The 72,089-nt window shown below is 35.2% G+C and overlaps 2 protein-coding genes and 2 long non-coding RNA genes across 4 annotated transcripts; 2 read left to right on the forward strand and 2 right to left on the reverse strand.

Annotated features, from left to right (window-relative positions):
- Positions 1-10,525: 10,525 nt before the first annotated feature.
- LOC104880714 (receptor-like protein EIX2) lies at positions 10,526-12,871 on the reverse strand. The gene has a single exon (XM_059737018.1). The coding sequence runs from the start codon at positions 12,869-12,871 to the stop codon at positions 10,526-10,528; it is 2,346 nt and encodes a 781-aa protein (XP_059593001.1).
- A 15,187-nt stretch (positions 12,872-28,058) lies between these two features.
- On the forward strand, positions 28,059-28,780 carry LOC109123108 (uncharacterized). Its single transcript, XR_002030777.2, has 2 exons — positions 28,059-28,375; positions 28,558-28,780. It is a non-coding gene; the product is annotated as an uncharacterized LOC109123108 (long non-coding RNA).
- A 2,183-nt stretch (positions 28,781-30,963) lies between these two features.
- On the forward strand, positions 30,964-32,207 carry LOC104880510 (uncharacterized). The gene is made up of 2 exons (XR_786756.3): positions 30,964-31,174; positions 31,652-32,207. It is a non-coding gene; the product is annotated as an uncharacterized LOC104880510 (long non-coding RNA).
- Positions 32,208-36,117: 3,910 nt separating this feature from the next.
- Positions 36,118-40,274, reverse strand: LOC100854888 (receptor-like protein 46). The gene is made up of 3 exons (XM_019221972.2): positions 37,265-40,274; positions 37,097-37,151; positions 36,118-36,357 (listed from the first exon to the last, which is right to left on the reverse strand). The coding sequence occupies exon 1, from the start codon at positions 40,272-40,274 to the stop codon at positions 37,383-37,385; it is 2,892 nt and encodes a 963-aa protein (XP_019077517.1). The 3' UTR covers positions 36,118-36,357; positions 37,097-37,151; positions 37,265-37,382.
- Between the last annotated feature and the right edge of the window lie 31,815 nt (positions 40,275-72,089).

The raw sequence follows: 72,089 nt of genomic DNA on the forward strand, positions 1-72,089 counted from the left end.
AAAGGCTACGGTAACAGATCAGTCTTTGAAGGCCGTGAATTTTAGTTAGAGTTTAGTATTGGAGGAGATTTTTTTTATTTTTTTTATTTTTATTGAAGTTTCCTTGTTCTTTCATCTTTGGCAGTAGAAGTTTGAATTGGGGATTATTATTTGATTATGCAGTTTGGATATATATATATATATATATATATATATATATATATATATATATATATATATTGGAAATTAAAATTTGTTGCTTCAACTAAAGTTTTATATATGTAATAGAAAATATATACCGGAAAAAGTGGTAGGACCTTTTCAATTTTGAAATGAGAATTTTAATTAAAATATTTGAAAAAAAAATTCAAGACTTCAGCTGTGGCCAACATAAGTTGTGTCAAGAGAATAAATTATGAAGCCCTATAGTTGCGGCTGACAAAAGGCCATGTCCATAAGTACTATATAGTATTAAATTATGTAGATATCACACCTTTATAGCAGCAACTATCAGCTGTCCCAACCACATATGGAGCTTTTAGTTGAGGAAAAAACATGACAACGGGGATAGCTTCACAACTTCTACTTGTGTCTTTTATAGGTGGCTGCAACTATAGGATTTATCTGCATCCCTATGGCCTTCGCGGCTATGAACTTAACTTCTTGTAGTGTGTAACACTCTCGCCTCGTGTATGATTGCATGAACTTGCAACACATGTACTGCACAACTCTTTGTTAATGGTTGTTAAAAATAGATTTCTATTTTTGAAAATTGAAAATAAGAAAATCTTGTTTGACAATAAGAAAATAGAAACCAATTTTTCAGAAATAGAAAATAGGTTTTGTTCTTAAAAAAAAAAAAATGTTTTCAATTGTTTTCTAGGGTTATTTTTTTAAAAATAATATGATAAATATGAAGAATAATTAAAAATAAAATGCTACATATAAAACTTACTTTTTTGAAAAATATTTGAAAGTAAAAAATACGTTAAAAGCATTTCAAATTTTCAAACAAACATTTATCATATAAATCTCATAGAATTATTTTGGAAAACTATTTTAAAAAACTATTTCTTTTTTGAATGATTTTCAAAATTATTTCCAAACTAACTTAAAGTATGTTTGACAGTGATTTTATGAAGTATTTTTAATCTTTTTAATATTTGAAAAATAAAAAGTTTTAAGTGTTAAAAAAATTATAAGCATTTCCTAAAATCATTATCCAATAAACTCTAATTCTCTTTACTAAAGGCTTATACAGGTTTTTATATTTTGCCTCCTAACCATGTTAGATAGGTGGTAACCATGTTATAAGATTTTGGGTTAGCATTGGCTAGTCTGCACTTATATGTACTTAATTGTTGTTTTTAAACATAGAAAATGAAAGTAACTTGGATATAAAATATAAAAACTTTTAGAGGCTTACATTATTTCAAATTTCAAAATTTTTTATAATGATTTTTAAAGATATAAGGTGAGTTTATACTTTTGGTAAAAAAAATTTCTATTTTTTTATATAAAAATTATTACTACTTTTTGTGATAAAAAAAATGTATAAAAAAATGTCAATATACAAATAATAAAAGTTGAAAGAACATTTTCAATACATAGATTATCTTAAGGGTTCAAATGTGGGCTAAGCCTAAAACTTAATATTAAATCTTCTCTCATTCAAATAATAGTCTTTATAAATACTAGAATATCCTAAATAGTTATGGACCAATATTTCAAACAAATTTCTCAAACATTAGTATCAAAAGAAACTTTCATTAACCATGACGAGCTCCCTGTTTTAATCTAAAACATGTAAATAAACATAATTAACTTCAATCTAAGCAAGATTTAGATTTGTATTATGGATAATATAAATCTAAATATTTTCTTAAAAGATGATCATAAGTTTCTTAGTCCATGACTTCAATTAATAGAAAAAATATTTATAAGCTCAATTTTGTTGGAAGACTTTTTATATTTTCCCGTAACTTACACTCCATTAAAGATTCAAGATTATTTAGAGTTAAGTACAGATTGGATAACACAAGTATAAAGTTATGAAAAGAACAATAACTTTTAATTGAAAAAGATTTTGGAGATCTAGTGCTCAAGCACTTGAATCTAGCTTTCAAGGCTTGGAACACTCAAGTATTGCTTGAGAGTACCCAATAACAAGCACTCAAGTGGTGTACTTATCTCGTACTTGAGCACTCAAAAGAGGGGTTTCCAAAAAATAAGTTTGCATACAACACTCATTAAAAAAAAATGATTATATATCTATACACACACATGATCCATGGTTTAAATAAAACATTTCTTATATTTACAATAATTTTATTTTAAAGTATTGTTATTATATTATACCAATGTTGTTAGGCCATATTTTGCTAAACAAAATGAAAAAGAAAACACATTATTTGGCAAATATTTTACAACTAGAGGTGATGAAGACTAATGTTAGTAATTAGGTTTGCCATATGTTTCAACAATGTACAATTAGCTCAATCACTTGAAGCTTATACCAAAAATATATTTGAATAACAGACAAAATTTCTGAAGGGTACATAGTGATAATCAACTACCAAATTAACATAAACATAAAAGTTGGAAGGACAATTTTAAGGTATAGATGACTCTAAAATATCAAAAGTAGGTTGAGTATCCAACTTAATATTACAACTTTTCTCACTTAAATGACAGTTTACAAATAACAAAACTACCTAAAGAAAAATAATTGTTTGCCAACATTTCAAAGATAGAATTCTCAAACACTAGTACCAAAAGAAATCTTCATCACCACTAAGAATTCATCTTTGTATTCAATCTGAAACAAGTAAATACACATGATTAGCTCCAATTTAAGCAACATTTAGATTTTCATAATGGAATATAAACAACATGTTCGATATTATTATTGCAATTATTGTTATTATTATTATTATTATTATTATTATTATTATTATTATATAATTAACAACACAATATTAACAAACTTGGTTATAAAGATTGTTTAAATTCCTATAGTTTTCTCACTTGTGGTATTTAACCATACTCAAGTGAGTATATTTGTCAATAAATTTAGAGTTTCAACTAACAACCTATAACAATTTATAATTTTAGCTGTTTGCTTGTATATTTTTTTGGAATTCAACCTTGGAAAAAATCACACGTATCTTAATCTTCCCTATGAAAATCACATTCTGCAACTTCAAAGAGTTGAACCCAATTATAAACTCCCTCCATCCTCTTTCTAATGACTCAAACTAGGAGATTGATTACCCTATGCATTGTATTTAGGAACTTAATTGTAGTAAGGGAAGAGAAACAACTTATATTCATATGTATAGTTGAAGGGTCTAAAAATATGCCTCTTACTATAACATGATTTGAACATTTAAAGCAATATACTTTTAGTAAATCAATGTCCAACAAGACAACAATTCAATTTCTTTTTTTTTTTGTAAATTTAAATCATTATTTTCAATTCAAGAAGTTAAGAAATAATATAATAAAATATAAGCATAAAAAGATTAATAGCTAACAAATATGTACGTAAACATGGATGGCCTTTCATTACGTTGCAATGAAATTCATCTTACCTTCTTTTTGCATGATGTTTATTATTTTGAAACCACATCACCCTCTGTAAAATAGTTGAATTCATTGTGATGATAATCATAACACACCAAAAATACAATGAAATAAAATAAATAAATAAATAAACAAGGAAGAAAATAAAGGAAAAAGAATCGTAAGTGATGTAAGATATGTCACCTTTTCAGCCATGAACTCCATCTGTTTCCATCTTCCTTTTCAGACGAGCCACATTCACTGCAGTGAAGACATATAACCTATCTCTGGTTTCATCAATGAACCGGAAATAAGCCTGCCTCCAAGACTTCTTTAGAGCCAAACTGCCACATACAGCCCAAAATCCCACCGGAAAGCCCAATCCCATGCTTATGAAGAACCATGACAGGTCCCATTCATCTTCATCTTCCTCCTCATCTGTGTGATCTTGATCATTTAAAGTGGAGCAATTGGTTGAAAATGGAGGCCCACAAAGTCCCAGGTTCGCCTCATAAATGGATGGATCATTGAATGTCGAGAATTGGTTGGTTGTTGGAATTGGTCCTGACAGGAGGTTATGTGATAGGTTCAAATGGTTCAATGAGGTTATAGAAGACATGCTCGGAGGAATTGGACCTGAAAGGCGGTTGCATGAGAGGTCAAGAGTTTCTAGCCCTTGCATGGCTCCGATCTTCTCAGGTATTTTTCCAATCAATTGGTTTTGGGACAAATTCAAGGTACCCAGGGTCGAGAGATTTGTGATCTCTTTTGGGATCTCTTGTCAAAACTCAACCAAGATGAATACCCTAATTTCATATATACTGGAATATTTAACAAGGTGAATACCCTAATTTCATATATACTGGAATCTCCTAATTAAAAACAATGAGTAGAAAAATAATAGCGGAAGCATACCTGAATCCATTGAAGGAGAAACCTTATAGGAAGAAAACCCTTTGAGATGGTCTTCCAATTCTAGCCACTAGATTCTGTGTCAATTTCTCTCTGAGAGGATTTTCAGAAATTGGAATGCGTAGTCGTAGAATGGGGACCATAACCCTATTTATAAACCGCTAGGGCAGTTTTAATTTTATCACAATTATATTTCTGCCCCTCATAGAAATAATAATTGTCTAATGGTATCTACACAATAATCTCATGACAATTATACCTTTAAGCCAATTAATCAATTAAAAATTAGATCACTATATTTAGGCTTAATTAAATGATAGCACACACATTTTAATTATTTACATGTGTGGCCCAAATTATAGATTAATTACAAAAAATTAATCTAACAATCTCCCACTGGGCCACATGCATATGTAATCAAATAAATGTGCTTAACCTTATGAGCTCAAAATTTGCTATCATGTCCTTAGGGTATATCCGAACAATCTCGTCCATTAACTATACTGACATAGGATCAAGGTGGCCTTTGTTACATCAATCGTTACTAGACCAATCAATGGTCACATATATCTGCACAGCTAAATGACATAGATCAATCATGAGTGCATAGCATGGAAATTACATGCAATGTGATCTATTCATGCCTATTTCCAACTGGTCCAACTTAAATTTATTGAGATCAAATCTTTAGCATAATTTAACAGAGTGCAATAAAATGAATACTTTATTTCTGCAGAACACAATCCAAATGTATAGATAAAGTCTAAACATAACATAGAGCAATATACAATGAATAATACAAACTCCCACTAAATTTGGATATCCTCAAATGAGACAACACCCATATGAGCAGTGTGCTCATGAAAGACCTTGGGTGGTAATCCCTTTGTAAGCGGATCCGCTATCATGGAGTTTGTTCCAATATGCTCTATGGATATCTGTCCACTCTGTACTTTTTCTTTTACAATTAGGAACTTGATATCAATGTATTTTGATTTTGTAGAACTCCTGTTGTTATTGGAATATAAAACTGCTGATTTATTGTCACAAAATATCTTCAGTGGTCTTTCAATACCATCCAGAACACGCAGCCCAGTGACAAAATTTCGTAGCCATATTCCTTGATTGGATGCCTCATAACATGCTACAAACTCTGCTTCCATGGTGGATGAAGTTACGAGTGTCTGTTTGGCAGACCTCCATGAAATTGCTCCACCAGCCAACAGATAAATATAGCCTGATGTGGATCTTCTGCTGTCTTGGCATCCAGCAAAGTCGGAGTCGGAATACCCAATCAACTCTAACTGATCCAATCTCCTATATGTAAGCATGTACTCTTTTGTTCTCTGTAAATATCTCATAACCCTCTTGGCTACTCTCCAATGATCCATTCCAGGGTTACTTAGATATCTGCCTAACATGCCAACAATGTACGCAATATCCGGACGTGTACATACCTGAGCATACATTAGACTCCCCACAGCCGAAGCGTAAGGAATCTTCTGCATTTCTTGACTTTCTAAACTATTTTTAGGGCATTGATTAAGACTGAATTTGTCTCCTTTAGCGACAGGGGTATCACCTGGTTTGCTATTTTGCATGCCATACCTTTGGAGGACTTTATCAATATAGGTCCTTTGTGACAATCCTAAAATACCCCTAGAACGATCTCGGTGTATCTGGATTCCTAAGACAAAGGAGGCATCACCAAGATCTTTCATCTCAAAATGTTTTGATAAAAATCTCTTGGTATCGTGCAATATGCTGATATCATTTGTGGCTAGCAATATGTCATCGACATATAAAACCAGGAAAATATACTTACTCCCACTGAATTTGTGATACACACATTCATCTATAAGATTTGCCTCAAAACCATATGAGACAATAATTTGATGAAATTTGAAGTACCACTGACGAGAAGCTTGCTTGAGCCCATAAATGGATTTAGTTAATTTACAAACCATATTCTTTGAGTCTTCGGACACAAAATTTTCTGGTTGTACCATATAAATTGTTTCATCAATGTCACCATTGAGAAACGCTGTTTTAACATCCATTTTATGTAACTCAAGATCATAATGTGCAACTAGTGCCATGATTATCCTGAAAGAGTCCTTCGTAGAAACTGGAGAGAAGGTCTCTTTGAAGTCAATTCCTTCTTTTTGAGTAAAGCCTTTAGCTACAAGACGTGCTTTATATCTTTCTACATTACCATTTGAATCCCGCTTGGTTTTAAATATCCATTTACAACCAATGGGCTTCGTACCAACTGGTAATGGGACAAGTTCCCAAACTTTATTGTCTTGCATAGATTTGTACTCTTCATTCATGGCTTCAATCCGTTTCTGAGAGTTGGAACTTTTCATGGCTTGCTGGAAGTTGATTGGATCATCTTCCATCATTCCACTTTCTACCTCACGTTCCTAAAGATATACGATATAATCGTCCAAAATTGCATTTCTCCTCTCTCTAGTGGATCTCCTTAATGGCATATTTTCTTGAGGTTGTTGAGTTTGTTCTTCAGGAGCAATGTCCTCATTTGCAATTAAGGGTTGAACAATATTGTCTGTTGGTTGAGGATCCAAATTTACTTGTTGATCAATGATAGGTAGTGAAACCTGTACATTATCAAAAGCAATAGTAGATCCCTCTTCCTCCTCAAAGACAATATTCCTAGCCTGATTTCTCCCCCCAAACTCAACATCCTCAAAAAATGTTGCAGTTCCCGTCTCAAAAATTGACCTAATAGCAGGATCATAAAATTTAAAACCCCTTGATCGCTCTGCATAGCCAATAAAGTAGCTGCTAACTGTTTTAGAGTCCAATTTCTTTTCATGAGGCTTATAAGGTCTCGCTTCAGCTGGACATCCCCAAATATGAAAATGCTTTAAACTGGGCTTTCGACCCGTCCAAAGCTCATAAGGCGTTTTAGCAGCCGCTTTAGTTGGCACCTGATTTAGGATATAAGCTGTCGTTTTGAGTGCTTCACCCCAGAGTTTTTCGGGTAAAGTAGAATGACTAATCATACTCCTTACCATGTCCTTAAGGGTTCGGTTTCGTCTTTCTGCTACACCATTCATGCTAGGTGATCCTGGCATGGTGTATTGAGGGACGATCCCACATTCCTCTAGGTATTTAGCAAATGGTCCTGGACGTTGTTCACCTGATCCGTCATATCTACCATAGTATTCACCACCACGGTCAGATCTGACGCTCTTTATTCTTTTGTTGAGTTGTAACTCAACTTCTGCTTTAAATGTTTTGAACACGTCCAATGATTGTGATTTCTCATGTATAAGAAATAGGTAGCCATATCTTGAATAGTCGTCTATGAATGTTATAAAGTACTGTTGACCATTCCAAGATGCCGTAGGGTATGGTCCACAGATATCTGTATGAATTAATTCTAAGACGTCTGTAGCTCTATTGGCACCTAATTTCTTTGTTTTGGTCTGTTTTCCTTTAATACACTCAACACAAATATCAAAATCTGAAAAGTCAAGTGAATCCAAAATCCCATCGGACACAAGTTGCTCAACTCTAGATTTAGAGATATGACCTAGGCGTTTGTGCCACAATGAGGCCGAATTATCTTTATTCAATTTACGTTTTGTACCTCGTGATTCCACATGCAAGGTTTCATTATAGGACGGAACAGTTTCCAACAAATATAGATTATCATAAACATTAAGTAAACCGGTTCCTACAGCATTTGAATTAATAGATAATGTAAATCTATTGTTTCCAAATGAACAACAATAACCTGATTTGTCCAAAACAGAAACTGAAATTAAATTCCGTCTGAAAGACGGTACAACAAAAGTATCTATTAAATCCAAAAAATAACCAGATTTCAATAATAATCTAAAGTGCCCTATTGCCTCTACTTCTACCGACTGACCGTCTCCGACATAGATGCATCTTTCAGCATCACTTGGTTTTCGGTAACTCAGGCAACCTTGCATAGAAACACAAATGTGAGTAGTAGCACCAGAATCTAACCACCATGTGTTTCTAGATACTGAAGCTAAATTAACTTCAGAACAGACCAAAGTAAGAAACATACCTTTCTTAACACGCCAAGCAGCATACTTGGTACATTCCTTCTTAGTATGTCCAGGCTTATTACAGAAGAAACATGTTACCTCAACTTTCTGTTTCTTTTGTTCTGGACCATTAGAAGCAGCAACCTTATTATCCTTATTCTTTCGTTTGCCCTTATCCTTGGAAGTGCTAGCCAGATGAGCATTTTCGGTCTTGTCTTGCTTCAATCTCTCTTCCTCTTGCACACAGAATGAAATGAGCTCATTAAGAGTCCATTTATCCTTTTGACAGTTATAACTGACCTTGAATTGATTAAATTGTGCAGGAAGAGAGATGAGAACCAAATGCACGAGTAAATCATCAGATAACTCGAGTTTCAAAGCCTTAAGTTTTGAAGCAAGATGAGACATCTCCATGATGTACTCCCGAACATTACCCTTGCCTTTATACTTCATTGAAATCAAGCTTGCTAAAAGCGTGCTCGTTTCAGCCTTATCGTTTTTGGCAAAACGTTTCTGAATTTCCGCAAGGAAGTCACTGGCATTAGTAACCTCATCGGTTACCGCACCCCTGAAAGCTTCTGGAATGCCGCGCTTCATGATCATAAGACTTAGCCTATTTGAACGTTCCCACTTACCCCAATAAACCTCATCCTCTTGAGTACTTTCCTCATTGAGTTCATCGGGTTTGGGCATTCTCAAGGCTAAGTCTATATCCATGCAGCCTAAGAGAATCATCATATTCTCTTTCCAGTCCTTAAAATTAGTCCCATTTAACATAGGGACATTATTGATGTTGGCAGATATAGAAGTAGTTGATATAAAAGCTGAATCGAGAACAAAATAAAATGAATCAAATAAACCATCATGCTCACATAAAATAAGCAATTAAACACATAATCTTTAAATTTAAAAGCAAATTATGACATTTCAAGATACCTAGCACAACATTAATATCAAGTCTTTGGACAGTAATATTAACTGTAAGTGGTACTCTTGTTGTAGTGATCAAACATTGATGATAAGTTATGTCAAATAATAAATCTATCTTTGGATTGATTTATTATTCACATTAAGTTACCTTTATAATCATCACATATTTATCACCACGGGTATGTATGCAATTTGACCAAATATTAACTTTCCTTTGGGCCAGTCAATACCCGCATGAATCACATACACACAAATATCTAACACCCCGAACAGACTAATCTACACGAAAGATGTCACTTTGGTGATTTTCCGCTTTAATTAGCCTATTTAAAATGCTAGATCAATAACTTAAATATTAATATCATAAAATGCTATTAAATAATAATAATAATAATAATAATAATAATAATAATAATAATAAAATAAAAATTTATCAACTCAATATTTCATAAATCTTAATCCATTGACATATATATATATATTAAAATAATAACTCAAAGAATTAATCAAGGAGTAGGCTCTGATACCACTTGTCAAAACTCAACCAAGATGAATACCCTAATTTCATATATACTGGAATATTTAACAAGGTGAATACCCTAATTTCATATATACTGGAATCTCCTGATTAAAAACAATGAGTAGAAAAATAATAGCGGAAGCATAGCTGAATCCATTGAAAGAGAAACCTTATAGGAAGAAAACCCTTTGAGATGGTCTTCCAATTCTAGCCACTAGATTCTGTGTCAATTTCTCTCTGAGAGGATTTTCAGAAATTGGAATGCGTAGTCGTAGAATGGGGACCATAACCCTATTTATAAACCGCTAGGGTAGTTTTAATTTTATCACAATTATATTTCTGCCCCTCATAGAAATAATAATTGTCTAATGGTATCTACACAATAATCTCATGACAATTATACCCTTAAGCCAATTAATCAATTATTAATTAGATCACTATATTTAGGCTTAATTAAATGATAGCACACACATTTTAATTATTTACATGTGTGGCCCAAATTATAGATTAATTACAAAAAATTAATCTAACATCTCTCCCCAAATGTTATTGCTAGAAAGATCTATCAAATTCACAATTGGCAATATCTATCAAATTCCATATCTTGTCCCTTTACAACTAGCTCCATGCGCTCCGAATAGTATTCATGAATTCTGGGGTCGTCAAAATTTCTGTCTAATAAGGTCACAAAACTTAAAGCAGTTAAATTGCCTAAGCATTGTGGGATGAATCCTGATAAATTGTTCAGTGCAAGATCCAAAATGTGGAGATCAGAAAGCCAACACAATTGCTCAGGAATATCTCCTGTGAACATGTTGCCTCGTAGACGCAGATGCTCCAGTGATGGCATTCTTTCTCCAATCCATTTGGGTATCTCCCCCGAAAACCTGTTTTGTAAACTTAGAGTGAGTTCCCCAGTAAGATTGTTGTCACCCAATATCAACAGAATAAGTGAAGATTTTGAACACATCCAACTCGGAATCCCACCAGACAGTTTGTTCTTGGATAGATCTATGGTCTGAAGACTCTGCAAATCATTCCAATTTTTTGGAATCTTTCCAGATAAATGATTGTTTGAGAGATCGATTACTGCCAAATCCTTTAGTTTACTAATTGATGAAGGAATGCTGCCATTTAACAAGTTACCAGAAACATCAAGGACTCTCAAACTCGATGATTCCCCGATGTTCAAGGGAATTGGACCTGAAAATGAATTGTTTCCGAGAAAGAGCAATGTCACATTAAACCAAAGTGGTAATCGGCCCACCAAGCGGTTGAAGCTTAAATCCACCAGGAATGCTTTTGGGCTAAAGGATAATGAATTGGGAAGCCTTCCATACAATTGGTTTCTAGAAAGATCTAACCATGAAAAATCTAGTTTCCAAAGCCATTCTGGTATTGTATCTGAAATCCCCACATTTTTAAGAACTATTGTGTTAAGTATTTTTTGAGTTCTAAGCCAGTTGGGGAACTTGGGAGATAATACATAGCAGTTGGAAATATCGATAGACAAGAGGCTGAAGGGAGGAATCCATTCAGGTCTCACGTGAAAACGGAGAGACTGGTTTTTGGGTGATAAGTGTAAAGAGAAATATTCCAGTTTTGTAAGATTAATGAAATGAATTTCAGATATTACCCCTTCCCAAGAATTCCAATCAAGACCCAACTCAGTCAGCTCTCTAAGTTGTCCGATACTTTTTGGAATAGTCCCATTCATTAGATTGTTTGACAAGTGAAGTCTCTTCATCCGCAGCAAGTTTCCAATCCATGTTGGAATTGGACCTGAGATGGAGTTTTCACTCAGATCAAGACTCTCTAAGTTGGTAAGGTGTTGAATTGAATTGGGGAAGGGACCAACAAAACTATTATTGCTCAAGTCCAAGGATTTTAAATTCTTAAAGAGCCCTAATGAATCTGGCAACTGACCACTGACTTGATTACTGCCCAAGTTTAACTCTTCCAAGGAATTATTAGTGCATGCTGATAATCGATTCAGGAATTCAATTCCTTCACCTCCAATACTATTGTATGAGAGATCTAAGGTCACCAAGTTGCGAAGGCATCGCAAGTTAACATGGGGAATCGGACCTTTAATTGTACCACCATTTAAATAAAGATCCGTAAGGGTACTGACGTTAAACAACCAGCCAGGCAAAGTAGTGTTGAAATTGTTGTAGGAGAGATCAATGACCAAAACCGAAGTCAAATTAACAAATGTATTGGAGTACTGAGGGAAGTGACTGAGTTCACAAACGGACAAATGTAATTCTAACAAAAATGGAAGCATGTTTACAGCTCGCATCCAATTTGTGGTTGTTTTACTAAGGTCCACATACCCCAGATCAAGGTATTTTAAAGAAGAAAGACCAGAAAGCCAATTTAAATTAGAAACCCTCATTGGATAATCTCCTCCTCCAAAAAGATCAAGATAACGTAACTGTGATAAATTTCCAAGATGAGGAGGAATCATCCCACCAAATCGTGCATTAGAGAGATTAAGGTATCTGAACCTTTCAAATGAGCCCAAGAAATTTGGAATTGGAATTCCTTGAAAATCATTAAGACTTAGGTCTAGGTAAGTTAAATGTTTCAAGTCAAGTAAGGAACCACTTATCTCACCACCCAAAAGAAAGAAGCCACGATCTCTGAGGTCAACCTTGACAACATTCCCTGTCCGATTGTTGCAATCCACACCTGTCCACTTGCAGCAATCAGAACCAATCCAGGAAGAAAGCCTACCTGAAGGATCATACAGGCCATGTTTGAATTCAAGAAGCGCTTTCCGCTCTTCCTCAATGCAAGCTTTGTTGAGATCAATGTCATTAGAATTGATTGTAAGAGCTTCAACCATGAGAAACTTCAAAAACAGAGAAAGCAAAAGAATAAGGAGTGGAACGGTGGTTTTCCTACTTGCCATTGATGAATGCAAAGTTGCACAATTCTGAATTGAAACCATATAAATAAATAAGATTAGAGTCTTGGTCTAATTTGTTTAACTATTTCAAGTCTTCATGCCATCTATAAATAAATGCAACAAAGACCTTTCAGCCATATATATCTGCAATTAATTTTACATGTCACTTCTGACCACAATTTTATCCTTCTCTTTCTTCATAACATCTTATGGCTATTGAAACATGTATTATTAAAGAATCTAGACGGCAATAAAAGCATGATTTATGCCCAAAAATACCCACAAAGTAATGGCATATTATATGATTCAAGTGTCTAAAGCTCTATGCTATGTAAGTGGAGTATTATCTTTTAAAAATATTTCTTGAATGAGCCACCATCATCACAAATTTTTTAAAATATGATCACCTTCACTGTTTTTTTTTTCTCTTTCAAAAATGTGATTTTTTTTTTTTTTTGAGAAATCGTTTCATTTTTTCTATCATGCTAATCCTTAAATTATATTAATCAATGAGCATTTGGCACGCTAATTCTATTTACATTGGATTCAGTTTCAATCCTTCTCAATGTTAATACATTTTTAATTTTGAAAAATATATGATGCACGATAATCTAAACAAATAATAAATTTTTCTCTATTTTATTGATCTAATAGATTGATTTAGAAAATATGTTAGGCCAATACTAGTGTTTTATTGATCTATTTTATTAAATAAAACATTTTTTTACTCCTGCCAAAATTTTCTCATACGAACTATTTACTAAGTCTAATATGGATCATGTTGAAGATAAGTACATGAAACTTCCTACTCCATATTAAGCATTATATATGGTGAAAATAAAATAGAATTTTAAATAATGCTTTAACATATAATGTATGCATGTATTAAAAAAAAAAAAACATCTTTTGACTCTTGCCAAAATTTTCTCTTGTGGACGGTTAACTAAGTCTAATATGGATAGTGTAGGAAGAATAATTAATTGAAGGAAGGTACATGAAACTTTCTACTCCATGTTAAGTATTATATATGGTGAAAATAAAATAGAAATTTAAATAATATTTAATGTATGATGCATGTATTAAAAATAGAAAAACAAAAACATTTTTTGACTTTAGCCAAAATTTTCTCCTGTCGTTTGCTAAGTCTAATATGGATCGCGTAGGAAGAATAATTAATTGAAGGAAGGTACATGAAACTTCCTATTTTAAGTATTATATATGGTGACAATAAAATAAAATTTTAAATAGTATTTTAATGTATGATGCATGTATTAAAAATAGAAAAACAAAAACATTTTTTGACTTTTGCCAAAATTTTCTTATGTCGTTTACTAAGTCTAATATGGATCGTGTAGGAAGAATAATTAATTGAAGGAAGGTACATGAAACTTCCTATTTTAAGTATTATATATGGTGAAAATAAAATAAAATTTTAAATAATATTTTAATGTATGATGTATGTATTAAAAAAAAAACATTTTTTGACTTTTGCCAAAATTTTCTCATGTGGACCATTTACATGGTTTAATATGGATCGTGTAATAAGAAAAATCAATATTTTCAAAATTGGATCGGTCATTGAACTAGAAAAGTTATCGATTCATGGTTCACTAGTCAAACCAACGATCAAACCGATGATGTCATAAATATATAATTTATAAATTATTAAAATTTAAAAGAATTATAAAAATAAAAATAATAATTTATATATTATTTTAAAATTAAAATTTTATTTGAAAATAAAAAAATTAGATTCAAATTAGAAATTTAAATTAAAATCATAATTTTAATTTTGAAATTTTGAAATTTATTTTTAAATCAAAAACTTATTTTAAAATCATAATTTATTTAAAATTGTGATGTTTTGATTAATTTAAATTAAAATCATAAGTTTTAAAAATCATAAAGTAAAAAAATAATAAATATAAAAGAAAATAAATAATAATTAGATGAGGTAAAAAAAAAAATAAATAAATCTAGAAAGGAATGGAATAAATGGTGGCCCAAAATGGGAAGAAGGAAGGATTAGGAGGAGGTGGTTTTTAGATGGGGGTGGAACTTCTAGTGGGGAAGGGTTTTCGCCACGAGGGGATAGGGGGTTTTGCCATTGAGGGAGCGACGTCTAACCGACCAGTGGCCGATGACAGCAACTCAGTGTCGATGAAAATAGGAGGTAGTAGCTAGGGCAACCGTGCGAGAGGGGTTGTTGGGAAGAAAAAAAAATGATTTAGAAAAGTTATCGATTCATAATTCACTAGTCAAACCGACGATCAAACCAATGATGTCATAAATATATAATTTATAAATTATTAAAATTTAAAAGAATTATAAAAATAAAAATAATAATTTATATATTATTTTAAAATTAAAATTTTATTTGAAAATAAAAAAATTAGATTCAAATTAGAAATTTAAATTAAAATCATAATTTTAATTTTGAAATTTTGAAATTTATTTTTAAATCAAAAACTTATTTTAAAATCATAATTTATTTAAAATTGTGATGTTTTGATTAATTTAAATTAAAATCATAAGTTTTAAAAATCATAAAGTAAAAAAATAATAAATATAAAAGAAAATAAATAATAATTAGATGAGGTAAAAAAAAAAATAATAATAAATCTAGAAAGGAATGGAATAAATGGTGGCCCAAAATGGGAAGAAGGAAGGATTAGGAGGAGGTGGTTTTTAGATGGGGGTGGAACTTCTAGTGGGGAAGGGTTTTCGCCACGAGGGGATAGGGGGTTTTGCCAAGGGAGCGACGTCTAACCGACCAGTGGCCGATGACAACAACTCAGTGTCGATGATAATAGGAGGTAGTAGCTAGGGCAACCGTGCGAGAGGGGTTGTTGGGAAGAAAAAAAATGATTGAACCGGATGATTCGGAGGGAATCGTTTGGTTTGTCCAGTTTGTCAGTCAAACCGTCAGTTCAATCGATCCAATTCTGATTTGACTACCTTCCAACCTAATAGACCAAACCGAACAGAAATCGTTAGTAACTGGCGATCGAACCGATTAGACCAACCAGTCCGGATTGATTTTTAAAAACATGAGAATAATTAATTGAAGAAAGCTACATGAAACTTCTTACTCCATGTTAAGTATTATGGTGAAAATAAATATAAATTTAAATAATATTTTAAGTATGATGCATGTATTTTATCTTTAAAAAAAAAAATTAGTGTCTTGCAAGAATTTTCTCTTGTGGATCATTTACTAATTCTAACATGGATTGTGTACAAAGTATAATTACTTGAAGGAAGCAAAATGAAACTTCCTACTCCACGTTAAGTATTATGGCCAAAAATATATATATATATATATATATATATATATATATATATATATATATCATGAAAATTTATTTTATTATATATATAAAGGGCTAGAAAAATGCATATATAGTGGGTGTCATTTTTTTTTTGTTTAAAATATGAATACACCTGAATTTGACTTAAATCTAAATAAAATTGAATGTTATTAAGTGTTTAAATTGTGTGTTTTTACTAATATTTGAAGTATTAAGCTTATTTATTTTTACATATTAAATATATATATATATATATATATATATAATTACTATATTTTATTATTTTAGTTTTAAAATTAATAATATAAAAACATTAATTTAATATATTTTTAAATATTCCAAACTATCATAATTTATCACCATAATAAAAAATTTATAATGATTAATTATATAATTAGTAGGCAATTAACAAATAGATTTCTAGTTATGTTTGGTTGTTAAGAAAATATTAAAAAATTTCTAAGTTAAAACTTATTTTTATATAACCTATCTTTGGAGAAAGAAGGGGTGAAGGTTTTAATGAATTTGAAAACTATATATTTAGATTTTGATACTTTTTCCTAAATTCAAAATTCTGAAATTAAAAAATTGATCTAAAAAATATTCATAAAAATATTTTTATTCTAGTGAATAATTGGTGAGTAAGTTCAAATGTATGAACCTACCAAACCAACTTCAAACCTGTCCAATCCAACCTAATTAGTTGGGTTTGTTCATTTTGGCTTTTCATAGCAATTCATGAGAATATTTTTATTCTACATTAATAGAGAAAATAAATAAAAACAAATTTAAGTCATACTTAGATTTTTTTATGACAAATTTACTAATTCATGGTAGATTAATTTATTATTCTAATTACACAATGTTTAAGTAGTTTAATTTTTTATTTTAAAAAACAAGAAATATCTAAAAAATTTAAAAATAAATTTGGTTTATTTTGAAGGAGGAATTAGATTTGAATATTATAATAAATTTAATAGTTGAAAAAAATGAAATTTTATTTTCTCAAAAAATTTCACTATTCCTCTTAAAATAAAATTATCTCTGAAAAGTAATAACCTAAAAAAAAAAACCATCATAAAAATATATTAATTATATTACATGGAATTTATGTTTTAAAGAAATAATATCAATATAAATTCCAAATTTTGAAGTTATTTCTTTAATAAATAACTTAAAAGTTTGATAATTAAATTGAAATTATCTTTTGAAGAAATTTCCCATTTTACTTTTCACAATTTCCTACAAAGTAAGAAATTATTTTTCAATTGTCATATTTTAAAAAATATTATATTTTGTTCAAAATCCCCAAGGAATAGATCCATTGAATATTATTTCACACGTGTTTATTGTTCACCAAATTTTCAATTATCAAATTAATTAATGTAATGAAAATTATTGAAATATTACTTCTTGTTTTTTTAATCTAACTAGTACCGGTCCTTATGCGCATAGGTTAGGGTATTTTTATATACCCATAAAAAGAACACCTTGTTGGTCCAATTAAACAGTTTAAATTGCTTGCTTTCTTTTTGTAGTGTCTAAAATGATGGTTGTTTGCAATTCAGGTGTTGCTTTCGATATGTTCTCTGTTGATGTACAAGACGACTGAAGCAAGTATGAGACAACTGCAAGGAGCTGGACCCAAAAGTAGGTCATGGGTCAAGTTTTGCATTTTTATGTGTGGGGGCAGACCCTTTCTATATCTCTCTCTAATCTCTATATCTCTCTTCAATCCTAAAATGGACAAAAAAGAAAGGTCCAAAACATGCTCTCAATTGAAAAGAAGAAATCTCTCTATGTCTCTCTATCTCTCTCTTCAATCCTAAAATGGACAAGAAAGAAAGGTCCAAAACATGCCGGCCCTCAATTGAAAAGAAGAAAAAACAAAGACTCAACTTTTATATTGTTTGAATGCAATCACACTCGTGGATTTTCTAATGTTTTGATTCTATTCTAACCGAGCACTTACTAATTTTGATAATTAAAGAAGACAAATTTTCCATTATTAAAGTTTAGGAGTGAAAGTGTGGACAATTGCCCTGGTTTGATTCGTTCAATTTTAAGTATAAAATCAAATCAAATCAAATCAGTCTTACATGTTTTTATGTATGAAGAATTGAACAAATTAGTTACCAAATCTTTAAAGTTTAGTCTTGCCGATATGAGAGAAAAAACAAAATTCCTTGTCTTGTCCACATGTCGTGGACAATTTGTTTGAATGAGGAATCCATGTCACCAATTAAGCTCTAAGGTCACTGTCCCAAGGGAAAGGTTCATGATGAAAAATTCAAATGGTGGTTTAATATATAATATATAATTTATTATTATTATTATTATTACTTTATTTTATTTTAAGATGAGAGGTTCTTCAAGCAAGTGTATTAGGCCAATTTCTTCTTTTGTTACATCATTTATTTATAAAAATAAGATAGATATTTAAAATAAAATACATTCATATAAGATAATAAATATGAAAATAATTTAGGAAAAAAATACACTAAGATAATAAACAACCATTGGAAGTAAAATTTTATTTTGCTTATATATGGTATATCTTTTTTAATAGTAAATACTATAATATAATTATTTAATAAATTTAGAAATATTAATATATTTATATTTTATTGTTATAATATTGTAAAGATAGAAACACATTTTGATTATTTGTATTTTTTAATTTTATGATGATTATGATTCGTCCCTAGCAGCGGCAATGGCAATGGCACCATCTGATTCGGGGTTCGATCCCCGGCAACGGTGCCATTTGATTCGGCCCAATTAGTGTCTCAGCTGATTCGTGTCCAGCTGGTGCTCCTTGATTGAGGGATTAATCAACAAAATTTATAACCTATTACACCATATACTAGGGTAGCAAAGACAAAGCTACTATAGCATAGTGGCTCTAGGATCGTTCACTGGGATGGGTTTTCACTTCACAAATGATATTAATTCAAAGCTGAATTGGTGTCTTTTCATTTCAAGGTTAGCTTTAAAAGAAAACATAAAGATGTTTGAATGAAAAGAGATTGGTTTTAAGCTAACCAAAAATAGTAAATGATTTTACTTACAAAGAAAAGTGTTTCTTGGAGTTTCAGATCACTAGGCTTAGATTCCTCATACAAAAAGGGAGTTCCGGTCACTTGTTTCTTTTCCTCGCATTAGAGAATTAACATATAGTTCCTTCTCCAACCGGTTGCTATACAGATGCTTCCCATTAATGGGTTCAAACACTAAATCCCTCTCACTGATGCAACTTGCAATGGTTCATGCCTCTCACGAGCACTTACCATTCAAGATGATCTTTAACCTTGGATTACCCGTCAAAAGCTCGCAAGAGATAACTAATGGATGTCTCCTTGGAGTCCAAAAGCTTACCAAGTGTTGGCAATTCCAGAAAATCCTACCTTCAAGTCACCTCCCAAAGGCTCGCAAGAGGTAAACTAGTGCATCTCCATGGTTGGAGATCACTTGCCTTACCAAGTGTTGGCCCAGGTGATTTAAAGGCGTTTTAAGTTAACTAAAAACATAGAAATCACTAACGGGTCACACTTTCTCTTCATTAAAAACTAAAACAACAAAACTTCCAAATTATGCATGTGGAAACTTACCCGGCTTTCCTCACTCCAAAAGACAAAAAGCTTAGCCTCTCATCCTCTGAGGAAAAATCCTCAAAGTTTGGTTGGCTAGAAATAAAAAGAAATGAAAAATGAAAGAGAAGGGAAAAACAGAGCAAGGCTCTGTATATTCTATATATTGATCGATGGATTACATATATGATGATTTTACAGTGGATGCAAGGGAGTTTATATAGGAAGGTAATTTACCCTTCCTTGGATACTTTCTAGCTAAGGAATTACATGAGTGGTTGAATACAAGGAGAAAATGGAAATTATACAAAAATATCTAAAGAAAAGATCTAAAAGAGTCGGTGCATAAATATCGGGAAGCTCCAGGAATCATTTCGCAAGAGAAAATGGTGTCTGCGAGATTTCGCAGACACTCAAGAGGGCTGTGAAATCACTTCGCAACATCAAGCTATTCTCGTAGGGCTGCGAAGTTGGCTTCCACCTTGATGTTCTCAGCTTCCAGCTTGCAGCATATATCGGGCAACTTCAGGAGGAAATCCACAACACTGTACAAAAAGGCTGCGAAATTCTCGCAACAAAAGGCTGATTCCGCAACACTTTAGAGTGATTGACTTGCAATGGCTGTAACTTCTATATTTCAACTCCGAATTGCGCACCGTTTGAAGCATTGGATTCTTGACTTCCTGAGCTTTGAAATGGTATATAGAATGTAGAAAATGGACTTTGGGAAGTGCTCCAAAAGTGCACAAGAAGACTGCAGCTGCTGTCCTATGTTTTCTTCACTCTGTTTTTCCTCTCTCCTTACTTCTCTCCTTGCATACTTTGAACGACTTTGGCAAAGGGATATGGGGCTCCAAAGCTTGGTTCTTCATGAATTTGAGCTCTTCATAGCTTTGCCATGGTTTCCAAATAACTCTCCTCAATCTTGGATTGTTTTGGTGATCAAATTACTAACAAAAACACCAAAACTTACACAATTTGGTTAGAATTGATTGCAAGGGTCCTTAACATGTTAATTGAGTTAAAAGGCAATAACTACTACTCAAAAGTGTTTAAAAGGATTAATTACAAGCTACAAAATAGCACTTTTTGAGTAGTAATCACTCCCCCCAACTGACATATTGCTAGTCCCTTAGCAATGAAGGAGAGAAAAATAAAATAAAAGTACCATAATTTACAACATCATGCTGATCACTTCAAAAAATGTTTAAGTGGCATGACTGATCAAACTCTCACATGGAACATTAAAGAAATAAAACTCAAACTTCAACAAGAGTTATCAAATAACTTGTCTAATCACAATTCTTAAAGAAAAGGCATTATGCAAATTTAAGCTTTAAAATCATTTCCACTTCCAAAGGATCAAACCTTACTCTTCCACAAAAATCTAAGTGTTATTTATTAGCTTCCGAATATAGTATGTTAAACTAATCTCTCCCCCCAACCTAGTTCTTTTTCAAAGCTTAGCAAACTAATCAACCTCCAATAGGCTAAGAACGCACCTCTTTTTTCACAATTTTTTTCATTGTAGGAGTACAAGGCTTAAAGGTATTATTTTTTTTAATTGTCCATGTAACGGGGGTCCATCGATGACTCCCAACCAATTAAGGTTTAGGGCATCAAGCTTTAAAGATCTTTCAACCACTAACTCCTCGGATTTTACCCCGGACTTTTGAGAATGAATTTTAATACCCAAACACCTACATTATGCTAAACTCCACCTATTCACCCTTGTAACGAGCATTGAGGTCGGTGACTCCCAACCAATGAAGGCTTAGGGCACCAGGTTTTAAAGATTTTCACCATATACCCCTCAGACCTTGCTCGGGTTTCAAGGCAAGCAAACATTTTTTCTTTCTTTCTTTTTTCTCTTCAAAGACTCATTGGCCTTTTATAAGGTGTCCCAACACTATTAAATAAGGTCAAAGGTACCAAGTCTAAAATTTTCCTAAGTCAAGAGGGAAATAGTTTTTCATCTTATACTCGGAACCTATTGTGCACAGTGTGTGGATAGCTTAAAGTGGAAGAACTAAGGTTGACTTCAATAGAAGTTTCAACAATTCATCAACTTTAGTAAGCATAATACAAACTCTAAGTCAAGTAAAAAGACAAAAATTCAATTTCTTCCATTTCATTTTGAAAATTTTTCCTTAATAACCATGGAGAGTAGAATAAAAACTTAAAAAATTTAAAATTAAGCAAAAAACAACTAAATTACCAAAATAACTTAGCATTATTAACAATACTTACTTCCTCAACTCTCCCCCCAACCGAGATGAACATTGTCCTCAATATTTGAATTTGAAAATAAGGAGGAAGGAAGTGGTACCTCTTTAGTGACATGGAGTTTGAGTCGTATAGGAGAAACCACATGTTTCAAAGAAAGCATAAGAGTTAGTGAGTAGAGGAAATAGAAAAATGCCAAGTTTAAACAAAAAATGATGTCTATGTATGATGTATCATCAGTAATACATCCAATCCCAAAATGTAAGACATCAAAACATGGAATTATCTATATTAATATAATATGTAAAGACAAAAAAATAAAAAGATGATCAAGTAATGGTAAGGTCCTGTTGAGCTGATGCATCTGTGGTGGCCTCTTGAGTGGGTTGGATCAAGACTTTGGCCTCTGTTCTGGTAGTCTCCTTAGGTGGCATAGTCTTCTCAACTGGAGCTCTCAGTTGGTAGTTATGGGATTTGATGGTTTAAGGAGGTCAATAATGGAGTGAGAGACTTTGTGTGTGTGATCTCAAGGTGCTCGGGGCTCTCCTCTTCAGATGCATGGTCGCGGGGCTCTGTTGGCATTTTAGCAACTTCCCTTGGCTTTGCAAAGTGTTTTTGCAAATCACCCTCCATTTCACAAGTCAATTTCGCAATTTGCAAGCCATTTCTAAGCTTGGAGGTGATTTCGCAACCATTTTGAAGCTTGGAGATCATTTCGCATCCATTTCGCAGCTCAAAAGTGATTTTGCAGCCCAAAATTGATTTCGCAGCTCATTTCGCAGCTGCAAAATGAGTGTACGGGGCTTCGAAATGGCTCTCATGTGCCAAAAAATGGTTTCACAGCTGTATCGCAGCTTCGAAATGAGGGGAACTGTGCTGCAAATGGCACTCGTGTGCCAAAAAGTGGTTTCGCAGCTGCGAAACACCCTTCCAAATGGCGTCTTGGCTGCGAAATTCTCGCTCAACTTTGCGCGCTTGTCTTCAAACGACCATAAATTCTTCATTTTACCTCCAAATTGCATACCGTTTGAAGCGCTGGACTCCTGACTTCCCAAGATTTCAAACAAGATATCGTATGCATAATTTGAGCTCCAGGAAGTGCTTCAAAAATGTGTCCAACAGTAGCGAAATGGAGGTGCAACATTTCCGTTCATGGTTTGCACAGTCATCTTCAAACGGCCATAACTTTTCCGTTTCAAATCCAAATCCAGCACCGTTTGAATCTGTGGACTCGTGACTTCCCAAGCTTTCAAATGAGATATTGCATGCATAATTTGAACTTCAGGAAGTGATCGAGATGTGTCCAACAATTGCCGAAATGGGGTGCGGCTGTGAAATTGAGATTTTTCACATTTTGGGATTTCGCAGCCATTTCGCAGCCATTTCGCAGCTGCGAAATGAGGGTCACTGTGCTGCGAAATGGCACTCGTATGCCAAAAGTGGGTTTCGCAGCCGCGAAATCCTCTGCGGAATGGAGCTTTTGGTGCGAAATTAGCCTTTTTCACTTTGCAATGCGTTTCGCAACTGCGAAATGAGGGTCACTGTGCTGCGAAGTGGCACTCATGTGCCAAAGTTGTGTTTCGCAGCTGCCAAATCCTCTGCCAAATGGAGCTTTCCCTGCGAAATGGGATCTTTCATGCTTTGGAACTTCGCAGCCGTTTCGCAGCTGCGAAATGGGAGTTCCTGTGCTGCGAAGTGGCACTCGTGTGCAAAAATGGGTTTCGCAGCTGCCAAACACCCTTCCAAATGGAGCTTTCCCTGCGAAATGGAGGATTTCATGCTTTGGTGGTTCGCAGCCGCTTTCGCAGCTGCGAAATGGGGGCTCCTGTGCTGCGAAGTGGCACTCGTGTGCCAAAATTGGTTTCGTAGCTGCGAAAATTTTCGCAGAGAGGGCAATTGGGTTGCGAACTGGTTTCGCAGCAAAATTTCGATTTCGCAGAGGCTGCGAAATCTCGCAGACCCTTGTTTTTCCCCTGTTTCTCCCCTATTTTCGCTCCGTTTGACTCCGATTTTGCTCCGATTTTGCTCCGATTTTTTTTCTTCAATTTCTTTGCAATTCCTCTTGATTTTGATCATCCAAAAACCTATATTACATCAAAACAAACTAGAATTAAAGCATTGAAATCAAAATTAAAGCATTGAAATCAAAATTAAAACAAGTAAAAAAAAACAAAACAAAAAGATATGGACTAGCTAGTCTTTAAAAAGACTAAGTCCATCAAAAAATTTGATCCTGATTTAGCTTGCCCGGATCCCATATGAAGTTTGCATTCCTCCCTTGAGACGTTCTCTGTATGATTTTGCCATACAAAGCTTGGAGAAAAGGTGGAAGCATGTGTTTCTTCATCAATTCTTTCTTGATGACTATCCTCTGTGGTTTTCTTTGTACATTAACCTCATAGTCATCTTTCTCTATGCTTTTCCCCTTTTTCTTTCCTTTGATTTCCTCCCTATTTTCTTTCTCTGTTTCACTCTCTACCTTATGCTTTAGCTTGCATGTGGGCAAATCAACCTCTTTACCACTCAAAGTGATAACCGTTTTAACTTCCTTCACCATTGAAGATTCTTCATCTTAAGCCTCCATTTCATGGATACTCATGGAATTTTGATAAGGTTGAGAAGGAGAGTTTTCTTTCTCTTGCACTGTGTTGAGGTTGGCTAACCTTGAGATTGAATCTTGGAGAATATCTAACTTTTGGGCCATATCATTTTGCATTTCATCCATCCTTTTATTCAAAGTACTCTCCATACTGTCAATTCTTTGATTGATTTGAGCATTGATGGCTTCTTGCTTTCCAACAAAATCTCCCACGACCTTGCAAAGATTCACCATAGCTTGTTCAAGGATTGAGGCTTGCTGTGGTGCTTGAGCAGGTTGCTGATACTGAGGTGGCTGTGGTTTCCAAGAGAAATTTGGATGGTCCCTCCAATTGGAATTGTAGGTGTTGCAATCACGAAACATTTCCCTCTCGGCTGGAATGGTAGGACACTCATCCACCAAGTGCTCATAAGATAGACAAATGGCACAAGGCATAGCTTGCAATGGTGTCTGAGAAATGGCTTGCACTGGTTGCATCTGGTTCATTTCTAGCTCTTCCAATCTCCTTTCCATAGTTGCAATCTCTGCCTTCATGTTCATACCATCATTCAAAATATACATCTCACCCTTAGCTTTAGGTTGAGACGTCATTCTTCCCTTATCTCTAGCATTTGGTTCATCCCATTCTCTTGAAAATTCAGCCACATAACTCAAGAAGTTCATGGCTTCTTCTGCTATCTCGTAATCAATATAGCATGCACAACTAGCAATTTGTGAATTAAAAACAGAGAATACAAAAGAAAACAAAAGAAAAACAATTCAAAGAAAGAAAATTAAGGTAAACTAAAACCTAAATAAAAGGTATACTAAAACATGAACAATAAAGAAATAAAAAGAGTTAGTAAAAGGAAAAGAAAAGTCACCAAACTTGTGATGGAGATCACAAGTACTCTTAAAAGATCATATCACTGCAAAGTGGCACCATCCCCGGCAACGGCGCCATTTGATTCGTCCCTAGCAGCGGCAATGGCAATGCCACCATCTGATTCGGGGTTCGATCCCCGGCAACGGCGCCATTTGATTCGTGCCCAATTGGTGTCGCAGCTGATTCGTGTCCAACTGGTGCTCCTTGATTGAGGGATTAATCAACAAAATTTATAACCTATTACACCATATACTAGGGTAGCAAAGACAAAGCTACTATAGCATAGTGGCTCTAGGATCGTTCACTAGGATGGGTTTTCACTTCACAAATGATATTAATTCAAAGCTGAATTGGTGTCTTTTCATTTCAAGGTTAGCTTTAAAAGAAAACATAAAGATGTTTGAATGAAAAGAGATTGATTTTAAGCTAACCAAAAATAGTAAATGATTTTACTTACAAAGAAAAGTGTTTCTTGGAGTTTCAGATCACTAGGCTCAGATTCCTCATACAAAAAGGGAGTTCCGGTCACTTGTTTCTTTTCCTCGCATTAGAGAATTAACATATAGTTCCTTCTCCAACCGGTTGCTATACAGATGCTTCCCATTAATGGGTTCAAACACTAAATCCCTCTCACTGATGCAACTTGCAATGGTTCATGCCTCTCACGAGCACTTACCATTCAAGATGATCTTTAACCTTGGATTACCCGTCAAAAGCTCGCAAGAGATAACTAATGGATGTCTCCTTGGAGTCCAAAAGCTTACCAAGTGTTGGCAATTCCAGAAAATCCTACCTTCAAGTCACCTCCCAAAGGCTCGCAAGAGGTAAACTAGTGCATCTCCATGGTTGGAGATCACTTGCCTTACCAAGTGTTGGCCCAGGTGATTTAAAGGCGTTTTAAGTTAACTAAAAACATAGAAATCACTAACGGGTCACACTTTCTCTTCATTAAAAACTAAAACAACAAAACTTCCAAATTATGCATGTGGAAACTTACCCGGCTTTCCTCACTCCAAAAGACAAAAAGCTTAGCCTCTCATCCTCTGAGGAAAAATCCTCAAAGTTTGGTTGGCTAGAAATAAAAAGAAATGAAAAATGAAAGAGAAGGGAAAAACAGAGCAAGGCTCTGTATATTCTATATATTGATCGATGGATTACATATATGATGATTTTACAGTGGATGCAAGGGAGTTTATATAGGAAGGTAATTTACCCTTCCTTGGATACTTTCTAGCTAAGGAATTACATGAGTGGTTGAATACAAGGAGAAAATGGAAATTATATAAAAATATCTAAAGAAAAGATCTAAAAGAGTCGGTGCATAAATATCGGGAAGCTCCAGGAATCATTTCGCAAGAGAAAATGGTGTTTGCGAGATTTCGCAGACACTCAAGAGGGCTGCGAAATCACTTCGCAACATCAAGCTATTCTCGTAGGGCTGCGAAGTTGGCTTCCACCTTGATGTTCTCAGCTTCCAGCTTGCGGCATATATCGGGCAACTTCAGGAGGAAATCCACAACACTGTACAAAAAGGCTGCGAAATTCTCGCAACAAAAGGCTGATTCCGCAACACTTTAGAGTGATTGACTTGCAATGGCTGTAACTTCTATATTTCAACTCCGAATTGCACACTGTTTGAAGCATTGGATTCTTGACTTCCTGAGCTTTGAAATGGTATATAGAATGTAGAAAATGGACTTCGGGAAGTGCTCCAAAAGTGCACAAGAAGACTGCAGCTGCTGTCCTATGTTTTCTTCACTCTGTTTTTCCTCTCTCCTTGCTTCTCTCCTTGCATACTTTGAACGACTTTGGCAAAGGGATATGGGGCTCCAAAGCTTGGTTCTTCATGAATTTGAGCTCTTCATAGCTTTGCCATGGTTTCCAAATAACTCTCCTCAATCTTGGATTGTTTTGGTGATCAAATTACTAACAAAAACACCAAAACTTACACAATTTGGTTAGAATTGATTGCAAGGGTCCTTAACATGTTAATTGAGTTAAAAGGCAATAACTACTACTCAAAAGTGTTTAAAAGGATTAATTACAAGCTACAAAATAGCACTTTTTGAGTAGTAATCAGATTAAATTATAATATTATAATTTGTTTTCTTCTACTTTCGTGAAATCAAATATAGGAAAAGTACTCTTAGACATTTCAAAGCAATTATTGTTGATTTTAAATTAACAAGATAAAAAACATTAATAGTTTGTCAAAAATTGTTATTCGATTTTCTATTTGCAACATGAAGATCCAAAAAATTCATAGTTCCTATAATGTTTGAACATATCTTTACCATTTTTTTTCTTCTTGATCTAACAACAAGCTTGACTGCACAAAAGTGATGAGGGTGATGTTCTTCCTATGCTCTCCTCTCCTTTTTTTAACTTTTATATCCCCCCTCAACAGTATAGTTTTAAGGTATATCACTTTAATCCTGATGGACTAAAGGCCCATAATTTATCTCAATGGGTCAAAGTGAAGCCATGGGCCTCTTCACAGTACGTTAAATTGATTATGGCCCAAAACAATACCCATGCACAACCAAATATAGTTTACAATAGACCTAGTTCACAGTACATTAAATCGTTTTTCCAACTACATTGCTACCATCATTGACGTCCTCATCACTAACGAGGCCTAGACTCCGATTCTCTCTTTTCTTCTCCGAAATACTCTTGTGTATTTCAAATTCAGAGCCAAAATCTGGTCAAAGAGAAACAACAACCCGAAATTCAGCCCGATCGACCAACTATTGATGAGAGGTCTTTAAAGATTGTAGTCTTCTTCGCTTCATAGTGAAGAAATGCATAGTCGGGGACCGAATCACCGGCTATTTGGTTCGGCTTTCAGATCTCAAGTTTTGGTTCTCATGCTAGCCATGTTGACACCATGGCATGGATTTACGTTGTCAGCCGGTGAGTTCTGGCACTGTTTCATGTTGTGAATTGATTTTCGTTTCTTAGCTGTAATAGTGCTTTATGGTGTGGTTAATTTCATTGATTTAGGTTTTTGTTTTGTGATGCTTTGATTTTGATTATAATTGGTCTATTTGTTTCAAAAAAAAGAAAATGTTTTTATGGAAATCTGTTTTCGGTAGGCTACGGCTGGATTATGAGAATGGGGCTTATTTGATTAAAGGCTGGATAGGAGAACTAGTCAGGTATGTTTTTTTATCTTTACTTTTATGTATTACCATTTGTTATTCAATTGTAGCTTCAAATTTTCTTCCCCACAGTTTGTTAATGCATTTTTTGGGACTATTTTGTTATCGAGATTAAATTATAGAATTATAATGATACAAAGGGGGTCTTGACATTGTATGGAACCAGAATCAGTCCATCATGGTTTAAATTAATTATACGTTCTATAGCATTACATTACAATGCCAAATAAATTAGTGATTTGCATGAGCTCATGCCTTTTTCTTTCTTTCTTTCTGTTTTTGTCTTTTTTTTTTCTTTTATTGAAACTATTTGAGATGATACCAGCCTTTTTTTAAAAAAAAATTAATCATTCGGAGTAATTGACTAGATAATGGGTTTTTCCATTTTAATGGTTTTTGCGTGCAATCAGCCAATGACACACTGAAAATTATAGCATGCAAGTAAATAACTTATACCTATCCTTCCTTTATGTGGGGTTCTTTTTTTGGGGCTTTTGTTATAATAGACAAAATATAATCTAAAGGTCATGGTGATGGTTCTTTTATTTTATAGGAAACAACACAAGAAGTTAGCAGCCCTTGAGATGGAGCTAGCGGCAGCACAGCAGGAAGATTTTGCCTCAAAGAACTTGTTAGAAAATAAGGGGACTCCTCCCAAGAAAAGGCTTTTAGCTGTTGTTGGAATTATTACAAAGTTTAGCCACAAGAACAATAGAGATGCAATCTGTAAGGGCATGGATGCCAACTGGTAGAATGCCCTTCTTTTTATAAGTTTCGCTCTTTATTCTTTGTATGATTTACATAGAGAATGACCCAGTTGGCACTTAACACATTGACATTTCTGTTATAAGCATATAAGGGATAAAAATAGGAGGCTCGTAGGCTGAACTCTTATTAACATGAAACCTTTTAGTGAACTTCCATTTCTCATCTATTCTTTTTTCATTGTCTTGTTTATTTTCTCAGTTTGCAATGGTCATTTTCAATAGTTTGCAAACTCCATCAACCAATTTGAAAAGCCTTGGAGCTAACAAGTACAAATTATGAGAAACTAAAATCTTGTTTCTCTAGGATTTTTCTAAAGTTGCTCAAATGAATGGAAAGCAGAAAACTATCAAGAGGCCCTACCGCTGCCTTGCACCCTCTATACCCCTATTTACAAAAAATTGGAGTTTGTCTTTAATGTAATAAAGGAGACAATAGTTTGCATAATAATGGAACATGAAGTAATATTGTGATTCACTACTGCAAAAAGTAATATTGACATAACTTATGTGCTCAATTACACTTACATGCTTAGCACAAAAGTATGTTATTCTTCATTTGAGAATATTACTTTAAACCTTATATGTTAGCATCACTTTTTCCATAACTAATCTTTCTTTCTTTCTCCTTATCCAAGACAATGCATATCGAGTGATTGATACTTAAGTTAATAGCCTTAGCACCCACATGAGGTGAAGTTTGAATCCAGAATTTCCTAATAGTCTTAATACGCTTCCTCAAGCGTGTTCAAACTTAAGACATCAATGTTAAACCACCACTTTACCCAAAACTTTTAAGTTACGCAGTAATAGGCCAGCAATGGGATATTAAGGCGACTGACAGGTAGGTTAATAGCTTGAGCAATTCTCTTATAATGTTTAATGGTTTAAATGTTGACAATTAAAACACTTACAAAAGCATGATGACTTACCCATCGTTTTCATACAGATACTCTGAAGCAACTCTTGCTACTCATTTGAATAAGCCTCGAGTTTATATTGGGTGTATGAAATCAGGCAAAGTTTTCTCAAAAGTTGTGAGTATAATCAAAGTTTTTTTTTCTCTAATGATGAGAAAACGAGTTGTTTATGATATTCTACTTTCATATATTGTATTATCTTTTCATATTGTCTGAATTATGTGAGATCCACAAGTGGTAAGAACCAGATTGGTAGAAATTTGGTGATGGAAAATCATGAGTACTTTTGTGTTGATTTCATCTGGTCTCTTATATTAGGATAAGTAATTATTACTTTCTAGTTCTGTTAACTAGTCAAGAAGTCTCTTAGCATCTCTGAATTCATCTGATAAGTGATAGAAGTCCCAATGAACAACTAGGGCATTGTCCCATAAGAGGCTTGCTTGATAGGGAGAAGTTTTTTAGGCATTTAAACAATTTATCATTCCATCATATTCTTGTCATCAATTACACTTAATTTGCCTACCCTTGCACCCATATTTTAACCATCTCAACTCTAATTTGTGTCAAGGTATCCTAGAGTCTACATAGGGATGCCTTCTCGGGAAGTCAAGCTTACATTGGTTGAAGATACATTTAGCAAATTTATATGCTAGAGTGGACAAGTTATCATATGAGGGTTAGGTAGCATTTACTGAGAATCATTTGGAAGATATCTTTGAGTCCGCAGATAAACCTCTGGAAGGAAGACATTGGTGATTGTTTGTCGGGGATCCTTTTCAATGCTTGTCAGCGTGTATTAATCTATCAGATGCATTAAGAAGCTCCCCTCCAGAGACTACCATTTCACACATGCCTGTCCACCAGGTACTTCATTCTTAGCATGGTCACATTCAAACTGAGAAATGTTTACCAAGTGAAATCAAATTAATCCCACTTCCTTCCTAGTCCACCCAACCCCACAATAAAAAAGAAATCTCAAAACTAGCTTTTATTGGAATTGTGTTCTATGCATAGGCATATCATTTGTTGCCCTGTGTATTTTGTATAAACTCCTCCAAGCATATAGATCCTCTGCATTTACACATGGAAAATGACAGTCACATGATTGTACATATCCTTCAGAGTACCCCATTTGTTACCTCATTATTAGGAGCAAAAATAATGGATCGACCACTTCTTTCATAGCCCTGTCTTCTGTTTGTGCTATCCCACTATAGTACACTTGAGAGGATAATAGACATTTCCCTGACTTTACTTTTGTTTTCATATTAAATGCTTAGATTCAGGTCATTTGTTTATCCAAAACTTAATCTATGATTGTATTGTTCTATCTTTTTCAAGGATGGCTCTTGCAATGGCTTACAACACCATGCTGCCCTTGGAAGGGACAAGGTAGTGGAATTTTCTGTTTTTGGTTGATTGTTGTGGAATTCTGATTATATGATATGGAAGCATGGTTTTTGATTAGTTAGACAGTTTTTCACTCTTTTTCTGCTTTGAGGCTAAATGTGTCTCACCTTTGATCTTCTCTCTCTTTGATAGAAAAAAGGAACTTTGTTAAGGAAAGATGGTAAAAGGATAAGGAGTTGGAAATTGAAACCCAAGAAAGAAACCAAACTTTGTTTAAGTTTAGTGCAGTTTATTTAATTTGATTTTTCAAGTAATTTCAAAGTTTGGTTGTTTCCAGAAAGGGGATTATCATCGGTATTTGACGAGTTCAAAGGCTAGGGCAGCAAATCAGTCTCTAAAGAGTGAATTTTAGTTAGACCTTAGTATTGGAGGAGATAAATTTTTATTTATTTATTGAAGTTCCTTGTTCTTTGGCAATAGAACTTTGTATTGGGGATTATTATTTGATTATGCAGTTTGGATACATATACATATTTGGATTATGCAATATTGGAAATTATAATTTTGTTGCTTCAACTAAAGTTTTATATAGGGAATAGAAAATATATACGGGAAAAAGTGGTATGACCTCTTCAATATTGAAATGAGAATTTTAATTAAAATATTTGAAAAAAGAAATCAAGACTTCAGTTGTGGGCAAACATAAGCTGTGTCCACATAATAATCTATGGCAGCGAACAAGCAAAAGTGGCATCCATATGAAGCCCTATAATTGCGGCTGACAAAAGGTCATGTCTATAACAAAGCTCTCCCAATCACATATAGAGCTTTTAGTTGAGGAAACAACATGAGCGAAGGGATAGCTTCACAACTTCTTGTGTTTTTTACTGGTGGCTGCAACTATAGGATTTATCTGCATGCCTATGGCCTTCGCAGTTATGAACTTAACTTCTTGTAGTGTGTAACACTTTCGCCTCGTGTATGATTGCATGAACTTGCAACACATGTACTGCACAACTCTTTGTTAATGGTTATAAAAAATAGTTTTCTATTTTTGAGAATTGAAAATAAGAAAATCTTGTTTGACAATAAGAAAATAGTAAACATTTTTTTTATTTTTAAAAACAGAAAAGTTTTTGTTCTTAAAAAAAATGTTTTATGAGAACATATATTAGTTGTTTTTAATTGTTTTCTAGGATTATTTTAAAATAATAATAATAAGATTTATATGAAGAATAATTAAAAATAAAATGCTACAAACCGAAACTTATTTTTTTTGAAAAATATTTAAATGTAAAAAATAGGTTAAAAATATTTCAAATTCTCAAACAAGCTTTATTTTATTTTTTTTAGAATGGTTTTCAAAATCATTTTCTAACTAATTTAAAGTATATTTGATAGTGATTTTAGAAAGCGTTTTTAATTTTTTTAATACTTGAAAGATAAAAAATTTTAAGTGTTAAAAAGATTAGAAACCTTCCTAAAATCACTATTAAATAGACTCTAATTCTCCCTTTTAGAGGCTTGTAAGGGCTTTTATAATTTGCTTACCAATCATGTTAGACATGTGGTAACCATGTTATGAGATTTTGGGTTAGCATCGGCTAGTTTGTACTTGTATGTACTTAATTTTTGTTTTTAAAAATAAAAAATGAAACTAACGTCGATATAAAATATAAAAACTTTTAGAAACTTACGTTACTTCAAATTTCAAATTTTTTTATAGTGAATTTTAAAGATATAAGGTGAGTTTATACTTTTGATATAAAAATTTCTATTTTTTATATAAAAAAATATTATTATTTTTTTGTTGTAAAAAAAAGTCAATATATAAATAATGAAAGTTGAAAGAACATTTTTAATGCATAGATTATCTCAAGGGTTCAAATGTGGGCTAAGTCTAAAACTTAATATTAAATCTTCTCTCATTCAAATAATAGTATTTATAAATAATAGAATATCCTAAATAAATATAGTTATGGACAAATATTTCAAACAGATTTCTCAAATATTAGTATCAAAAGAAAATTTCATTAACCATGACGAGCTTCCTGTTTCAATCTAAAACATGTAAATAAACATAATTAATTTTAATTTAAACAAGATTTAGATTTATATTATGGACAATATAGTAAACCTAAAAAATGATCATAAGTTTCTTAGTTCATGACTTCGACTAATAGAAAAAATATTTATAAGCTCAATTTTGTTGGAATTTTATTCAATTCATTCTAGTTTGAGATTTTGTATATTTTCCTGTAACTTACCCTCCATTAAAGATACAAAATTATTTAAAGTTAACTAGAGATCGGATAGCACAAGTACACAGAGTTATGAAAAGAATAATAACTTTTAATTGAAAAAGATTTAGGTGATCGAGTGCTCAAGCACTTGAATCTAGCTTTCATGGTTTAGAGCACTCAAGTATTGCTAGGAAGTACCCAATAGCAAGCAATCAAGTGCACTTACCGTGTGCTTGAGTACTCAAAAGTGGGGTTTCCAAAAAATAAGTTTGCATACAACACTCCTTGAGAAAAACAATGATCACATACATGTATATGATCCATGGTTTAAGTAAAACATTTCTTATATTTATAATAAATTTATTTTAGAATGTTGTTATTATATTATACCAATGTAGTTAGGTCATATTTTGCTGAATCAAATGAAGAGAAAATACATTATTTGACAAATATTTTACAATTAAATGCAAGGTTTGAAATATCAATAAATACAAATATATCAGTACTTAGATTTTACGGATATATCGAAAATATTGAATAAATATCGGTGAACATTTTGACAAAAATATAAATCTTGTTTTAAAATTCATGAAAATACTTAAAAAAAACTTTCAAAAAAAATGATAAAATAAAGAATAATATATATTAAAGTTATTTTGTATGCTTAAATTCTTTTAATATATTCGTATTTATTTATTTTTAAATTTTAAAAGTACTTTTATTGAAAGATGTTTTATTACATTTTTAATAAAAAATTAAATTGATTTATATAAAATATTCAAAACCATTACCCGATAAAGACGCCTTTTGTGTGGGGAAGTATTCATTGCCATCCATGCAAATCAAACCCACCTTTGATCTTTATTCACAATTTCATATATCATATATATGTCTACAAAAATTATATATGTTTATATATATATATATATATGGGTTTGTACATGTGGATGTGTGAATGAAAAGTTGGAAAATAGTCTCTATTGTTCTTTATCGAAGAACGATAGCTAGGGTTTCTATTCGTCTCTCATTCTCTGTATTGTTTTGTTTCTCTTTCTTGGGGACTTACCTTTGTTTGTGAATCGGAACCTATGCTCAATCAGCTTAAGAATTACCCAGTAGTTTGTTTGCATCAGGGGGTGTTTGGGTGGGAGAGTCTTAAGGTTTGTGATTTGGGGGGTTTTGGTGTTGTGGGAGCTGATTGGTGTCTGGGTTGGGAGGAATCTAGGGTTTGTGATATGGGGTTTTGGTGTGGTTGAGGTGGGGAGGGAAAGATTGAATCTTGGGGATTGTTTTTGTTGGTGGGGTTTTGAAGATAGTGGAGAATCGTGGATCGGGTGCCGTCTAATCGCCACTTTTCCGGTGGCGAGCAACCGTCCGATTGGAGAGGTGGGGGCTTTTGTATGGAAACTCGGAGCCCCAAGCGGGCGGAGGCGTCCTCAGCAGCCCGTTCTTCTGGACCGACCACCCGGTCGAGCAAGCGATCTCGTATCTCCTCTTCTTCTTCAATGATCCCAATTTCATCGAACCCCAACGCCCATGCTACAGTGAAAATTTAATTTTGAGGGGAGAGGAGCTACACTTTGACCGAAACCAGCGTTGACCGACAAAAATATCGGGAAATTTCCCAACAAATAGGCAAAAACCGATATTTCGACGATAATTTAAAAAAAATAGCGAAATTCCTTCCAATCGATTATCCGTCCTCAATATCGTATCGAGCTTCACCAATAACCGAAATATCGGGGAAATTTCGCCGATAAAAAAGACATTTCAATCACTGATTAGAGGTGATGAACACTGATGTTAGTAATTAGGTTTGCCATATTTTTCAATAATGTACAATTAGCTTAATTAGTTGAAGCTTATACCAAAAATATATTTGAATCAATAATGGACAAAAATTTCTGACTGGTACTTAGTGATAATCAACTACCAAATTATCATAAACATAGAAGTTGAAAGGATAATTTTAAGGCACAGATGACTCTAAAATATCAAAACTAGGCTGAGGTGGTGTTTGTTTTTTTACTTAATTCTAAATAAAACTTCAATACTTAATAGTGTTAAATATTAGGTTGTTTGTTTTTGTAGTATTTTATTTCTATTAAGTATTAAAAAGTAAAGAAAAATCAATATGTTATTTTTTCCGTTTAGAAAAAGCTACATATTTTGGTTTTTTCTATTTAGTAAAAAGTCTATAATAAGTCAAGAAAAAGTAGAAAAACAAACAACCTAAATTCTGAAAACAAAGTGCTTTCAGCAAAAAACTAAAAAAACAAACACCATCTGAGTATCCAACTTAATATTACAACTTTTCTTACTTAAATGACAATTTGCAAATAACAAACCTACCTAAAGAAAAATAATTGCTTGCCAACATTTCAAAGATAAGTTCTCAAACACTCGTGCCAAAGAAATCTTCATTACCACTAAGAATTCATCATTGTATTCAATCTGAAACAAGTAAATACACATAATTAGCTTCAATTTAAGCAACATTTAGATTTTCATCATGGAATATAAATAGCATGTTCATTATTATTATTATTATTATTATTATATAATTAATTAATTAACAACATAATATTAACAAACTTGGTTATAGAGACTATTTAAATTCTTATAGTTTTCATACTTATGGTATTAACCATACTCAAATGAGTATATTTGTCAATAAATTTAGAGTTTCAACTAACAACCTATAACAATCTATAACCTTAGCTGCTTGTTTGTATATTTTTTGGAATTCAACCTTGGAAAAAATTTCATGTATCTTAATCTTTCCTATGAAAATCGCATTCTGTAACTTCAAAGAGTTGAACCCAATTATAAACTTCCTCAATCCTCTTTCTAATGACTCAAACTAAGAAATTGATTACCCTATGCATTGTATTTAGGAACTTAATTGTAGTAAGGAAAGAGAAACAACTTATATTCATATGCATGGTTGAAGGGTCTAAAAATATGCCCCTTACTATAACATGCTTTGAACATTTAAAGCAATATACTTTTAGTAAAATCTAAGTCCAACAAGACTACAATTCAATTTCTTTTGTAAATTTAAATCATTATTTCCAATTCAAAATTTTAAGAAATCATATAATAAAATATAAGTATAAAAAGATTAATAGCTAACAAATATGTACCTAAACGGAGATGACCTTACATTACATTGTAATGAAATTCATCTTACCTTCATTTTGTATGATGTTTGTTATTTTGAAACCTTATCACCCTCTGCAAAAGAGCTGAATTCATTGTGATGATAATCATAACACACCAAAAATACAATGAAATTAAAAAACAAACAAGGAAGAAAAAAAGAAGGAAAAAGAATGGGAAGTGATGTAAGATATTTCACCTTTTTAGCCATGAACTCCATTTGCTTCCATCTTCCTTTTCAGACGAGCCACATTCACTGCAGTGAAGACATATAGCCTATCTCTGGTTTCATCAATGAACCGGAAATATGCCTGCCTCTAAGACTTCTTTAGAACCAAACTGCCACATACAACCCAAAATCCCACCGGAAACCCCAATCCCATGCTTATGAAGAACCATGACATGTCCCATTCATCTTCATCTTCCTCCTCATCTTTGTGATCTTGATCATTTAAAGTGGAGCAGTTGGTTGACAATGGAGGCCCACAAAGTCTGAGGTTCGCCTCATAAATGGATGGATCGTTGAATGTCGAGAACTGGTTGGTTTTTGGAATTGGTCCTGACAGGCGGTTATGCGATAGGTTCAAATGGTTCAATGAGGTTATAGAAGACATGCTCGGAGGAATTGGGCCTGAAAGGCAGTTGCATGAGAGGTCAAGAGTTTCTAGCCCTTGCATGGCTCCAATCTTCTCAGGTATCTTTCCAGTCAACTGGTTTCGGGACAAATTCAAGGTACCCAGGGTCGAGAGATTTGTGATCTCTTTTGGGATCTCTCCCCAAATGTTATTGCTAGAAAGATCTATCAAATTCACAATTGGCAATATGCTATCAAATTCCATATTTTGTCCCTTTACAACTAGCTCCATGCGCTCCGAATAGGCGACATGACCATTGGGGTCGTCAAAATTTCTGTCTAATAAGGTCACAAAACTTAAAGCAGTTAAATTGCCTAAGCATTGTGGGATGGATCCTGATAAATTGTTCACTGCAAGATCCAAAATGTGGAGATGAGAAAGCCAACACAATTGCTCAGGAATATCTCCTGTCAACATGTTGCCCCGTAGACGCAGCTGCTCCAGTGATGGCATTCTTTCTCCAATCCATTTGGGTATCTCCCCCGAAAACCTGTTATTTCCAAGATCAAGGGAGTACAACCCTGTGTAGTTTCGTAAGCTTGGAAAGGGTTCCCCAGAAAGATTGTTGTCACCCAATATCAACTGAGTAAGTGAAGATTTTGAACACATCCAACTCGGAATCCCACCAGACATTTTGTTCTTGGATAGATCTACAGTGTCAAGCCATGGCAAATCATTCCAATTCTTTGGAATCTTTCCAGATAAATGATTGTTTGAGAGATTAATTACTCCCAAATACTTCAGTTTACTAATTGATGAAGGAATGCTGCCATTTAACAAGTTACAAGAAACATCAAGGATTTCCAAGCTTGATAATTCCCCGATGTTTAAGGGAATTGGACCAGAAAATGAATTGTTTCCCAGATACAAAGATCCCACATTAAGTCGAAGTGGGAGTGGGCCCCCCAAGTGGTTGAAACTTAAATCCACCAATGCGCCTTGGCTGAAGGATAATGAGTTGGGAAGCGTTCCATACAATTGGTTTCTAGAAAGATCTAACCACGAAAAATCTTGTTTCCAAAGCCATTCGGGTATTGCATCTGAAATCCCCACATTTTTTAGAATCATAAATCCAAGTCTCTTTTGAGTTCTAAGCCAGTTGGGGAACTTGAGAGATACATGGAAGTTGTAAACCTCGATAGATTCGAGACTGAAGGGAGGAATCCATTCAGGTCTCAAATGAAAACGGAGAGACTGGTTTTTGGGTGATACGAGTAATGAGAATTTTTCCAGTTTAGTAAGATTACTAAAATGAATTTCAGATATTACCCCTTCCCAAGAATTCCAATCAAGATACAACTCAGTCAGCTCTCTAAGTTGTCCGATACTTTTTGGAATAGTCCCATTCATTAGATTGTTTGACAAGTCAAGTCTCTTCATCCGCCGCAAGTTTCCAATCCATGTTGGAATTGGACCTGAGATGAAGTTTTCAATCAGATAAAGAATCTCTAAGTTGGTAAGGTGTTGAATTGAATTGGGGAAGGGACCAACAAAACTATTGTTCATCAAGTTCAGGTACTTTAAATTCTTAAAGAGCCCTAATGAATCTGGCAACTGACCACCGAATTGATTATAACCCAAGTTTAACCATTCCAAGGAATTATTAGTGCATGTTGATAAACCATTCACCAATTCAATTGCTTCACTTCCAATATAATTGAATGAGAGATCTAAGGTCACCAAGTTGCGAAGGCTTCCCAAGTTAACACGGGGAATCGGACCTTTAATTGTAGCACCATTTAAATAAAGATCCATAAGGGTACTGATATTAAACAACCAGCCAGGCAAAGTAGTGTTGAAATTGTTGTAGGAGAGATCAATGACCGAAACAGAAGTCAAATTAACAAACGGATTGGAGTACTGAGGGAAGTGACTGAGATGACAACCGGACAAATGTAATTCTAACAAAAATGGAAGCATGTTTACAGCTTGCATCCAATTTGTGGTTGCTTTACTAAGGTCCACATACGCCAGATCAAGGTATTTTAAAGAAGAAAGACCAGAAAGCCAATTTAAATTAGAAACCCTCATTGGATAATCTCCTCCCAAAAGATCAAGATAACGTAACTGTGATAAATTTCCAAGATGAGGAGGAATCATCCCACCAAATCGTGCATTAGAGAGATTAAGGTATCTCAACCTTTCAAATGAGCCCAAGAAATTTGGAATTGGAATTCCTTGAAAATCATTAAGACTTAGGTCCAGGTAAGTTAAATGTTTCAAGTCAAGTAAGGAACCACTTATCTCACCACCCAAACGTGAGAAGCCACCACCCAAACGTGAGAAGCCACCACCAGATTTGAGGTCAACCTTGACAACATGCCCTGTTTGGTTGTTGCAATCCACACCTTTCCACTTGCAGCAATCTGCACCAACCCAGGAAGAAAGCCTACCTGAAGGATCTTTCAGTCCATTTTTGAATTCAAGAAGCGCTTTCCGCTCTACCTCAATGCAGCCCTTGTTCATACCACCATCAATGGAATTGATAATGGTAGCTTGAGCTAGGAGAAGCTCGAGAAACAGAGAAAGGAGAAAAAGAGTAAGAAGTAGAAGGGTGGTTTTCCAACTTGCCATTTGAAGAATGCAAAGTTGCAAAGTTATTAGTGGGTGTTATATAAATAATAAGATTGGAGTCTTTGGTCTAATTTAGTCAACTATTTTAAGTCTTTTGGCCGCCATAAATATAGAAGAAATTATCAAGTTCAATCACAATCAGATCACATATCTCTTCTATCCCTGAGTAAATTAATTCAAGACATTAATTACCAAGTTTTTGGTCCAAAGAAAAAAAGAATTTTTTTTATTCCTAATTTACACTCATCTAATTATTAACTGGAATAAAAAATTTCAATTAATTAAAAAAATAAAATTTAGATTACCCAAATAAAATTTACACTCATCTAATTTTTTTTAATATTTTTCCCAAATTCAAAATTCAAAAATTAATAAATTAATCTCAACTATGTTATTCATAAATCCCAAGATAGGTTACATAAAAATAAGTTTTAACTAAGAAAATTTCTAACATTTTATTAACTACCAAGTATAATTAGAAATCCTAATTATTATGTAATTATCAATTTTCTACTAATTATATAATTAATTATTATGCAATTTTATTATGCTAATAAATTATGATATTTTGGTATATTTTAAAATATATTAAATTACCATTTTTATATTATTAATTTTAAAATCAAAATAAAAAATATAATAACTAATTTTTAGATATTTTAACATGTAAACATAAATAAGTTTAACATTTCAAACATTAATAAAAACACAAGCAATTTAACACTTAACAATATTTATATAATAATAAGAAATAAACAACTTAAACACTTAATCAGTCTACTATATTTAAGTCAAAGTTATGCCTATTCAAATTTCAAACAAAAAATAATTAAATACCACCTTACACTTATTATGCATTACTCAAGCCATTTATTTTCAATAAATATATTTTTTCAAATAATTTTCATAATATTTTATTTTCGTTTATAGGCTACAATCAACATGGAGGAGGAAGCTTCAAGTAGCTTTCTTCAATTATTTAAAGTTAGTGACTATCCATAGAAGAAAATTTTGACACGAATCTAAAAAGAAAAACAATTTTCACACAAGTCTAAAAATGTCTTTTAGAGAAACTATTAAAACATTATTTGAATTTCTCCGCTTGATTGTTGACTTCAAGGACTTTTGTGACATGTTGACTGAAACAAAGTCCTTGTTTATTTGGTGTGAGTTAGGAAAAAAAAAAAGGAAGTTGTATTTTTTTTAATGAAAAAATTTATTTTTTCTAAATAAAAAATTCCTTTTTTTAAAAAAAATAAAAAATTTCCTTATTTAACCAAACCGATTTTAACCAATTCATTGTAGCCTGATTAGTTCAGTTTTTCATTTAAAGACGTTCGGTTTAGCTTGCAAAAAAAAAAAAAAAAAAAAACAAACAAAAAAAAACAAGGTTAAATATTAAGTATTTAGGTCATTGTTTTTTTTATTAATGCTAAATATTTTTAAGTGTTAAATTGCTTGTTTTTAGTAATGTATAAAGGCTTAAACTTATTTATTTTTACACATTAAAAATAACTATAAAATTAGTTGTTGTTATTATTATTATTTTAAAATTAATAATTTAAGAAATAGTAATTTAATATATTTACAACTATCTCAAAACACTATAATTCATTACCATAACAAAAATTATATAATAATTAATTATGTAATTTATAGAAAATTAATAATTAGATCATTATTAGGATTTTTAGTTATGCTTGGTTGTTAAGAAAATGTTAAAAAATTTCTAAGTTAAAATTTATTTTTATATAATATATATTCTGATTTAAGAATATTGTTGAGATTAATTTTTTTTTTCTTTTAAATTTGGGAAAAATAAGAAAGACTAAAATTTTAGTTTTCAAAATTAATTGGAATTTTTTTTATTCTAATTAATAATGACATGAACGAACCCCAATTTTTTTATAATGACTAATTATGCAAAGTGTAGAAAAATAATAATTAGATAATTATTAGGATTTCTAATTATGCTTGGTTGTTAAAAAATGTTAAAAAATTTATATGTTAAAACTTATTTTTATATAACTATCTTCAAATTTATGAATATTGTTGAAATTAATGTATTAATTTTTATTTTTAATTTGGGAAAAATGTAAAAATCTAAATTTTATTTTTTAAATTAATTGGATTTTTTTTATTCTAGTTAATTATTAAATGAGGGTAAATTAGAAATCTAAGTTCAAGGACATTAGCCAACCAAACACTTCAAACCTGACCAATCCAATCTTATTACTTTTTATTTCCATTTAAAGATGTTTGTTTCTATTAAAAAAAAAATGATTACATTGGTTTAGTGTTCATGAAGCAATCAAAGCTAAACCAACCGAATTTATCTATTATTTATAAATAAAAATAAAAACGATTACATTGGTTCGGTATTCATTTCAAAACAACGAATCAATAGAAACCAATCTAATCGAACCTATCTATTATATATTTGACTTAAAAGGTGCAAAATTTGAAGTTATTTTTCGACTTCATATTTTGCTTCTCATAATTTATTATAAATTTATGAAGTTATTTTTTAGTTGTCATATTTTTTAAAAATATTTTATTTTTTCAAAATAAATTCACTAAATATTATATCACATGTATTTGTGGTTCACTAAATTTTTAATAATCAAATTAATAAATTTGTAAAAGAAAAATATTATATTTTCTCCATTTTGTTCACTTGATAAACATATCTACCAAAATGTCAAGCGGATGTTTGAAATTTACCTCTTTTTTTTTTGTTGTGTAATATTGGGTTGATTATATTTATAAAGCATTATAAATCCCAAGAAAGTACATATAGTCCTAAATTATTATGAATAAAATAAAATTATTAATTTAAATTTAGTCTTTATATTAAAAAGTTAAAATAAGTGAAATGAGTTTAAAATAGTCTATAAAAATAATTTATTGATTTTAAATCTATGTTATATTTTCCTTCATTTTTTATTTTTATTTTTATTTTTTGTATTTTTTCCCTTGTATTTCCCCCAAAATTTTGTCCAAACCAAACATAAACTTGGAAAATATGTCAAATCAATACTAGTGTTTGAGACTTAAGAAATTTTTTTAAAAGGATTGGATCAAGGTTTAATCACGAGTACACCACACATAGCCCTTTTGTCCATAAGTAAATTAATTTAAGATATTTTATTTATTAATATAATTATCAAGCTTTTGAAACATGAAGTTGTTGTTCATGGAAAGAAAAAGAAAAAATATTTTATTTATTTATTTTGCCTAACACACATAGACTAAGAACTTTTCTTCGATTAAAAGTCAAGGAAGTCATTGTGAACAATTACCAAGAAAAGAAATTCAAATAATGCTTTAATGAATGGTGTATATATTTTCTCTAAAATACATTTTTAGACTCCTATTACAAGTTTTTCTCGCAGAAACAAAAAATAAAAAATAAAGCTTCATTTTTTTGCCTAACTCACACGCAATAGACTAGTGACTTTGTTTCAGTCAAGAGTCAACATGTCCCAAAAGTCTTTAAAGTCATTGTCTAAGGAAAATAATCACAAAAATAATAAATAGTATTAATATAAGATGTATATATTTTCTTCAAAAGGCATTTCTAGACTTCTACAATTTTCTCGAACCACTTAACAACTTCAATTAATTGAAGAAAGTATTATTATTATTATCAAGGGTTGAAAAAATGCATAGCAAGTCTATGTGGTATTTATTTATTTTTGTCTAAAGTATGAATAAACCTAAATTATTATTTTTTATTTTAATTCTAAAATTAATAATTTAAGAAATAGTAATTTAATATATTAACAAATATATCAAAATTCTTAATTTATTACCATAATAAAAAATTTCTAAAAATTAATTATGTAATTGGTAGAAAATTTATAATTAGATAATGATTAGGATTTTTATTTATGTTTGGTTGTTAAGAAACTATTAGAAGTTTTTTAAGCTAAAACTTATTTTTATGTAATGTATTTTATGATTTAATGAATGGTGTTGAGATTAATTTGTTAACTTTTTATTTTTAATTTGGGAAAAAATTAAATATTAATTTTGGAAATTAAACAATGGATAATATAATGATAGAATAATATTATTTTTCAAATAGTTTTCTTTCAAATAGAATAATATAAAATTAATTTAATATATGATAGAATAATATAAAATTAATTTAATTTTCGAGATTTCAATTTTCAAATAAATTTCAAAACTTTAGTTTTCTTTCAAATAGTTTTAATTCTACTCCAGTTTTTAAATATTTTTTTTTTAATTCTACCACTTTTCATCATTTATTAGGGTTTTAGGTCACAAAAAATACTGATTTTAATAATTTTGCTGTCATTTTCATTTTGGCATGCACTTGTACAAATTTTCTTCGATTTTCAAATAATTTTCTGTTTCTCTTAATTTTAAGTAAACAAGAATGATTTTTTCATAATTCCAAAATAATGGAATTTGTAAGACTAATTCATGCAAGATAAATTAGGCTTTGGTGGGGGCCCAACATTCTTAACATTTCTTTCGAAAATAATTCAAGTGAATTGCATGATTGATATTATTTGATTTTGATTGGTTTTGTGTGAGATATTTTACACTTATCACTATGCACTAACCTTGTTTCATGATAGTGCTTTATTACCGGCTGCCAAGGTACGATCTCACCCCTACTTTGCTTATTTTTATACATAATTTGTTTTATTATTTGATCATTTCATTGATATCTATTGATTTCTTTATCAATTGTCACATTTCTCACCTTATTTAGTAGAGGCCTGTTTTTAGGGACTTAGAGGAGTGCTACGGTTTTTTACCGTACCTTCCCAATAAGTAACCTGACCCCCGAACCCGATTCGATTTTTCATAGACCTGTTTTTCTTTTAGGAGTCACACTTAGGATTTTTCTTTTTTAGTTTATTTTTTCCTTTAAAAAAAATTAAAATAAGTGGCGACTCCAATTATTTAAAAAAAAAAATCAAAATTTTACCAAATAAAATAAAAAAATGAGTTTCACCATCGAGTGGGAACGCATCATGCGAAATACGGGATCCACATATAGGTTTTTAAACTATTTCAAATCTCGGTACCAATTATGAATGTAGGAGAAATGAAGACCTTTATGTCATGTATGGGCCATGTTCTTGTGTAAATAAAAATAAAACCAGGATAATGAAAAATAAATCATTCATATAGAATAAACTTCACCAAATTAATAATTAATAAATGATTAAAATGGGAAAAAAATATCTAATCTAAATCAGTAGGATGGGTGTTTGAGACACTAATTTTCTTTCTATTAGATTCAGTTCCAATCTAACTCAAGGTTAATATATTTTTAATTTTGAAAAAGTATATGATGCACAATAATCTAAAGAAATAATTATATTTTCTCCAATTTTTTTTTGTTTTTGGGTCCTAATGAAACCTCACGAGAGAAAACTTTATAGGGTTGTAAAAGCAAAATAAATCAAAGCTCACATGTTCAAAGTCATTTCATTTCATACCTTAGTTGTTGCAATAAATGGTGTATAAATACGTCGTAATACTTAACATGAAGTAAGAAGTTTCATGGACAATGACTTCAAGGACTTTTGTGACATCTTGACTCCTAACCAAAACAAAGTTCTTAGTCTATTCCGTGTATGTTAGGCAAAATAAATAAATAAAATAACTTTTTCTTCTTCTTTGGATGTACAGTAACTTCATGTTTCAAACACTAGATAATTAATATCTTGAATTAACTTTCTTATGAATAGAAGGGGTGATCATGATTGAACCTTGATCCAATCCTTTATAAAGAATTTCTAAATCTCAAACACTAGTATTGGTCTAACATATTTTTTAAGATTATGTTTGGTTCCAAAAAAATTTGAGGGAAATACAAGGGAAAGAAAATAAAGAAAAAATAAAATAAAATGGAAAAAAAGTGAAAGAAAATACAATATAGATTTAAAGTCAATAAATTATTTTTTTATACTACTTCAAACTCATTTAACTTATTTTAACTTTTTAAAATTAAGATTAAATAATTTTAAAATACATAAAAATTTAATTAATTTTAATTTATTATATTTTCTTTGATATTTTCTATAATACACAATTAAATATATAAAAATTATTTTCTGTGTATGAATAAAATGGAGAAAATATGATTCTTTGTTTAGATTATTGTGCATCATATGTTTTCTAAAATTAAAAAATATATGAACCTGAGGATTGGAACTGAATCCAATGGAAATGATACCATTATTTGATTGATCATATCTAATATAAAGGAAAATTAAATATCATGAAAATTATTTAAAAATTTATACATATTCAAATTCTTCCTAATGACTAGAAAAATACATAACAAATATAAGGCGGTGTTTTTTCTTTTTCTTTTTTTGTTTATAATCTAAATAAATATGTATTTAACTTAATCTAATAAAGTCGAACGTTATTGGCATTTTATCTTGTTTAGTTTTTATTATAAATGTTGTTAAGTGTCAAATTTTTTGTTTTTATTAATGTCTACAGTGTTAAACTTATTCTTATGTGTTAAAAAATCTACAAAATTAATTATCATATTTTTATTTTTATTTTAAAATTAATAATTTTGAAAAATAGTAATTTAATATATTTTCAAATATATCAAAATATCACAATAATAAACATTTTGTAATGATTGATTATGTAATAGGTTAACATTTATTTTTGTGTAATGTATCTTTTGATTTATGAGTTTTTAATTGAAATTTATTTTTGTAATGCATCTTTTGATTTATGAATTTGTAATTGAAATTTAATTTTCATATATGGTGGGAGTGCCAGTCACAAAACAAAGAAGTGATGAAGACCTTTCGGCCCTTCATGGGCCATGTATCACAAGCATATGAGCCAATCATGTACCCCATCCTGTCCTCAACTTTAAGTTTAACCGTGGCTATAAATCTAAATACTGTTGTAGAACCCTATCTGAAAAAGTCCATTCGATAGGCATTAGGCACCTACCACAAGAAAATTAATGAAAACAAAAAATAAAAAATAAAAAATGAAGCTTCATTTTTTTTGCTTAACTCACACGCAATAAACTAGTGACTTTGTTTCAGTCAAGAATCAACATATCACAAAAGTCTTTAAAGTCATTGTCTAAGGAAAATAATTACAAAATAATAAATAATACTTTAATATAAGATGTTAATATCATATGTATATATTTTCTTCAAAAGGCATTTCTAGACTTCTACAATTTTCTCGGACCACTTAACAACTTCAATTAATTGAAGAAAGTATTATTATTATTATAAAGAATTAAAAAAAAATGTATAACAAGTCTATGTGGTATTTATTTATTTTTGTCTAAAATCTGAATAAACCTAAATTATTGTTTTTTAAATTTTAATTCTAAAATTAATAATTTAAGAAATAGTAATTTAATATTTTTAAAAATATATCAAAATTCTTAATTTATTACCATAATAAACATTTTCTAACAATTAATTATGAAATTAGTAGAAAATTTATAATTAGATAATGATTATAATTTTTATTTATGTTTGGTTGTTAAGAAACTATTAGAATTTTTCTAAGCTAAAACTTATTTTTATGTAATGTATTTTTCTGATTTATGAACATTGTTGAGATTAATTTGTTAACTTTTTATTTTTAATTTGGGAAAAAAAATAAATATTAATTTTGGAAATTAAACAATGGATAATATAATGATAGAATAATATTTTTTCCATTGTGTTTATTTAATAGGTAGTTTCACAAAATATATTGGACTTGTATTTGATATTTATCAATTTTTTCCAATGATTGGATTAAGGTTCAGGATTGGATGATATATATTACATACTCTTCTATTCATGAGTAAATCAAAAGAATGATAAAAATTACCAAGTTTTTCAAACATCAAGCCATTGCCGAAAGGGGCAAAAAAAAAAAAAAAAAAAAAAAATCATTTTTTATTTTTTGTCTACCTTAGACGACATAGACTAAGCACTTTGTATAAGTCAATAATTAAGATGTCATCAAAGTCCTTCAAGAAATGTCCAAGGAAATTTAAAAAATCATGAAAAAAGGGTTATAAATGATGTTTTAATGTATTATATACATATTCTCTTTAAAAGGCAATTTTAAACTCCTCTTAGAATTTGCTATTATGGAATTCTTTTTCCTTTTTCGTATCTCAATTTCAATACATTTTAATTTAACTTAAATTTAAATAGTATGAAATATTAAGTGATTTGTTTTCATTTTTTTTTTCTTTGACTTAATTCTTAAAAAATATTGTTTTAATATTAAAGTCATTTTAAAGATCGTTTATTTGTTTAATTCATTATTTTTTAAGACAATTTGATCTTAATAAAAAAAACTAATTTATTGTTTTTCTTTTATCTTAAATTTTAAATTAACTTGTTGTGGACCCCGCATTTCGGCTCATGCATTTCCCACTCGATGGCGAGCTCGATTTTTATTTGAAAAATTGATTTTTATTTGATTAAGAAAATTGACTTGGAGTCGCCACTTATTTTTGGTTTTATTTTTAAAAGGGTAAACAAAATAAGAAAGAAAAACCCTAAATGTGACTCCTTAATTTGGAAAAGACGGTCTGCGAAAAACCGGATTGGGCTCGGGGGTCAGGTTACTTATCGGGAAGGTACGGTATAAACCATAGCACCCCTATAAGCCCCTAAAGTCGGGTCTCTACTAATACAATGAAACTGACGTGGCAATCAACGAGAAAGTCAATGGATATTCACCTAAATCATGCACAATATGAGAATCAAAACACGCAATAGAGATTGACTAGAAAGGGAATGGATGCGTACCTCGGCCACGAGCCACAATGCGCTATCAAGAAACGGGATTAGTGCACAATTAATGAATACAAAACATAGCTCATACATATCGGAGTGCAAAACGAAGCTCAAGCAAAATACAGTAAGCACGATAATTGACAGTCAAAAGGGGTCAAATATAGGGCCCCCAACAAAGCTCGATTTATTGTTCATGAGCTGATTTCACAAATCCCGTGTTTTAGAATTATGAAGGAACCACTATTGCTTATGTAAAATCAAGAAGATCAGAAGATTATTTAGGAATTGAAATGTGATTAAAAACTATTCGAGTGAAAACTGGATTATTGGAGCTTATTTGAAAATTGGAGTATTTGGAATTAATTTTGAAGATTAGAGTTCCGGTGATTAAATCGAAATTTGTTAAAGAAAATGAGAAATTGACTTTAGGAAATTGAACTGCGAGACCATAGACTTTTGAAAGTTGAATTTATAATAATGATAGTAATAAGGTCTTGAGAGTTTGAATTAATAATAATAATAATAATAAGATTTCGAAAGTCTGAATTAATGATAATAATAATAATAGTAATATTTTGAAAGTGTGAATTAATAATAATAATAATAAGATTTTGAGAATCGAATTAATAATAATAATAATAATAGTAATAATAATAGTAAGATTTTAAAAGTTGAATTAATGATAATAATAATAATAATATTTTGAGAGTCGGGTTAATAATAATAATAGTAAGATTTTGAAAGTTAAATTAATAATAATGATAATAAAAAGATTTTGAAAGTGTGAATTAATAATTTTTAATAATAATGAGATTTTGAGAGTTTTGGATTAATGATAATAATAATAATAATAATAATAATAAATAGATGTTGAAAGTGTGAAATAATAATAATGATAATAACGAGATTTTGAAGGTTGAGTTAATAATAATAATGGTAATGAGATTTTTGAAAGCTGGGTTGGTAATAATAATAATAGAATTTTGAAAGTTTGGATTAATGATGATAATAATAATAATAATAATAAATAGATGTTGAAAATGTGAATTAATAATCATGATAATGATGAGATTTTGGAGGTTTGGATTAATGATAATAATAGCAATGAGATTTTTGAAAGTTAGGTTAATGATAATAATAAGACTTTGAAAGTTTGGATTAATGATAATAATAATAATAATAAATAGATTTTGAAAGTTGAGTTAATAATAATAATAATAATGAGATTTTTGGAAGTTTGGATTAATGATGATAATAATAATAATAAATAGATGTTGAAAGTGTGAAATAATAATAATGATAATAATGAAATTTTGAAAGTGGGGATAATCATAATAATAGTAATGACATTTTTTGAAAGTTGGGTTAATAATAATGATAATAATAATAAATGGATTTTGAAAGTTGGGTTAATAATAATAATAATAATGAGATTTTTGGAAGTTTGGATTAATGATGATAATAATAACAATAAATAGATGTTGAAAGTGTGAAATAATAATAATGATAATAATGATTAATAATAATGATAATAACAATGATAATAATAATTAACAATAATAATAATAATAGTAACCATAATAATAATAATCAGTAATAATAATAATAATAACAATAACAATAATAACAATGATAATAACAATTAATAATAATGATAATGACAATAATAATAATGGCAATAATAATAATAATAATAATAACAATGATAATAATAATTAATAATAATAATAATAATAATAATAATAACAATGATAACAATAATTAATAATAATAATAATAAATGATAACATGCATCCATCAAGCCCAAAACCCATAAGCCTGGATCCACTAACCAGCCCCATCTTCATCAAGCCCAAGCCCATAATAATAATAAAATCACCCTAGCAACCCTGGTCTAGTCCAAGTCCATCAACAAACCTCAAGCCCAAATCCAAGCCCATCATCAAAAAGGCTTTGGAAGTGGACCAATGATGGTGGCCCTGCATCTTATCTACAACTTGGGCTCCCAAGTCTCCAGCCAGCACCACGAGACATTGCCCCACCTACTGAAATCCCCCTGACCTTCACTATCCACAACGGAACCTTCCAATGTCGCGAGACACTTGCGCGTGTCAGAGGAAAACTCAAACTTAGGGCAATGGAGCCACCAAGCTGGGCGTGTGTTCCAGTCTCATGCTCGGGCCTATCATGGAGCACGACAATGGCATCCCTGCACCTTGCAACCGTGATAATGAAGCCTTGATTTTTAGAGTGAAAACCGACAGCACCCATCTTTGCCATTATCCAACTGATTTAAGCGCTTGGTCCATCTCTTCTTGATGAGACAACTCGCAATCCGGCACATGTGATCGATGATGCATGGCAGGACGGGTAAGGGGGTGTCTTGGAGGGTACGTACATGCTTGGATGGCATAGAGTGGTGTAAATTAATGAGAAAACCATGAGTGTGAAGGGTTGTGGTGTAGAGAGAGAAAAGGTGGTGAAATGTTTATGGGTATTGTGAAGGTATAGGTGACATGCATGAGGGGTATAGAATGAGAATGGTGGTGAGAAGAATGGGTAAGCGGGTTTGGGATGGTGAAAACGGTGGTGAGAGAGGTGTATAGTGAGAGGTATTAGGGAAGTGGACTTGATGGGTATGGGTACAGAAGTAAAGAGTGAGAATAGGGGTGATGAGCATGGTGGATATTGGAAAAACTGATGGTGCATAGCTATATGGTAATGGGTGTACGGGTAGTGATGTCGGCTTGTCAAGCTAGGCAGAAAACCACACCCCGGGAAACTCTTATACGGCCTCCAAAAAAAGACATCTCTACCTAGACTTCTTAGGTAGAAATGGGAGAATGGACACGGCTTGGATAAAAAACCGAAGACAGGGAAAAGCAACAAGGAGAGCAAAACAATGGGAAACCAAAATGGAGCCCCGCAAGCCTCATTTCACATATCAAGCAATGAGCTCAGGAATGGGCTGAAGCAAATTTCAAATGAGCTTTAAAACGAGACTAAAACGTGAATGCCAATGTTCCCTATGAATCCCAAAACAGAGGATGCAAAATGGGCTAGAAGTCAAGGATGAATCAAGTGAAAGCAAACCCGGATACCATAGAAACAGACTAGAGATACAAATGAACACATCTAGACATCAAAACAGAACCTAATAATACTAAAAAAAACTCAACAAAATGATATGGAAATGGAAAAACCGATAGCTTGTAGGAACACATGCTTGTATCGATTCCTATTAATGCGATCTCTATGCGCGTTTCTCCTTCTCTCTAGAACCTCCTCCTCTGCAGAACCTTTTCCCCTTTTTTTTCCTCCTCTTCTTCTTTAGCTCCCCTGTTTTTCGCTTTCTCTTTGGCTTCTCCCGCAAGCCTCCCTGCTGCCTCTCCCATTAGCCGCACTTCTCTGCCCGAGCCAACTTCCCATCAGCCGCCTGAGAAAAAAAAGAAAAAGCAAAGAAACTCCTCCCTGCTTCGCAGCCTCAGGGGGGGTCTACAAATATGCCCCTCTTCGGTAGAGTTCACGAGTGCAAAGAAAATGAGCACTAGAGTGAAAAAAAAGTGTGAAAAGTGAGTGAAATGAAGTGAACTCTACCGAAGAACAAAGGAGACCCCCATAAGGACAATAGTAAAATAAGAACTCACTCAAGCCAACAGATGAACACAAAGGCTCTAACCCTAAAAGAAAAGGGCATCTCAAAACGCCTCTAAGGTTGCACCAAGGATCCACACTCTCTCTAAGATGTCTCCAAAAGTGACCCAAGAGATCAACGTCAAAGATGAGTAACGGTCGAACCACCCTGGAGTACGAGCAAGAATGCGCCCAAAGGGGACTACCCTATGTGGACTACGAGATGAATAGACGATAAGCACAGGATAACAGAGTGAGGAAAAACCGAGGGACAATGTAAAACCATGAAGGTAAGATGCGCCAAGCCAGTGGATATGAACGCCAGGAGTTGTGACTCTGGATGACAAGGCGGGCTCTAAACACTAAACTGAGAAAAACGACGGCTCTGGAAGCCAGGCCAAAAAGCTAACTTTAAGCGCTAAACTAGAAGATAACAGCTCTGGAAGCCAAACCAAAAACTAACTATAAAAGCTAAACTAGAAAATAACAGCTCTGGAAGCCAACTAAAAAAACTAACTCTAAAAGCTAAACTAGAAAATAACATCTCTGGAAGCCAACCAAAAACTAACTCTAAAAGCTAAATTAGAAAATAACAGCTCTGGAAGCCTAAACAAGACGACAGCGATGGCTCTGGAAGCCTAAACAAGACGACAATAATGGCTCTGGAAGCCTAAACAAAACGACAGTGATGACTCTGGAAGCCTAAATAAGACGACAGTAATGGCTCTGGAAGCCTAAATGAGACGACAGTGATGGCTCTGGAAGCCTAAATGAGACGACAGTGACGGCTCTGGAAGCCCAAATAAGACGACAGTGATGGCTCTGGAAGCCCAAACAAGACGACAGTGATGGCTCTGGAAGCCTAAACGAGACGATAGTGATGGCTCTGGAAGCCCAAATAAGACGACAGTGATGGCTCTGGAAGCCTAAACAAGACGACAGTAATGGCTCTGGAAGCCCAAACAAGACGACAGTAATGGCTCTGGAAGCCCAAACAAGACGATAGTGATGGCTCTGGAAGCCTAAACGAGACGATAGTGATGGCTCTGGAAGCCTAAACAAGACGACAGTAATGGCTCTGGAAGCCTAAATGAGACGACAGTGATGACTCTGGAAGCCTAAACGAGATGGCAGAAATGGCTCTGGAAGCCCAAACAAGACGACAGTGATGGCTCTGGAAGCCTAAACGAGACGATAGTGATGGCTCTGGAAGCCTAAACAAGACGACAGTAATGGCTCTGGAAGCCTAAATGAGACGACAGTGATGGCTTTGGAAGCCTAAACGAGATGGCAGAAATGGCTTTGGAAGCCTAAACAAAACGACAGTGATGGTTCTGGAAGCCTAAACAAAACGACAGTGATGGCTCTGAAAGCCTAAACGAGATGGCAGAAATGGCTCTGGAAGCCCAAACAAGACGACAGTAATGGCTCTGGAAGCCTAAATGAGACGACAGTGATGGCTTTGGAAGCCTAAACGAGATGGCAAAAATGGCTCTGGAAGCCAACCAAAAACTAACTCTAAAAGCTAAACTAGAAAATAACAGCTCTGGAAGCCAAACCAAAAACTAACACTAAAAGCTAAACTAGAAAATAACAGCTCTAGAAGCCACTAACTCTAAAAGCTAAACTAGAAAATGACAGCTCTGGAAGCCACTAATTCTAAAAGCTAAACTAGAAAATAAAGCTGTAGAAGCCAACCAAAAAAACAAACTCTAAAAGCTAAACTAGAAAATAATGGCTCTGGAAGCCGAACCGAAAAACTAGTTCTAAATGCTAAACTAGAAGGCCCACAGGTGAACTAACAGTAGGGGGATGCCTTAAACAAAGTAAACAAGGGGGATGCCTCAAAAAAAGCGACAGGAAAGGGGGATGCCCTAAACAAACTGAAAATAGGGGGATGCTTTAAACGAACTAGAGGTAAGGGGATGCCCTAAACAAAAGCGACAGTAGGGGGATGCCCTGAACGAGCTAAAAGCAGGGGGATGCCCTGAACAAAGATGACAGTGGGGGGATGCCCTAAACAAACCTAAAGTAGGGGGATGCCCTAAACAAAGTGACGAGAACGGGGAATGCCCTGAACAAAGATGATAGTGGGGGGATGCCCCAAACGTAAATGACAGTGGGGGATGCCCCAAACGTAAATAACTGTGGGGGGATGCCCCAAACATAAATGACTGCGGGGGGATGCCCCAAACGAAAATGACAGTGGGGGGATGCCCCAAACGTAAATGATTGTGGGGGTTGCCCCAATAGAAAAACGCTAAAGGGGGTATGCCCCAGTATGACGACTCGCAAAGATCAAGAAATGGACTGAGTAGTGAGAAAGATGTACAAAACAGCCGATGTACTCAAAGACGGGGGTATACCCTAGTGTGGCATGCCACTGCAAATCTCAATCCGCTGGAAAATGGCTGAAAGGGACTCTACGAGTCTCGAACGACGCTCCGCTGAGAGCTCATATCGATGAAGAGCTCAGGAATAATGGTCAGTGAGGCGAATACAATATACCTCGATCGAGTGATGGAAACTGTAACGGATATGTGAGAGAACGATCGCCTCCAGGGCTAAATGAAGGCAATATGCCCTAGTATGACATCAGATGTACCCGATCTGTCCTGATGACCTGAGAATAACACCAATGGGACGCGTAACAGATCTGATATGTACCCCTTTGAAATGATGACGCGGGAAATCCAAGCACTAGAGACAACTCTATCCAGGAATCACGACTATATAAAAGGGTATGAATCTGGCTGAATGACTCAAGAGAGGCTCCTCGGAGTATCCGGACAAAATGAAGTCGAACATCGACCTGGCGCATATCCCATAACCGTGGATGATCATGTAAACCAGTGGGGATCTATAAATCTCGATCAATGATGGGGAATATGCCCCAGTGTGGCATCGAGAATGTAACATGTCGAAAAATCAGATGAGCTCAGATCATCCATGCCTGGCTAGATGGCTCTCGATAGACTCCACTAAGGAATCATCGTGAGGATAGCGAATATGTCATCTCTGCATACATCTCGCCAAATAAGGATAAGCACGCGACTCCCTCATGATCTGTAAATCTCATCTGAACCGAAATATGCCCCTGTATGGCATCGAAATGTATGATAGGTCGGAGATCAGATAGCATGGAATCATCTATCATCGAACATGTGACCTCTGCGAAGATCCATAAAGATCCTCCGAAACGGAATATGCCCTAGTATGGCATCAGGTGCGCGACAGGTTTGAAGAACAAATGTCATGAAATCATCCATCATCGCACATGTGACCTCCATGAAAGTCCATAAATCTCATCCGAAACGGAAAATATGCCCCAGTATGGGCATCGGATGCACGACAGGTTAGAAATCGAGCGACATGAAATCATCTGTCATCGAACATGTAACAATGGTCGTCCGAATCCATAACTGAATCATGCACACATATCCAAGATGTACCTCCCAGATGGAGAGGCATGATGGCATCCAAGTGTCGAGAAGTGCGGACCTGGCTGGGTGGATCTCAGGGGCTCCGTAAGGTAGCGATCATGTCCACGTCTCAGTGAGCATCCAGTAAGTGATGATCGTGCAAGTCCGTGAGGATCCATGAACCTCCAAATGAAATGGGATATGCCCCAGTGTGGCACCAGAGGTATGATAGGTCAAAAATCAGGTGACACCAAATCAATCATCATCAAACTCACAATCCTGGTAATCCGAACACAACTGAATCAGACCTACACATCAAAGAGGCGACTCCCAGAAGAAGAAACATGACAATATCTAAATATCAACCAGATCTCAATCACCTGCCCGAGTAGAGGCTGCTGAAGACGACATCTGATCCCATGGCCGGAGGGTGGTCTTAAGACACGGGACGTAACGTAGGCCAAGGTGATAGGGTGATAGAAACGAAAGAAAACTAGGCTCAAATACCCAATGATCAAAACTCATGCCCTCATATATGAAATGCAACATGTATAGTGAACCCCATGAGCCATGGACCTGAGGATGTCTAACGTGAATACGATATCGATAAGGAGGCAAATGAAGCAAAATGAACTGATAGTGATATGTGTAATGATGATGTGAAGTGAGCATCGAACCCGAGATGGGTCGCTGTAAGGAGAGAATAAGATGTGAAGGGAATGAGATGAATCACAAGCAACGATAAAAACGACAGCGAAACAAAGAATATGTGAAGAAAGGTGGTGATTGACTCAGATCAAACATGAAGTGAAGTCACATCAATAATGAATGTAATGATGGAAAGGACAATGACTCGGAGTCCTTAGGAGAAGGTCACTCATCTCTCTCACAAATAGATATGACGAAGCAATACAAATAACATGGGATCTCAGAGAGCTCACATACGAACCCCCAATAACGAACATACTCGATAAAAATGACCCTCAGACATCAAGATACATACTCAATGATCGAGAACACTATGCACATACACACATGTGCTAATAATAATAATAATGATTTTTTTTTTTTTACATATATACAAATACACATACCCTGAACATGAACAAATGAACCCCAAAGGTGATGTCGATAACGGATGGACACCGACCCAAGTGCTAAGGCAACCCAAAACTCTCTCTAACGAGATGACCTTCTCAAACCAAGGATCTCTAAACCAATGTCCGTGAGATAGATGGTGGAAATGATGTGACTATCCTCCATGTGATGAACTGAGGAGGCTCACCACTCAGAGTGGAGAGAATATGAGACAAACAAACAGTAGATAGGATAAGGAAGAAGAGATGAATAGCATAACCAATAAGATGAGATGAAAATGCAGAGGTGCAGTGATAGGAAAAGAGATGAGAAAAAAACATGCCCCTAGGTCCAAGGCTCATGAAACTCCCAAACAATGCATGCATACATTAAAGGGCCCCAATCCCGGTGTGAAAATGTGAGCAAGGCGATAAGAAAGAAAGACTATAATACGCATGAGAGGCTCAATGGGCTAGCAACGGACTATGTATCACAAAGGAATAACAAGGTAATGGCTAACCGAAATGATGGCCACCCATCCTGCGACCATGGTCTCAAACATAGTACCTTTTTAGCTGATCCACATTGGTTGGCTCTGAGAATCGGTTTCCGTCTAAATCCATCAGCCATGCAGCGCCCTCTGGGGTCAACTCCCTGATGAAATAAGGTCCGCTCCAGTTGGGTCTGAACTTCCCTCTAGGATCTCTGATCAATCCCCTGATGACTTTCAAGACTAAGTCACCTACATGCAGTGGTCTGGGCTTGACCCGCTTTTTGAAAGCGCGGGCCATCTTCCTCTGATATGCACGAACATGGTCTGCTGCTCTCAATCTCCTCTCATCTAGGAGATTAAGCTGATCAAATCGAGTCTGAGCCCAATCTGTCTCGGGAATCTGCTGCTCTAGTGCTACCCTTAACGAACCCATCTCAATCTCAACGGGTAGCACTGCCTCCATGCCATATACCAATGAGTAGGGTGTGGCGCCTGTAGAGGTGCGAAAAGAGGTCAGATAAGCCCACAATGCAAATGGGAGCTTCTCTGACCAATCCCGAGAAGTCTCGACCATCCTCCGTAATATCCTCTTGATATTCTTATTCGCGGCCTCTACTGCCCCATTCGTCTGCGGCCTGTACGCAGACGATCTATGATGCCGGATGCTGTATCTCTGTACTAAGGTGTCAACCTCTGCTCTGAAATGTACTCCTCTATCTGAAATCAACTCATGAGGGACTCCATAGCGACAGATAATGTGTGATCTGATAAAACTAGCAACTCCAGATGATGTCAATCTCGCATACGAAGCGGCCTCCACCCACTTGGTGAAGTAATCGATGGCGACCAGGATGAACTCATGACCACTGGAAGATTTCGGTGAAATCTTCCCGATGATATCAATACCCCAGACGGAAAATGGCCATGGTGAAGTCAGTGCGTGCAGCTCGGAGGACGGCACGTGAATGAGATCTCCGTGTATCTGACACTCGGGACACCTCTGAACAAACTGGCAGCAATCTGTCTCCATGGTCAACCAGAAGTATCCTGTCCTCATGATCTTACGAGCCAACATATGTCCTCCCATATGTGGTCCGCAGACTCCCGCATGAACCTCTCTCATCACCCGATCGGCAGAGGCGCGGTCCAAACACAATAATAGCATCCCGTCAGGTGATCGCCTGTACAGTGTCTCGCCGCAAATCACGAATCGAGTGGCCAGTTGTCTCAATGCTCTCTTATCCTTGGCCGTGGCGGCCTCAGGATATACGCCGAGTCTCAAAAAGTGGTATATGTCGTGATACCATGGCAAACCATCATCTGGCTCTACATCATCGATCAGGCAACAGTAAGCAGGAGTAGATCTCGACTCGATCAACAAAGGTCGAATAGTGGCATCAACGGGAATATCGATCATGGAAGCTAGAGTAGCTAAAGCATCAGCAAACTGGTTCTGCGCTCTAGGCAGATGGGTATATCTCAAATCATCAAATCTCCCAACCAGTAGCTCCAAATATGCATGATAAGGCTTAAGCTTCACATCTCTAGTCTTCCATTCGCTCTGAATCTGTCTCAATACCAGATTGGAGTCACCAAACACCTCCATCTGTCTAATCCCGAGCTCAAGGGCCGTCTCTAATCCCAAGATACAAGCCTCATACTCAACAATGTTGTTCGTGGCAGAATGTCGATCCGAGAATGCCAAACGAACTGATCTGGGAATGTGATCACCGTGAGGGGATATCAATAGGACGCCTATCCCGTATCCGGAATGGTTGGCTGCACCATCAAAGTACATGCGCCAACCTGACAGACTAGTCACAGCAGCAACATCCTCGTCTGGGAAGTCGTCATCAATGGCCCTGCCATCGAGAACTGGTAAAGAAGTTAGATGATCTGCGACAACGCTCCCTCTAATGGACTTCTGGGTGACATAATGGATGTCAAACTTAGTCAGAAGTACCAACCATCTCATGAGGCGACCGACCAGGGCGGCCCTATCAAACAAATATCTCAAAGGATCTAAGCGAGATATCAAATGCACGGAATACTCGGTCATGTAATGTCTCAATCGGCGAGTAGCCCAAACCAATGCCAAACAATAACGCTCAATCATGACATACCTCGTCTCGTAGTCTAACATCCTCTTACTCAAATAGTAAATGGCTCGATCCTTGCCCGAATCATCGAGCTGAGCTAACATGCAACCCAAGGCCACGTCTGATACGGACAAGTATAAGAGTAGAGGACGGCCTGGTGTAGGAGGCGCCAAAACGGGAGGTGACAACAAGTACTCTCTGATCCTCTCGAAGGCACGCTGGCACTGGTCATCCCAAACAGTAGGTTGACTCTTCCTCAAGAGTCGAAATATGGGCTCGCAGATGTCTGTCAATCTGGCTATGAATCTACTGATGTACTGAAGTCTGCCTAGGAAGTCTCTGACCTCTCTCTCCGTCCTCGGCGCAGGCATGTCAAGAATGGCTCTAATCTTGTCCGGATCTACCTCTATGCCTCGCTCACTGACCATGTATCCCAAGAGTTTCCCAGAAGTCACTCTGAAAGTGCACTTCTTGGGATTCAGTCTCAATCTAAACTGTCTGATCCTCTCAAAGAACCTCTCAAGAGCTGCCAAGTGATCTGATCTATCTCGGGATTTCACTATCATGTCGTCTACGTAAACCTCGAAATCCCGATGCATCATGTCATGGAAGAGTGTGGTCGTTGCTCTCCGATATGTGGCTCCTGCGTTCTTCAATTCGAATGGCATGACTCTATAGCAATAAGTACCCCACTCGGTAATGAAAGACGTCTTCTCCATGTCCTCTGGAGCCATCAAGATCTGACTATACGCGGAAAATCCGTCCATAAAGGACAACATCGAATGACCTGTCGTACTGTCAACTAGCATGTCGATGTGTGGAAGAGGAAAATCATCATTAGGACTAGCCTTATTGAGATCTCGGAAATCAACACAGACTCTCACCTTGCCGTCCTTCTTGGGAACAGGGACGACATTGGCCAGCCACTCTGGGTACTCGACCACTGATAAGAATCCTACACTGAGCTGCTTCTGGATCTCCTCTTTCACCTGTAAGCTCCAACGAGGGTGCAATCGTCTCAACTTCTGCTTAACCGGTCTGACATGGGGCAGAAGTGGCAAACGATGCTGGACGATAGATGGATCAAGGCCTGGCATGTCCTCATAGGACCATGCGAAAACATTCAAGTAGGATCTGAGCAGCTGGATGAGGTTATCTCTCTCATCTGTAGACAAATCTGATCCGATCCTCAACTCCCTAGGCTGATCTGCCGTGCCAAAGTCAACAATCTCGATGTCCCCTACAGTAGGTGAAACTCTCTGATCAACGGGGTCTGAATCGGAATCGGGAGATGAGTCATCATCTGAATCATGCTATGCAATATCATCATCTATGTCAAATATCTGTGATGTGGGTGAAGATGGTACAAGTAAAGCAATATCACGAGACGCAGGCAAATACTCAAACATGCTCAAATCCATAGATGAATCATCGAAAACAACGTCAGAACGGGAGACGAGCCTCGACAGAACGTCAAATGAAAGAGGTGGGTCCACAAAGTCGGACGCTCCCTCAACAATGCCAACACGGCTATCAATCAAATCATCAAAAGCTATAAGGTCCTCAGCAGACTCCAGAGCAAGGGCAGTCAGGCTCTCCTCGGTAAGCTTGATGACGAATACCCCGAAGAGATCAAATGATGAAGCAAGCCCAGGCTGAATAGTCTCCTCAATCTGGCTCAGGCTCAGGGCGAGCATCTCGTCGATGTACACGTCGTGTGGGGCGGCTCCGTCCACTATGTCCCCGACCTCAGCAAAGGTCCCATGCTCATCGGTCTCGTCCGGGAAGCAAAGCGTCATAAGGCTAGTGCGATCTGGAGAGGAAGGAGCGATCAACACAGAAGTCGAAGGGCCAGGGGCTCCGTCTCTCAATCGCAACTACTGGACGAAGTGCTGAAGCTCGGCCTCCTAGGTGGTGCTAAGTCCTCTGATGATCCCATCAGATGATGCATGCGGCTCCGATGCCCTCACAAAGTAATCTGCCAGACTCCTAGTGTATGGGCGAACAGGATAATTAAACGGCGTATGAGTCAGTCGAGCCCTCACCTCTCCCTGCGCAATCGTGCCATATATCTATAATCAGCCTCAGTGGGGATGAACCCGAGCCCAAATGGTACGTCATGATCAGGAATGGTGATGAACTCGCTCGGTCCATGCTGACGTCGGCCCAACCCCATGCCAGGTAGATAGGACATGCCTCTCATGATGTCAAGCACCACTGTGCTCCCATGCTGGTCAAAGGACATAGCGACGAAGTCCCGGCAAAAGTCCCCCAGCTCAAGAGTCTGTACCTCATCAAAAGTGAACTCGGTCAGCAGTAAATCATCGTCACTGTGGCTGATCTGGAGCACGGGCTCAACGGAAATGAACATGTCCCCTGCCGACTGTACGGCGACTACCTGGCCCTCATGGATGAACTTCACTTTCTAATGAAGTGAAGAAGGAATGGCTCCAGCTCGGTGAATCCACGGTCGGCCCAAAAGCAGGTTAAAGGATGTAGGAATCTTCAAAACCTGAAAGATAGTGATGAATGTGGTCGGACCTATCAGGAGCTCAATCTCCAATGTACCCATGACCTCTCTACGGGTGCTGTCATAAGCTCGAACGGTCTGTGTGGATGGACCGAAATCGGATGGTGCGTACCCAAGAGCGATGGCGGTGGCCAGAGGACATACGTTCAGGGCCGAGCCATTGTCTAGAAGGACAGATGGAACTTGGCGGCCTGAACAGCCAACAGATATATAGAGAGGACGCGTGTGGTCTGAACCTTCTGGTGGTAAGTCGTCATCGGAAAAGACGATACAAGTGGCTCTGCCAGCCGTCATCATATGAATGAGTCCCTCGAGAGTGGTCGTGGTATCAACTCTGATCTGGCTTAGAGCTCGAGTCAGTGCATCCCGATGAGTACTGGAGGACGCTAAAAGGCTCCAGATAGAAATACGAGCCTGAGTGCTCTGCAGCTGCCTCAAAATCTCGTCATCCTCTGCTCTGACCTCTTCCTAGGATGATGTACCCCCTAAGGGTCTAGCAGCAGCGGCTGGAGGTGGCTGTCTCAATACTCTCCCTCCTCGGAGGATATACTGAACGTCCGGAGTCTGAGGATCATCACTGTGTGGAGCCTGAAACTCCTCAACATCTAGGACTAAGACGAACGGCGTCTGAACGCTATAGCGCGGCAAGATCAGTGGCTCAACGGTGGCAGCCTGCACTGACGCCGCTTCGGGAACTAATCGGAATGGAGCAGGCGCCCGAGGACCCAGAGTCACCCCACTCATCTCATAAATCACATCTGGCATGATGGGCTCTAGGTCTGGATCATCATCACTCAGCATGTGGATGTGGTCATCGATCTCATCAAACTCTAAGAAATGAATGCCATCGGCTGGTGGAGGGACTGCATGTGTGGTGTGAGCTGGCAACGGGTTCGTGGTCACACTCGGCTGACCCAAGTGTACCAAACCCTGGTCGATCAAATCCTGAACGGCATGCCTCAAAGCGGTGCATCGATCGGTCTCATGTCCAGGCCCATGATGGTATGCACAGTGTAGATCCATCCTGAACTGAGGTGGAATCGGCTGAGGCGGTGGCCGAGGGGTGAGAGTAGTCAATAACCCAGCCTCTGTGAGCTTCCGAAGAGCCTGGCTCAACGACATGCCTATCTGGGAAAACTGTCTCTGCGTCCTCAAAGCAAATGGAGTAGAGGTCTGCTGAGCTCTGGGCCTGGGGTAAGAAGTAGCGGGTCTCGCAATGAACTGTGCAGCGTAGCATGGCTGTCCAGTGGCTGTATAAGAAATAGGAGGTCTCTCGATGCTCTGAGTAGCATAATAGGGCAAAGCCAATGGCTGAGGCTGATATGTCTGATCATAAGTCGGGTGAGGTGCCCGTGGCCTGTACTGCTGAGGCATGTAAGATGGACGAGCCTCGAGAAGCTGTGGGATAGGCTGATGACGCCTGGGGGGCCTCTGACTGGAGGAACTGATGGCACTCACATCTGTCGATCTCTGTCCTCCAAAGGGTTTCTTCCCCTTAACATCACTAGGGGAAGAATCTGCCCACAAACCTCTAGAGATGCCGTCCTTGACATCATACAAAGCCAGAACCAGAGATCCAAAATCTGTAAAAGGTACCCCGACCACATGTCTGGCAATCCTCGGCTGTAGGCTCCTCAAAACCATCTGAATCTGATCTTTCTTTGACGGTCTATCCACTATCTCAGGAATCTTCCCGCGCCAGCGGGAAATGAACGAAGAAATTGACTCGTCTGATCTCTGCCTAAGAGCCTCTAGCTCTCTCCTCGATACGTCAGCGACAGTATTAAATGCATACTGTCTCAAGAACTCTTGGGCCAGATCATCCCAAGTCCGACGACGCGATACATCCAAAGAAGCAAACCAACGCTGTGCAGCACCACCCAAAGACATGGGGAAAAGCATAATCATCTGAGCCCCGTCCAATCCATGAGCCCTCATGATCGTACTGTAAAGCCTCAAATGGATGCGGGGGCACCCAATCCCCGTGTATCGCTCGATTTCTGGCATCCTGAACTTAGCCGGTAAACTGGCCACTGGTGCTCCATCAAAATCCTCCCAAGTAATGGCTCTGTCTGAAGTCCTCAACTGCCTCAACCCCTGCTCAAGCCTATCCATGCGAGCATGCGGGTCCTCCGAGGTCGGGGTAGGCACGGTGACGGGAGGCGGAGCAACCTCGGTCTGACTATGTAGGGTAAACGGCATGGCCTGCGGTGCTGACTGACTGGGTGGAGGGGGTGGTGGCACTGTATGGTCATACTGGGCACCATCTGAGGGTGGGACCTGCTGGGCCTGCTGCCCATCTATCCTCCGGCCAAGGCTAGCTATAGCCTCCTGAATCGAAGCCATGGCCTCAGCGAACTGATCGACGGTAACTATCTGTGAATCCATATCCCTCTGATCTGATCTCTGGCCTAACTGGTCCGATACCCTGATCAATCTACCCCCAACTCTGATCCAAGAAGTCAAACCCAGACTGAACGTATCGGTACTCCTGTAATAGTGGAAATACTAGATAAGGTGCGGGGTAAGGGAAACTTCACAAAGAATGTCTATCAAATGTGTCAAAAGGTAGCCTGGAAGCAATCAAACTGATATCCAATCCTGAGCAGATATATAAGAGATTACTATGAAGGTAACCCAACCTGTTACTACTGAACCGACTCTGAAGGCCCACAGATGCACCCACGTGTAAGGAGGGAGTCCTAATCAGAGGATCTACGGCTCAACCTACAAGGTGAAGGCGGCTCTAAATGGATATAGGTGGACTTTAAAAGATCCCTAACAGAAGCGATCGTACCTTCCGGTGGTACGCAACCCTCTGCACGCCTCCGAAGAGACGAGGCGCTTCCATGCAAGGTGGACATGACCTCCACACATGCACTACCTCGACATCCTAGGGGGTTTCCTATGGTGAAACCTCTCAAACTCTCAACGCTCAATGGTCAACTAAAGTGCACAGTGAATGGTGTGGGTGCATCCGAAAACCCTAAGAATCTAGAGCATAAGAGGAAACACACTGGTCGCACGACTATCCATGAAACCTAGCTCGGGGCTATACAGGTCTTCAATGATCGGACTCCAATCGACATCAAAGTGTCGCTCTCCTCCAGAATACTCCCGTGTATCGATATAGCCCGTCGCCAGACCCTACTCCTAATCTCTGGCTAGGTCAGAGAGCAAGCACACAGAAGGTCTCACACTTGCAATAGTGAGAACCAAGATGAAAGGAATGACCGAAACCAAGAGAGTTGGAGATAAGGGGATAGAAGTGAGACCCACATAGACAGACGACATGCAATCATGCAGAGGGAGGGCAGTCATGCATCATACAGTCAGGCAAAGCAGGATATATCACTTATGTACACACAAGATAAGCGAGAATATGACAATCAAGACGAATAGTGATACAAACATCCTGCTCAAAGACGATCAAAATAGTATACAAGTCAGAGAATCAACATGTCAAGCTGAGTGATATACAATGGTGAGTGTATGCATGTGAAGTGATCAGAACAATCATGCCAAAATCAGAATCAATACGCTAAGCAATGCAATAAGATCAATCATCAATAATCCAACATGTCAAAATCTCAAATGAATGTGACATCTAAGCATGCATCAAGAAATCCTCAATGTACAATCAAAAGAAGAGCATCCACTGATCGTCCAATCAAATGCCACGTTTGCTTCACTTTAAGTTCAAGCTTGACCCTCTAATAAAATCCCCAACAGAGTCGCCATTTTGTGGACCCCGCATTTCGGCTCATGCGTTTCCCACTCGATGGCGAGCTCGATTTTTATTTGAAAAATTGATTTTTATTTGATTAAGAAAATTGACTTGGAGTCGCCACTTATTTTTGGTTTTATTTTTAAAAGGGTAAACAAAATAAGAAAGAAAAACCCTAAATGTGACTCCTTAATTTGGAAAAGACGGTCTGCGAAAAACCGGATCGGGCTCGGGGGTCAGGTTACTTATCGGGAAGGTACGGTATAAACCATAGCACCCCTATAAGCCCCTAAAGTCGGGTCTCTACTAATACAATGAAACTGACGTGGCAATCAACGAGAAAGTCAATGGATATTCACCTAAATCATGCACAATATGAGAATCAAAACACGCAATAGAGATTGACTAGAAAGGGAATGGATGCGTACCTCGGCCACGAGCCACAATGCGCTATCAAGAAACGGGATTAGTGCACAATTAATGAATACAAAACATAGCTCATACATATCGGAGTGCAAAACGAAGCTCAAGCAAAATACAGTAAGCACGATAATTGACAGTCAAAAGGGGTCAAATATAGGGCCCCCAACAAAGCTCGATTTATTGTTCATGAGCTGATTTCACAAATCCCGTGTTTTAGAATTATGAAGGAACCACTATTGCTTATGTAAAATCAAGAAGATCAGAAGATTATTTAGGAATTGAAATGTGATTAAAAACTATTCGAGTGAAAACTGGATTATTGGAGCTTATTTGAAAATTGGAGTATTTGGAATTAATTTTGAAGATTAGAGTTCCGGTGATTAAATCGAAATTTGTTAAAGAAAATGAGAAATTGACTTTAGGAAATTGAACTGCGAGACCATAGACTTTTGAAAGTTGAATTTATAATAATGATAGTAATAAGGTCTTGAGAGTTTGAATTAATAATAATAATAATAATAAGATTTCGAAAGTCTGAATTAATGATAATAATAATAATAGTAATATTTTGAAAGTGTGAATTAATAATAATAATAATAAGATTTTGAGAATCGAATTAATAATAATAATAATAATAGTAATAATAATAGTAAGATTTTAAAAGTTGAATTAATGATAATAATAATAATAATATTTTGAGAGTCGGGTTAATAATAATAATAGTAAGATTTTGAAAGTTAAATTAATAATAATGATAATAAAAAGATTTTGAAAGTGTGAATTAATAATTTTTAATAATAATGAGATTTTGAGAGTTTTGGATTAATGATAATAATAATAATAATAATAAATAGATGTTGAAAGTGTGAAATAATAATAATGATAATAACAAGATTTTGAAGGTTGAGTTAATAATAATAATGGTAATGAGATTTTTGAAAGCTGGGTTGGTAATAATAATAATAGAATTTTGAAAGTTTGGATTAATGATGATAATAATAATAATAATAATAAATAGATGTTGAAAATGTGAATTAATAATCATGATAATGATGAGATTTTGGAGGTTTGGATTAATGATAATAATAGCAATGAGATTTTTGAAAGTTAGGTTAATGATAATAATAAGACTTTGAAAGTTTGGATTAATGATAATAATAATAATAATAAATAGATTTTGAAAGTTGAGTTAATAATAATAATAATAATGAGATTTTTGGAAGTTTGGATTAATGATGATAATAATAATAATAAATAGATTTTGAAAGTTGAGTTAATAATAATAATAATAATGAGATTTTTGGAAGTTTGGATTAATGATGATAATAATAATAATAAATAGATGTTGAAAGTGTGAAATAATAATAATGATAATAATGAAATTTTGAAAGTGGGGATAATCATAATAATAGTAATGACATTTTTTGAAAGTTGGGTTAATAATAATGATAATAATAATAAATGGATTTTGAAAGTTGGGTTAATAATAATAATAATAATGAGATTTTTGGAAGTTTGGATTAATGATGATAATAATAACAATAAATAGATGTTGAAAGTGTGAAATAATAATAATGATAATAATGATTAATAATAATGATAATAACAATGATAATAATAATTAACAATAATAATAATAATAGTAACCATAATAATAATAATCAGTAATAATAATAATAATAACAATAACAATAATAACAATGATAATAACAATTAATAATAATGATAATGACAATAATAATAATGGCAATAATAATAATAATAATAATAACAATGATAATAATAATTAATAATAATAATAATAATAATAATAACAATGATAACAATAATTAATAATAATAATAATAAATGATAACATGCATCCATCAAGCCCAAAACCCATAAGCCTGGATCCACTAACCAGCCCCATCTTCATCAAGCCCAAGCCCATAATAATAATAAAATCACCCTAGCAACCCTGGTCTAGTCCAAGTCCATCAACAAACCTCAAGCCCAAATCCAAGCCCATCATCAAAAAGGCTTTGGAAGTGGACCAATGATGGTGGCCCTGCATCTTATCTACAACTTGGGCTCCCAAGTCCCCAGCCAGCACCACGAGACATTGCCCCACCTGCTGAAATCCCCCTGACCTTCACTATCCACAACGGAACCTTCCAATGTCGCGAGACACTTGCGCGTGTCAGAGGAAAACTCAAACTTAGGGCAATGGAGCCACCAAGCTGGGCGTGTGTTCCAGTCTCATGCTCGGGCCTATCATGGAGCACGACAATGGCATCCCTGCACCTTGCAACCGTGATAATGAAGCCTTGATTTTTAGAGTGAAAACCGACAGCACCCATCTTTGCCATTATCCAACTGATTTAAGCGCTTGGTCCATCTCTTCTTGATGAGACAACTCGCAATCCGGCACATGTGATCGATGATGCATGGCAGGACGGGTAAGGGGGTGTCTTGGAGGGTACGTACATGCTTGGATGGCATAGAGTGGTGTAAATTAATGAGAAAACCATGAGTGTGAAGGGTTGTGGTGTAGAGAGAGAAAATGTGGTGAAATGTTTATAGGTATTGTGAAGGTATAGGTGACATGCATGAGGGGTATAGAATGAGAATGGTGGTGAGAAGAATGGGTAAGCGGGTTTGGGATGGTGAAAACAGTGGTGAGAGAGGTGTATAGTGAGAGGTATTAGGGAAGTGGACTTGATGGGTATGGGTACAGAAGTAAAGAGTGAGAATAGGGGTGATGAGCATGGTGGATATTGGAAGAACTGATGGTGCATAGCTATATGGTAATGGGTGTACGGGTAGTGATGTCGGCTTGTCAAGCTAGGCAGAAAACCACACCCCGGGAAACTCTTATACGGCCTCCAAAAAAAGACATCTCTACCTAGACTACTTAGGTAGAAATGGGAGAATGGACACGGCTTGGATAAAAAACCGAAGACAGGGAAAAGCAACAAGGAGAGCAAAACAATGGGAAACCAAAATGGAGCCCCGCAAGCCTCATTTCACGTATCAAGCAATGAGCTCAGGAATGGGCTGAAGCAAATTTCAAATGAGCTTTAAAACGAGACTAAAACGTGAATGCCAATGTTCCCTATGAATCCCAAAACAGAGGATGCAAAATGGGCTAGAAGTCAAGGATGAATCAAGTGAAAGCAAACCCGGATACCATAGAAACAGACTAGAGATACAAATGAACACATCTAGACATCAAAACAGAACCTAATAATACTAAAAAAAACTCAACAAAATGATATGGAAATGGAAAAACCGATAGCTTGTAGGAACACATGCTTGTATCGATTCCTATTAATGCGATCTCTATGCGCGTTTCTCCTTCTCTCTAGAACCTCCTCCTCTGCAGAACCTTTTCCCCTTTTTTTTCCTCCTCTTCTTCTTTAGCTCCCCTGTTTTTCGCTTTCTCTTTGGCTTCTCCCGCAAGCCTCCCTGCTGCCTCTCCCATTAGCCGCACTTCTCTGCCCGAGCCAACTTCCCATCAGCCGCCTGAGAAAAAAAAGAAAAAGCAAAGAAACTCCTCCCTGCTTCGCAGCCTCAGGGGGGGTCTACAAATATGCCCCTCTTCGGTAGAGTTCACGAGTGCAAAGAAAATGAGCACTAGAGTGAAAAAGAAGTGTGAAAAGTGAGTGAAATGAAGTGAACTCTACCGAAGAACAAAGGAGACCCCCATAAGGACAATAGTAAAATAAGAACTCACTCAAGCCAACAGATGAACACAAAGGCTCTAACCCTAAAAGAAAAGGGCATCTCAAAACGCCTCTAAGGTTGCACCAAGGATCCACACTCTCTCTAAGATGTCTCCAAAAGTGACCCAAGAGATCAACGTCAAAGATGAGTAACGGTCGAACCACCCTGGAGTACGAGCAAGAATGCGCCCAAAGGGGACTACCCTATGTGGACTACGAGATGAATAGACGATAAGCACAGGATAACAGAGTGAGGAAAAACCGAGGGACAATGTAAAACCATGAAGGTAAGATGCGCCAAGCCAGTGGATATGAACGCCAGGAGTTGTGACTCTGGATGACAAGGCGGACTCTAAACACTAAACTGAGAAAAACGACGGCTCTGGAAGCCAGGCCAAAAAGCTAACTTTAAGCGCTAAACTAGAAGATAACAGCTCTGGAAGCCAAACCAAAAACTAACTATAAAAGCTAAACTAGAAAATAACAGCTCTGGAAGCCAACTAAAAAAACTAACTCTAAAAGCTAAACTAGAAAATAACATCTCTGGAAGCCAACCAAAAACTAACTCTAAAAGCTAAATTAGAAAATAACAGCTCTGGAAGCCTAAACAAGACGACAGCGATGGCTCTGGAAGCCTAAACAAGACGACAATAATGGCTCTGGAAGCCTAAACAAAACGACAGTGATGACTCTGGAAGCCTAAATAAGACGACAGTAATGGCTCTCGAAGCCTAAATGAGACGACAGTGATGGCTCTGGAAGCCTAAATGAGACGACAGTGACGGCTCTGGAAGCCCAAATAAGACGACAGTGATGGCTCTGGAAGCCCAAACAAGACGACAGTGATGGCTCTGGAAGCCTAAACGAGACGATAGTGATGGCTCTGGAAGCCCAAATAAGACGACAGTGATGGCTCTGGAAGCCTAAACAAGACGACAGTAATGGCTCTGGAAGCCCAAACAAGACGACAGTAATGGCTCTGGAAGCCCAAACAAGACGATAGTGATGGCTCTGGAAGCCTAAACGAGACGATAGTGATGGCTCTGGAAGCCTAAACAAGACGACAGTAATGGCTCTGGAAGCCTAAATGAGACGACAGTGATGGCTTTGGAAGCCTAAACGAGATGGCAGAAATGGCTTTGGAAGCCTAAACAAAACGACAGTGATGGTTCTGGAAGCCTAAACAAAACGACAGTGATGGCTCTGAAAGCCTAAACGAGATGGCAGAAATGGCTCTGGAAGCCTAAACAAGACGACAGTAATGGCTCTGGAAGCCTAAATGAGACGACAGTGATGGCTCTGGAAGCCTAAACGAGATGGCAAAAATGGCTCTGGAAGCCAACCAAAAACTAACTCTAAAAGCTAAACTAGAAAATAACAGCTCTGGAAGCCAAACCAAAAACTAACACTAAAAGCTAAACTAGAAAATAACAGCTCTAGAAGCCACTAACTCTAAAAGCTAAACTAGAAAATGACAGCTCTGGAAGCCACTAATTCTAAAAGCTAAACTAGAAAATAAAGCTGTAGAAGCCAACCAAAAAAACAAACTCTAAAAGCTAAACTAGAAAATAATGGCTCTGGAAGCCGAACCGAAAAACTAGTTCTAAATGCTAAACTAGAAGGCCCACAGGTGAACTAACAGTAGGGGGATGCCTTAAACAAAGTAAACAAGGGGGATGCCTCAAAAAAAGCGACAGGAAAGGGGGATGCCCTAAACAAACTGAAAATAGGGGGATGCTTTAAACGAACTAGAGGTAAGGGGATGCCCTAAACAAAAGCGACAGTAGGGGGATGCCCTGAACGAGCTAAAAGCAGGGGGATGCCCTGAACAAAGATGACAGTGGGGGGATGCCCTAAACAAACCTAAAGTAGGGGGATGCCCTAAACAAAGTGACGAGAACGGGGAATGCCCTGAACAAAGATG

Source organism: Vitis vinifera, chromosome 1, assembly GCF_030704535.1.
Source record: "Vitis vinifera cultivar Pinot Noir 40024 chromosome 1, ASM3070453v1".
Lineage (NCBI taxonomy): Eukaryota > Viridiplantae > Streptophyta > Magnoliopsida > Vitales > Vitaceae > Vitis > Vitis vinifera.

Excerpts from the sequence above, each read along its gene's own strand:
- LOC104880714 (XM_059737018.1), bottom strand. The coding sequence starts at position 12,871 with ATGGCAAGTAGGAAAACCACCGTTCCACTCCTTATTCTTTTGCTTTCT.
- LOC100854888 (XM_019221972.2), bottom strand. The coding sequence starts at position 40,274 with ATGGCAAGTTGGAAAACCACCCTTCTACTTCTTACTCTTTTTCTCCTT.